We start from the raw sequence: 67,074 nt of genomic DNA, 5'->3' as shown, positions 1-67,074 counted from the left end.
TTCATATGAAATATTTGATTGAATGGTTCAGTAGATATCATTATCTGATCACCTGTTTATGTCAGATAGGGGTGTAATATATCAGGAAACTTGTCTTAACGTCAGCCGTCCGAATATGTGCTCCATGTTTGTGTAATTATGTCCTATTTGAAGATATCACTTATATGAAAGAGTGAGTTTTTAAATGTAAGTCTGTTTTTATGACCCCTTGGAAAGTCTTTTGAACTCAGTGAAGGACTTGGTTTATGGCTTTACGAGCCCAGATTGCGAAGTTAACAGACAGCTAGGCCCCAGCTCGGTTGTGGGATTTATAGCCATGACCCCCTCCCATTGAGTCTGCTGCCTGTGATCTGCATCAAACAGACCTCATGTCACTCAACAGAGAGGGAGGGGGGATGAGGAAAGAGGGAGAGAGAGATACAAGATGGAGGGTTGGAGCAAAATGGATGACCGCGTCCATCTCTGTGTGTACGATTGCTACACCAATAATTTGCTCAACGCTTTACAATATAATGGGAGACAATACAGCAACAATACAGTTCAATACAAGAGGGATAGGAGGTCCTGCTCCTTGGAGTTTACAATCTAGGTATAAGCTTACTTGAAAAATCTCCTTTTTTTGTTGCTAGTTCAGCCTGTCTGCTTTCCACAACTTCCTGGATTCCCTGCATGCTTTGCAGCTTTTCCTCTACTGTTTACTTTCATTTTCAAAGGATCACATATCCCATAGTACTTTGCTGCCTGCAAGCAGTTCTGTACTAAGGGCCATTTTCCCATTGGTGCGCTTTTGCCACGCTGGAACTCACCTTTCCTGCGAGACAAAAGCGCATCAAAAATGATTTGCCTTTAAAGCCTATGAGACTTTTCACATCACTGCGCTGCGGTTTGAAAAGTCCTGCATGCTGCATCTTTGGTGCGCTTTTAGTCACTTTCCCTCCAGAGGATTTACCCCCCTTCCTGCCATTTTTTGTGATATGGTGCTGTGTTACTTTAACTGACAATTGCGCGGTCATGCAATGCTGCACCCAAATGAAATATACGTCCTTTTTTCCCCACAAATAGAGCTTTCTTTTGGTTGTTTTTGATCGCCTCTGTGTTTTTTATTTTTTGCTCTATAAACAAAAACAATTTTGAGAAAAAAACAAGATCTAAATCTAGCACTGACCGTTAAAGTATAAAACTTTGGATAGAGTGGAGAGGCATTAGAACCCCTGTTAGGTTTCATTGCTGTCATTGCTCCCATTAGGGAGATCACCCACTTTATTTGTACTGTTTACCATTATCATTTCCTTCATACTATATTTTTTCTATCTCCCATTTTTATACGCCCTTTCTTCCACCTCCCTCTTTTTTGCTCCCTCATGCCTGATATAATTCTCTTACCTGTGCTCCATTATGCATAGACATACTTTTGGTAGTAAGACAACCTGTTACAATAAGCAGCCAATAGTGAGGATCTTTCTTCCATATACCCTGCATTCTACTTTCTTATTAAATACTAAATTGCTTCTGAATGCCCATTTACTCAATATGTTCAGATACAGGTCCAAGCCTTTAAATTCTTTTTACCAGAACTCCCTGGGTTCCTAAATATGCCAATGGAAGATAAGTTTCTCTGCGTGTCTTCCTTAGCAGCCCATAGAAGCCACAACTGATGGAGTAGAGTTAACAAGGCAAGCTCAGCCATGTGAGAGGCCCTTCAGTACTAGAGATGGTATACAGGCAGCCAGGCCAGAGCCTAGTAGCATTCAGCTTTTCTGGAAGACCCAGCTACTATGGGGAGCCCATCCCCAACTGTTATCAGAGTACCCCGGTTCCAGTGGGGTGGCACTTTGTCCTTGGCCTTGGATCTCCTTGTATTACCAGAGCTACCATGGACTTCACTGAGAAGGATACTGTGTATGAGAATAATTTAGTGTACAGTATATGTTTGCTTTCCAAATGTTTTTAAATGAAATAGTGATTCCTAGGTAGACTTTCTATTGTTTTAGAGCATAATAGAGACTATGCTTTGCGACTTGGTGCACAGTTATTTTAGGCTCAGACTATGGTTCCCACATGTTGGTGCCATCATTTTTGGTCACCCTGCTCAAGAGTCCGTAGCATTCCCAGAAAGGTATGGTTGAAATGTTCACAGGCCCCATTGCTGTCGGGAAAGTAAGGTGTGGTATGGGAATTCACTCAGATGGTATAGCTTGGACATGATTTGTTGCTCAAAGTTAGTGCCCTGATCCAAACGTATGCACTTGGGACAGATGTATGGTTGAACTGTATGTTCCCCAAACAGTTTACCCATGGTAAGTGAAATTAGTGAAATGATCAACAAAGACCAGGGTGTAGTGAAACCCGGAGGAGGAGCTACAAACTGTCAGGAAGTCCATCGTTACCAATTCTAAGGGCTCCGGGGTGGTAATAGTCATGGGAGTAGTAGTTTTCTGAAAGCGCCTTATGCTCTGAACAGGTAGCACACTCCTGGCACGCTTGTAGAGTACATTGGGGTCCCCCAAGGTTCTGTCCTTGGGCCCCTTCTCTTCTCCATCTACACCTCCTCCATTGGTGAACTGATACACTCCCACGGCTTCAACTACCATCTCTATGCCGATGACACTCAAATCTATCTCTCCACCCATCACCTCACCCCTTCAGTCTCTGCCCGAATCACTAGCCTTCTGAACGACTGATCAGACTGGATGTCACTCCACTTCCTTAAACTAAACCTTGCTAAAACCGAGCTCCTAGTCTTCCCCCCAGCCCGCTCCCCCCCCTGACCTCTCCATCACGACCAACAACGCCACCATCAGCCCCACCCCACAAGCCAAAGTACTAGGTGTCATTTTAGACTCCAATCTGTCTTTCCAGCCCCAGATCCAATTGCTGACAAATTCATGCAGACTCCACCTCCGCAACATCTCCAAAATACACACATTCCTAACTCCAGAAACCACAAAGCAACTAATTCACTCCCTTATCATATCACGACTTGACTACTGCAACTCCCTCCTCGCCAGCCTACCCCAACACAGGCTATCCCCGCTTCAGTCTATCCTGAATTCTGCGGCCAGACTCATCCACCTCACCAATTACTCCGTATCCGTCTCCCCCCTCTGCCAATCCCTCCACTGGCTTCCGATTGCCCAACGCATAAAATTCAAAATATTATCATTGACGTACAAAGCTGTTCATAACACTGCCCCAAACGACATCACCGACCTGATATCCATCTACCTCCCAAAACGCACTCTCCGCTCCTCACAAGACCTCCTACTCTCCAGTTCCCTGGTTTCCTCCTCCCTTGCCCGTCTCCAGGACTTCTCCAGGGCTTCCCCCATCCTCTGGAATTCACTACTCCAATCCATCAGACTGTCATCTACCCTCCTCACCTTTAGGCACACCCTGAAAACCCATCTCTTCAGAGAAGCCTACCCAGCTCTCACCAAATTGCTGATCTCCTCCACTCTTCCCACCACTCCATCCCCCACAGCCATTTCCTCCTGTACCACTCTCCCCTCCCTCCTAGACTGTAAGCTCCAAGGAGCAGGGCGCTCGAACCTCTCGTGTATTGTATTGTTACTGTACTGTCTCGTGTACTGTCTCCCATTATAATGTACAGCGCTGAGCAAACTATTGGCGCTATATAAATACTGTTTAATAATAATTGCAAAGGAATCGAGTCAAGTCTTTGGCATTCTCTGGAGGTTGGTTTGTGCTGACATGACAGGAACCACTGTATCTGCATGAGGTTGGTGTCTTTCTGCTGGATCAGCGCCCATTCTTCAAGAGTGTGAATTTCGATGGGTCCCGCCTGGGGTGTTGTCTGCTGACCCTTGAGGGAAAAGGAGGAGGCGGCTATAGGTAGTATAGGGTCCACCTCAAAAGTCTCCAGACTTATGTCTACATCCTCCATCAGATAGCAAGGGAGGGCATCTGCACACCTATTAAACTTCTTCGGCTTGCAATGTATTTTGTAATGGAAGTGGGCCATAGTGGACGTGGGCCAGCTGGGCAACCCATCTTTGTTCCAGTGCCCCCACTTTGGATGTCTCTGGGTAGACAAGGGGATTATTGTCCATGAAGACCTTTATCTCTCCCCCATGAGGTACTCTGCAAACGTTTTTGTGATGGCCCACACCAGGGCCAGCAATTCCAGAATAAAGGAGTTGTAATTGTGAAGGCATCGCAGTGAACAAGCCTATCAAGCTCATGTCTGTATACACTCGGAAAGGGTCTTGAGTAGACTGCATAGGCCAATAGGGGTGCTGATGTCAGGTTTTGTTTCAGAGCTTCTAAGGCTTGCTGTTGTGGCTCCCGCCTTTGGGACTTGATTGAGGGTGAAGGTCCCCCCTTTCTTCTTTGTGACCTGGCTACCCAACAGCTGGGTAACGGGTGTGGTGATCTGCGCAAATTTAGGAATGAACCACCGGTAATATTCTACTAATCCCAGTAAAGAGAGCAGCCCCCCTCGCCTCCACTCCTCTTGGCATGTCTTAATTCTGCAGTAAATTATAGTAGAGATAAAGAAAAACATCTTTTTTTTAAGTTTAGATACAGGGGAAGGGAGGATCATAACCCCCATCAATGTCTTTTTTGCCATCTATGTCCCATTGGGGAAATTTAAAATCTCTTCCTGTCCCATAGTCTAAAAAGCAAGTGAGAGGTAATCCTTCTAAAGTGAGGGAATCATTGGGTGTCATGAGGGTCTGCAGAGCTTAGTGTCTCTATTCCATGTGAACATTTCTCCCTATATTCCTGATCTCATGACAACCCAAAATGTGTGATTTTCTTTTATTTTCACTTTCAGTGATAATGGTAAACAGGTAGAAAAAAAGGTTAAAGCAGATCTTTATCCTCATTTGTATCTTCCATTCTCTGCACCCCTCCACTGATCAGATAGAGCTTTTTTTTATTTTTTTGTCTATGTTTTGTTTCATTAAAATACTTGACCGCCCCCCCATGCACATCATTTGCCTAGGTGATTGATGGATTGATGTGCATATTGCCTGCTGTGCCTCCCAGGATAAGTGACCTGCATATTCCTGGAGGCGTTAGTTTTCATTGAGAAAATAGGAGGGGGGCAGAATCATTGGGTGAGCCACCAGCTGAACCCAGAGTAGCCAGCAGCTTCCCAATGACATCATGTGTGAAGATGGCAGTGTGGGACTGAGTGTGAGACAGAATGTAAGAGTATCTCAGCAGGACACCGCTCGATCTGCTGGGCAGGTGAATATGTTTACTGTGCAGGACCCGCAACCAGGCCCCTTTCAGGTGGGGCAGACTCCGCCAGCAGATCCGCCTGCTCAATGGGCTATCTATCTGCTAATCTCCGCTGAGCAGGCTTATGATAGATTTGAGTTTGCTCCGCTTTTGCAGAAAGGACATGGCCACATCCCGCTGACCTCTATGGGCAACCAGATGTAAACAGACTATACGTCCGTTTACACCTGACTGTCATCTGATCTGCTAGAGGACAGGGAACAGATCCCCATCCATCTGTTTTTAGGGGATCGGATCAGATATAGGTGGGTGTAAACGGTCGCATGTCTGCTCCATAGAAGAGACTGGAGGGTCTAATCAGGTATGTCTGAAAAATGGACAAGCAGATACATTCGATCTGCTAGTGTGAAAGGGGCCTATAACTAAGAAAAAAATTGCATTTTTTTGTAGTTATACTTTGAAGTCCAGTTCTCATACAAGGAAGTTACGTCATTCAGGACTGGCCTATGGCTAAAGATAGAACTGAAACTTATTTGGTAAAAAGGAGCTCATGTTTTAAATGTTGTTTTCTTTTAAGATAACACATTTCAATATTCTATTAATCATTTCCACATTTAAAAAAAGTTTTTTTCTTTCCCTGGTCATCTATCTTGTGCTATAGCTGAGCTATTCTGGACAAGAAAAATCTGTACAAAATATCTTCCCATTCATAAGAATCTTTACATAAGAATTTCTACAACTCAGAAATTCCATCAATTGAGCTCTCTCGCCTACTTTAGAGTTTCATCAAAAAACATTTGAATTTGTGCCTCACTTGTACAGATCCAAAACCACATCTTCTGGAAGACCTCTCTTACAGAAAATCTTGCTTTGTCTTTCCTATATGCTTCAGTCTGAGATGTTTTTCCAGGCTGTGCTTTTCTCCACTTTGTCTTGTTGTGTCTCAGCGGTTTCTATGTCTCCCTCTGTTATTGCTTCCCTATCTTCCAAACTTTCCTGTGTTTTATCCCTTTCTCAAGGTGATATCTGCAAACAAGTGACCAGCTCTTCTGACAGGCTTAGTGTACACTTGCATTGTTCTTTGAAAAGCAATTTGCAGTGGATCACTTTTCAGAGTGGTACAAGTTTGGCTTACAGGCATGAAAGAGGCAATACCGGCACCTCCTGAGTGTCTGTTTTTTTTTTTTCTGTTGAACGGGGTTTTTGAATAATAATAATGTGCTGCAACCACAAGCCTAGCACTTGGCTTGTGTTTGTGGTGTGGCCTCAGTCACTGGAATGAATCACATTTAGTGGAGGTACTGCCTGCCAACAGGGGGGTATAATTTTTATCGCGCTGCAAAGGAAAGTATCATAGCCGTGGCATTTGTACAACTCCATATGGCTGCTACTGCTACTTAAAGGGGGTGGTTGGGGGACCACAGCTCAACCACCTATTTTTACTGCCCTGTCTGCAAATGTAAACAATCCACAAGGTTCACAAACTTTAACACTCACATTCCATAAATATGTGTTCATAACTGACACAAGTGAATCATTAACCTTTATTAAAGTATGGGATACAAAAAAACCCCAAAAATATATATTTACCTATGTAGGTGCAGCATCAATCTGATGCTGCACCTGTCCCCCGCCAGCTCTACAACGTGAACTGAGCGAGTGATCAAAGACCATTGTTTGCTCGGTTCCCAGGCCCACTCTATGAAGAGAACTGGTGACAATCTGTCACTTCTCTGTACGCTGCCTCTCCAATGTTCAATGGAGTGCTGGTCTGTGGAGGGGACGGAGTAGCTGGCTCAGGCTATCAGTGGATTGCTGAGAGGCTGAACCAGCTGCCGGTCAGGCATGTGGGCAGATCTTGCCATTATTGTCGGGATCCCTGCAGAGACTGGACAGGCTCTGTGATGTCAGCCGATAGCAAAAAAACTTTGGCCACATTACCAGGAGCTAAAAGAAGCTGAAGAAGAAGTTTGCTTTTCCTTCAAAATAGAAAAAAGATACATTTATAAATAAATATGTAGACCCTTTTCACAAATGGCTATCAGTAAATTTAGCTTTGCTGGTTTGTTGGTAACCTTGCTAATTTGTAGTCTTTGTGATCATTTGGGGCCTTCCCCTAAGCTCAGTGTAACTGTAGTTCCTCTCTTTTGCCAGTAGGTGTCACTGGTACCTTTGGCTTTCCTATGATGAGCTGCAGTAATGAATATGCATACTTCTCTCTAACCAACCAGCAGGGGTTTCCGGGCTACTGGTGTATGCTGGGAGGTAGAATAAATATTTAAGTGATCAGGGTCCTCCTACCAAGACCTAAGTCTGGTGTGGGTGTGTGAGAAACTGCTGTGCTGGGTAGGCCTGGAGCCTAATGCCTAGCTATGTGCATTAGGTTCTGCAACTGAGGGCCTGTCTGCATGCATGAAGGAAGGGATGGAACCCTGAGATGAAATACCAGAGGTTACTCTGCCATGGATCAGCGGCTGTGGAGAGCCTGGGAAAGTGTCAAGATGGACTCATCCAAAGAATTCAGTTCTGTTCCAGTTGCTATAAGAGACAGCGTTTGCTACAAGAGTTCAGATTGCTGGTTACAGCTTAAAGGCTCCTTTCTGTCCATGCTGTCTTCCTTTTTACTTTTGTTTTGAGGAGTCTGCTACTGGACTTAGGGTGTCCTGTGCCCATACCCCTCTCTCCCTGAATGTTGTTGTTGTGAGCAATAAACTCACTTTTATTTAGCATTAAGAGTGACTGGCTCCCATTTTTCTACAAGCTTCCACACCCACCATACCTAGCAACCTGCACCTGAGGTGAAATATCAGCCCACCCTGCCCCCTGGGGACCACCACTGTGCCTCCAGAGGTCAGGGGGTGCTGCAAATAAATAAAGATAAAATAGCTCAGGGCTTTATCTAGCCTACTGTCAAGACCAGGGTCAAGGTTCGGCTTGATAATAAAAAAAAATAGGAGGTATCTATTACTGTTTACCGTCAAAGGAAGGCCCAATTTATTCTGAGAAAAAAAAATCGGATACTCAGCCTGTGGCCCGCAACCTCAAACCAAGAAACGCTTGCCCAGGGTCGGCAACCCCTTGAACATGATCTGGGCTTGCCGACTCGCCATCCCAGAGCATCAAAGTACAGTGAGCCGGCAGAGGAGCAGAGGGAGCAGGCAGCTTAGGAAGGAGCAGGAACAGCAAAATTTTCCTCTGTAGCAACGACTCCTGTCCCAGGCATAGTGATACCAAGCGCCTTCCACCTCTAATCTTTTGTAGCAGCCTGGAGAGCCATGCCAGCAGTAGCTGCAAGAGCACATACTCTGGGCATAAAAACTTTTTCAATAACTATATAAGCACCTATAAAAGGGTTAACAACTATTAGGCTGCTTTCACACTGATCTGCAGGTGCAGGGTTAGCTGCACTGAACCATAGATGTCTATTAGATCCTGCGTGTTTGGTTTGCTTTCAGAAAGTGCAGCTACCCTGCAGGAAAGCCGCTGGTGCATTGCGATACACCCACGGTGTGAGTAAACTGTAGCACATCAGTGTGAAAGCAGCCTTATAGGGGGCAGAGGACCATAAGGAGTCACTCCCATGGTGTGTGGGAGACATCACATGGAATTAGAAGGCTATGGGGTTGATTTACTAAAGGCAAATAGACTGTGCACTTTGCAAGTGCAGTTGCACTTTGCAGGAGAATTTGCTCCAGACTTAACAAATGAGGGGAAGCTCTGCTGACTTCCATCATCCAATCATGTGCAAGCAAAAATGCTTTTTTTTAAATTTTCCATGTGATTGGGTATTCTTTGCAAAATTAAGTTTCACCTTTGTCAGTTTCAGCTGGCCAACGTGGGGTACTGCAGAGCGACAAGAGCAGTTTAGCGTAATAAGTTGATCTGAGCATTATAATATAATCAATTCTATCATTCTTCAACCTTTAGAATGACATAGCCCACTAGAAAGACAGTAATAAGTATTTGATCCCCTGCTGATTTTGAATGTTTGCCCACTCACAAAGAAATTATCAGTCTAAAAATTCAATGGTAGGTGTATTGTAACACTGAGAGACAGAATAGCAACAAGAAATTCAAAAGAAATGCACGTCTAACAAATTATGCACTGATTTGCATGACTTAGTACTTGGTGGCAAATCCCTTGTTGGCAATCACAGAGGTCAGACGTTTCCTGTAGTTGGTCCACTCCTCTTGGCAGATGCTCTCCAAGTCATTAAGGTTTGGTGGCTAACGTTTGGAAACTCAAACTTTCAGCTCCCTCCAAAGATTTTCTCTCGGATTAAGGTCTGGAGACTGGCTAGGCCACTCCAGGACCTTAATCTGCTTCTTCTTGAGCCATTCCTTTGTTGCCTTGGCCATGTGTTTTGGGTCATTGTCATGCTGGACACCCATCCACGACCCATTTTCAATGCCCTGGCTGAGGGAAGAAGGTTCTCAGCCAAGATTACGATACATTGCCCCGTCCATCGTTCCTTTGATGCAGTGCAGTTGTCCTGTCCCCTTACCAGAAAAACACCCCCAAAGCAGAATGTTTCCACCACCATGTTTGACAGTTGGGATGGTGTTCTTGGGGTCATAGGCAGCATTCCTCCTCCTCCAAACATGGCGAGTTGAGTTGATGCCAAAGAGCTCAATTTGGTCTCATCTGACCACAACACTTTCAACCAGTCCTCCTCTGCATCATTCAGATGTTCAGTGGCAAATTTCAGACGGGCCTGGACATGTGCTTTCTTGAGCAGAGGGACCTAACGGGCACTGCAGGATTTCAATCCTTGTCGGCGTAGTGTATTACCCATTGTTTTCTTGGTGACTGTGGTCCCAGCTGCCTGGAGATCATTGACAAGATCCTCACGTGTAGTTCTGGGATGATTCCTCACTGTTCTCATGATCACTGACAGTCCACGTGGTGAGATCTTGCATGGTGCACCAGACCTAGGGAGACTGACAGTTGTTTTGTGTTTTTTCCATTTGCGAATGATTGCACCAGCTGTTTTCACCTTCTCACCAAGCTGCTTTTCGATAGTTTTGTAGCTCAGTCAGAGGCATCCCTAGGGTTGGTGTCGCCCGGTGTGGTAACACTTGGTGACAACCCCGCTGACGATCCCAGCAGAATGGATTGGATCTGCAGATTGAGCATAATGGATCGGACTCCAATCCATTATGCTCAGTCCGCAGATCCAACCCATCCTGCGGGGATCGTCGGCGGGGTTGTCACCAAGTGTTACCACACCGGGCGACACCAACCCTAGGGATGCCTCTGACTCAATTTGGTCTCATCTGACCACAACACTTTCAACCAGTCCTCCTCTGCATCATTCAGATGTTCAGTGGCAAATTTCAGACGGGCCTGGACATGTGCTTTCTTGAGCAGAGGGACCTAACGGGCACTGCAGGATTTCAATCCCTGTCGGCGTAGTGTGTTACCAATTGTTTTCTTGGTGACTGTGGTCCCAGCTGCCTGGAGATCATTGACAAGATCCTCACGTGTAGTTCTGGGATGATTCCTCACTGTTCTCATGATCATTGACACTCCACGAGGTGAGATCTTGCATGGTGCACCAGACCTAGGGAGACTGACAGTTGTTTTGTGCTTCTTCCATTTGTGAATGATTGTACCAACTCTTGTCACCTTCTCACCAAGTTGCTTGGCGATAGTTTTGTAGCCAAGTTCAGCCTTGTGTAGGTCTACAATCTTGTCCCTGACATCCTTGGACAGCTCTTTGCCATGGTGGAGAGTTTGGAATCTGATTGTTTGATTGCTCCTGTGGACAGGTGTCTTTTATACAAGTAACAAAATGAGATTAGCAGCACTCCCTTTAAGAGACTGCTTCTAATCTCAGCCTGTTACCTGTTTGAAAGACACCTGGTAGCCAGAAATCCTGTGGAATGATAGCGGATCAAATACTTATTTCCTGCATGAACATGCAAATCAGTGTATAATTTGTTAGACATGCTTTTGTATTTTTGGTTGCTATTCTGTCTCTCAGTGTTACAATACACCTACCATTCGATTTTTAGACTGATCATTTCTTTGCGAGTGGACAAACATTCAAAATCGGCAGGAGATCAAATACTTATTTCCTTCACGGTATAGTCTGGTCCCAGTTTCTTGAGTGTAGCTACACAGATTTGACCATCTCTGCTGCTGATTGCTGACATATGAGTGGCTAATAGGGATCTTGATCTGCCCTGGGGTGACTACTGCAGTACGGGCCCAAAGGGTACACCCCTGGAAGTACCACCCCTACCAACCACCGTGGTTCCAGATGCATGTCCTGGTTCAGCTGGTCAAAAAAAATGGCTGCAACCAAAGAAGTTGACAGGCTCTCAGATGGAGGAACAGATCATGATGGACTAGTACCTGAGGTGGGAGGTTGGCAGGGACTTAGGGCTCTTAGAGGGTCTTGGCACTCTGTGGGAGGTTGGTAGGCACTGTGGGCCACTATATAAGATTGGGTGGCCCTGGCATGACAGTGGGCCATGGTCCAGTGTTTAAGAACCAATGACCTTAAATGACAATCGGTGTCTGCAGTGAACTTTTCATACATAATGGAGATTATATCTGAATTCCAGTCACAATTTATTTTTTTATTTTCAGATTAAATACAGTAAGAAATGTGGCATGCCTCTGTACAGAAAACAGCATCCCCAAATAACAGTGCATACTTGACCATATCACTGCCAGTCTGATGCTCACAAAGTATTCTACAACTCCTTCAAGAAGAGCAGTGTCGGCCCCAGGGTCACATGATCTCCAGTGCCAAACTTCTCCAGAGCTTCTGCAATCTTCTCTTCACTGAGGCTCAGGCCATAGAGGATGTTGTACCTTTGAAGGATCTGCCAAGCTCTCTCTTTTTCCACCAAACCTACAGAGAACATCAAATGCAAATTTAAAACAATGCAGAGGCACCTCGTCACCTTGTGCTTGAGCAACATTTTTATTTAAGATCTACAAACTCCCCTCTAGTCTAATTCTAGACTTTTAAAATTTGTTTCCAGATTTTATGAGAAGTTAAAATTAAGAAGGTCAGTAAAAGTAAAAATTAAAAAGGAAACTTTTGTTGCCATACTTACCTTTCACCCAAAGCTGTTCTATCAGTCTTTTCTGCTGCTAGATGCATCCAGTCTTTTGGGTTGAATGATTGCCATCTTCCCTCACCCCACTTCCTCTTAGTGCAGTCTGTCATGGACCCACCCCCTGGGGGGATGTCATATCGCTGGCCTGGGTTCAGAATATTAGTGCAATGAATGGTACTTGTATGTCATTACATACATGCCGTACAGTGCTAAAGCAGGGACCCTCCCCTCCTATCGCCACTAGAGAAAACGAGTAAGGTCTAATGGTTTTTTTGGATGGAGTTGCTTTAAAACTTGAGTTCTGCTTTAAGAACAAGTTCACTAGTCAGTTGAGTTACCGATTGGCTTATTGCACCTTTTAAGAGTCCCCATTGCCAAGATTTCCCTACAGTAGTTTCCAAGGAAGTGTGACACCATCACTTTTCAAAGCCACCATAGACTTTGCAATGCTTTCAACAGCTGGGCGGAGTTCTGGAGCAGATATATTACTAATGCTCCTTAGAGTGAGCCAGCAGACATACACTTTTAAAGTAGATCTAAAGACTTGCTTTACATCCCCTTTAAGGAAGTATGACACCATCATAAGGCCTTGTAATGCCTTTAACAGCTGGGTTTAGTTCAAGAGCAAATATATTACTAATTATCCCCCAGAGGGATACCAGGAGTCTGCAGACAACTATTCTTAAAATGGATGTAAAGACTTGCTTTACATCTACTTTCAAAATATAACCGTGTCCTTTCATGCTACCCAATATGTAGATTGAGATGCTTAAATATATACCTAACTACCATTTAAATTAAATGTCTTGTGGTAAAACAAATACAGAGTGAACTAATCAAATATTATTTGGGGGCTGTTTAGCTTAGGGTAGCACTATCCAGTGAGTAGAGTCCACACCAGAAATTATTGTTTAAGGTCTTGTTGGCCCACTTTTATTAAAGAGTAAAGGAAAAGATCAACAAAAGTACATTTTGCCCACACATAGGTATCCACCATCCATACAAAAGAAAAAGCCTCCTGGCTCTCTTTAGCAGCATCGCTACTCAGGCTTTATATCTCAGTCCACTTGACTATATCACTACAAACTGTATTGACGTACAAACACTGTCCCTCGGTTAGTACTCCTTTCACAGCATTCCTTCTTCTTCAACCTAAAGACTTGGGCTGTGTGCAAAGAAACAAACAGAGGGCGCTCGGACCTAGTGCATTACCTTCTAAAAATGAAATTTATTGAATAAAAAGTAGTATACTCACAAAAGAATAAAATCAAAGGCACATCACAAAAAAAAACAGTATGGTCCAATCTCCCTAGATGGTGGCTGTTGGGGGGCTGTAGGTCTCCAAATGACTGACGCGTTTCGAGCCCTGAGGGGCTCTGAGGAAGAGGTTTTGCCTAGAAACACATCAACAATTTGCAGGCTTACAGTCCCCCAACAGCCACCATCTAGGGAGATTGGACCATGCTGTCTTTTTTTGTGATGTACGTTTGATTTTATTCTTTTGTGAGTATACTACTTTTTATTCAATAAATCTCATTTTTAAAAGGTAATGCACTAGGCCTGTGCACCCTCTGTTTGTTTCTTTGCACACAGATTCTTTGGATTTCCCTGGTCCGTTGAGAGCAGCAAGGCTTGCATTCCCAGAAAGTACTCCATGTGGAGTTACTGACATTGTGGAGCTCATTGTCCAGTGCAGGAGTTTCAGCATTCATTTGCTCATGCTTTTTTATCACAGACTAGGGCCCTCTGTCTGCTCTGTTAGACTGCACCATGCCTAGATGTACACTTGTGGCTGCTCCCTTGCACCCAAGGAGGGTGGACCCCAGAACCCTGGTCCTGGCTCTAGAAGAGACCCACACACCTGCACAAATCAGTCTCCTGGCTATTCCCAAAACCTGGTCTTAGGATTGGAGATTTCCTCCCACCCAGATCACTGTGAAATCTCCAGGCTTCAGGTCTCAAACCGAATTTTACCAAACACTGAGAAAACTTTCCTCCAAATTACATAAGCATTCCAGAGAGCCTCATTCTGCCTAGTTGAGAAACCTGGGCAACATACAGTTGCAATAAAAAGTATGTGAACCCCTTGGGATTACGTGAAGTTTTGCATGAATTGGGCATACAATGTGCTCTGAACGTCATCTAAGTCACAACAATAGAAGAACACATTCTTCTGAACATAATACTACACAAACATTAGATGTTGCCATGGTTTAATTGCACATAACATGTAAACATTCACAGTGCAGGGAGGACAAAGTATGTGAACCTTTGGAATTAATAACTGGTTGACCCTCCTTTGGCAGCAATAACCTCAACCAAACGTTTCCTGTAGTTGCAGATCAGACCTGCACAACGATCTGGAGTAATTTTGGACCACTCCTCTTCACAAAACTGTTTCAGTGTAGCAATATTCTTGGGATGTCTGGTGTGAATTGCTCTCTTAAGGTCATGCCACAGCATTTCAATCGGGTTGAGGTCAGGACTCTGACTGGGCCTCTCCAGAAGGCGTATTCTGTGCTGTTGCAGCCATTGTTTTCTTGAATTACTTGTATGCTTTGAGTCATTGTCCTGTTGCATCACCCATCCTCTGCGGAGCTTCAGTTGGCGGACAGATGGTCGTACGTTTTCCTGCAAAATGTCTTGATAAACTCTGGAATTAATTTTCCCATCAATGACAACAATCCGTCCAGGCCCTGAGGCAGCAAAGCAGCCCCAAACCATGATGCTCCCTCCGCCATGTTTTACAGTGGGGATGAGGTTTTGATGTTGGTGTGCTGTGCCTTTTTTTCTCCACACATAGTGTTGTGTGTTCTTCCCAAACAACTCAATCTTGGTTTCATCTGTCCACAGTATATTTTGCCAGTAGTGCTGTGGAACATCCAGGTGCTCTTTTGCAAACTTCAAACGTGCTGCAATATTCTTTTTGGACAGCAATGGCTTCCTCCGTGGTGTCCTCCCATGTACTCCATTCTTTTTTAATGTTTTCCTTATTGTAGATGTGTCAACAAAAATGTTAGCATGTGCCAGAGATTTCTGTAGGTCTATAGCTGACACTCTGGGATTCTTCTTTACCTCATGCAGCATTCTGCGCTGTGCTCTTGCAGTCATTTTTACAGGACGACCACACCTAGGGAGAGTATCAATAGTGCTAAACTTTCTCCATTTGTAGACAGTCTATCTTACCGTGGACACGTGAACATCAAGGCTTTTGGAGATACTTTTGTAACCCTTTCCAGCTTCATGCAAGTCAATAATTCTTGATCGTAGGTCTTCTGAGAGCTCTTTTCTGCGAGGCATGGTTCACATCAGACAGTGCTTCTTGAAACCAGTAAACCCAAAACAGGTGTGTGTTTTTTAAGGGCAGGACAGCTGTCAGCAACACATCCAATATCATCACACTGATTGGAGTCAAGGTTGGCTCACTCCTGGCTCCAATTAGCTCTGGGAGAAGTCATTAAGCTAGGGCCTCACATACTTTTTCCTCCCTGCACTGTGAATGTTTACATGTTCTGTGCAATTAAACCATGGCAACATCTAATGTTTGTGTAGTATTATGTTCAGCAGACTGTGTTCTTCTATTGTTGTGACTTAGATGACGTTCAGAGCACATTTTATGCCCAATTCATGCAAAACTCCACGTAATCCCAAGGGGTTCTCATACTTTTTCATGCAACTGTATACCATGACAGGGAACCATACTGTCACACCACATACAAACAGGATAAATTAAATAAAAAATGTGGCGCTGCTCTTTCGCAGTGTGTGTCTCTTATGACTGCAATGTGAATGTATAATAATATCAAACTAAAAAAATATGAAAGTGAATAAAACACAATCACAATCCTCCTATTACTGGCTCAAAATTCACAAGAAGTGCTTCTTTCCAATATAACACCTCTCACGCTGTGATGCCCATCACCTTACACCATATGAGCTTACCTGTGAGCATAGACCCAACAGATGATCAGATCTAGCTGTGCTCTTCCCACGTATAGGGACAGGGAATTCCAATGCAACTCTCTCTCCTCCCCAGTATGATGAATACATCACTGGCTCCACTTCACTGGATGTGCATGTCTGGCTCTTTAAAACGGAACTATAATCATCTTCGATCCAGCAATGCACTGTCTCGGAGCTCCCCACCTGGCTGCTGACATCTTTGGGAAGCCGGCTTCAGGGTCCGCTGTCATTGGCTGGGCAGTGATGATGTCACTCCAGTGTATGTACGGGAGTTCTGTCAGGTCAGATTTGGCATTCCTGAATTTGTACAGTGAGCTGTGCCTGCACGGCTCACTGTATGGGGGCAGACAGGAAGGTAAGTAGCTTTAATGCAGAAGACATAAAGCATCTCTCTTCTGCATTAAAATTCCTGCTTGTTCACCTATTTTTAATTATTAACGTAAAGCTCCACATCAAGAAAACACATCTTTAGATCATCACTTATAAATTGTGGGGCAGTAATAGGAGAATTGTGATTGTGTTTTGATTTATTCACTAGCATATTTGCTTATTTTGATGCTATACATTCACACTGCAGTTATAAGAGACACACACTCAGAAAGAGAAGCGCCACATTTTTTATTTCATTTACATACACTTTATGGAAGTATCACAATGAGTTGCAATACCTGAAACAGCTAGGTGGTGTCTTAGAACAGATATAAACCCGCTTACATCTACTCTTAAAGTGCATTGAAAGGGTTGCAGCCCTATACCCTGAACCAGGCCTGGGGGGGGGGGGGGGCTGTCAGGCCGCAAGTCCTTGGGGCTGAAAGTAGCTGTGGCAGCCGGGCTGCTCCTTGGGTCCACTCACCCGGTCTCAGTCGGCTACCCATTCAGTGACAGAAACTATAGGTCAGCTGATCCATGACTATGAAGGGGGAGGAGCTGGAGGAGACCCCATGGTCTGATGTTGGGGATAGGTGTTACTACTGCCACCTGCTTTAGGCTTCATGTACATGAGCAGCTGCTAAACTCCAGTTTAGGAGCTTTGGCATTTTTTTGCCAAAGCTCCTAAACTCAACTCTATAAAAGCCTATGAGTCCATGTACACATAGGATTTAACAGAGTGTAGGAGCTGCCGTGTTTAGGTGAGATTAAACCTCCCTCTTCTGAATGCAGAAGAATCATGTTCAGGATAGGAACGTTTTGACCGCTAGGAAAACACAGAGCACAGCATAATTGCGGTACCCACGTTTTGCTGTGATTTGCATAGGCCCATGTACATGGAGCCTTAGACAGCACGAGCTGGAGAGAAAGTGAGTGCCAGACTGCTGTTAGAAAAAAAGACAATTTGTGAGTTTAACTTTTTGGTGTGCTAATATAGAGCCCTATGTCTGATGCTTGCATGCTGCCTTCACTTTATCTTCTGTTATCTTCTGCTCGGTATGGGCAGTAACAGGGGCGGACTGACAACTCATGGGGCCCCCGGGCAACAGGGGATCATGGGGCCCCTGTGTCCTTGCCCAAACTCAAAACAGCCTATGAAAAAGGTACCAGGGGCATCTCATGGGGCCCCTTACTGGCCCCGGGCCCTTCGGGCAGTGCCCAAGTTTCCAAATGGTCTGTCCGCCCCTGGGCAGTAACCTCTAGCAAAGAATCAGTGAGCGATAATGATGTGCAGTGACTTCTAGCAACCGATCCCGCTCACTGTTTGCTAGAGGTTACTGCACATCACTACCGCTCACTGATTACTCGAGTTTACTGCAGATCATTACTGCTCACTGATTACAGAATTCCTTGTATTTTTTTCTGATGAACTGATTGAACGAGGTGGAGAGCATGACATCACCACTCCACCTCTTTACCTTGTCCAATCAGGGACTGCTTTGCATTCACTGAGAAAACGTAAAGCAATCTTTGAATAATTCCTGTGCCCAGCAGCTGACCTCCTGTGTTCACAATGTAGCAGAACAACTGCTCAGCATGGACCAGGAAGCTAGTGGAGATCACTGGAGTAGCAGTGTCTTCCACAGTGATTTCCAATATCTAGTAGGATCCCACAGGTATGGTATACAAATACTGTACAGTAGTTACATTTGTCCAAGTTGGACCAATGTAACCATGTATTCATACCTGGAATTCTTCTATATGACCTGCTTCATTCTTCAATAAATGTAGCAGTGGAGCAAGCCTCCATCTTTAAAATTAGTAATATGGTGGGTGTAGAGTGAATACATTACCAGTGTCTTTGATCTGGCACAGCCATAGAACATTCTCCAGCTTCTTGAACCGATCTATCCATGCTCCTGGCTCCTCGCAATTTCTTGCTTCAAAGAGATGTAAAGCAGGTTCGGACATGGGCCTGGAGCCCTGCGGAGAGGCCATTACACTGGCCATGGGGGAACTTTCAGAAGTTAGACTGTGTGAAATATCCTAATAAGATTCACAAAATAAAAAATAAAATGTTTTCTGAAAAAAAAATGGCCCTTTGCTTTCTCTAAAATCTTCTGTATTAAACATTTTATTATTTCCACCCTGAAAATTGTGACCTGTAATTGCAATTAGTTATGTACGTCATTGCTCTGCTTCATAACTGCCTAACGTCTGCCTGATTTCTGTCTGCTACTGAAAACACACATGTTAGTGTTAGATGGCAAAAATTCTAATTCTTTTCTTTGACTCAATTGAAGAGAATTCTCCCTCACTTCCTGTACCTGTGTCACCAGGATAAGCAATGAGGGGAGAAGTTGTCACTGGGACGGACGGTCAGGTACAGACAGTAATAAAGAAAAAATGTTCAAACCTTCTAACCCTTCCCCACTCCTCTATAAATGTTACTGCCTGTGTCCCTGTTAAAAAGATTCCCCAAGGAATAAGACCTTTTTTGACAAGGGTGTACTACAGCATCTGTGTTCAGATCTGTGCACCCACACAAATATCAGATTGTGTCTACATAGCCACTGTGTCTCAATTGGCATGAATTGGACTGCCTGTAAGGGGATGCTCCAAACACCTGTGCATCCCCATGCAGGTGAACGTGGCCCTTGCATGGGAGTATGCTGTAGTAGATGTGAATTAGGCCTAACCCTAGGTTCACACCTGTGCGTTTTCCGCAGCGTTTTGCAGAAATACATTACAGTCAATTTAACATGATTTCCTATGGGACACGTTCACATCTCCGCGTTTTCACCCACTGCGTTTTTTGGAAAGGGTCATGGACCTTTTTTTAATGCAAAGGCAAAAATGCATAAAAATGCATGTGCAAAAATGCAAAACGCAATGCAAAACACAACACAGAAACGGATCAAACGCAAACTGCATAGCTGTGAACTAAAGGAGGGTTATAGGGCTGAGCACAAAAGAACCATGCTGCATCAACATGCTGGGCATTTTCAGTACGTTCCTATTTGATTGAATGGGTTGTATGGGGCGGCACTGGCAGCAAACATGACAGGAGCAATCATTTTTGACATGACTGCGGCATGTGAACTGCTGCTTTTGCAGCTTAAGAGCAGGGATTGGTTGGATGCTCTAAAAATGTGGCTCAACTATGTATTTTAAAGAGCTACTAGGGAGGGAGAGAAAGACCCATATAACAAATGAACTAAAAAAATACCAGCGCCAATCAAAGAAAGTATACAATTATGCAGCTGTGCACCAGTGAAAACCACCAATAATAAATAACACAAAAAACAGCGCAAAAATTAAATAAATAAAAATAATCACAAATAAATAAATGTCCGTGCAAAAATATATATATAATATTTCAAACATATAACAAATGGTCTCACATCTTCCTAATGGATTTTACTGGTACCAAGCCCCTTAATTATAGAAACACTGATAAAGTAAAAGGACCTTAACCAGAATAAAACTACTGGGACTATTCAAGCACCATACCCTCAAAACTACATACAAAAATGATCTATTGATAAAAGCATGCAACTGTTGCATATTGGGGCTATACAGCACATCAAGCTTTTTGTAGATCACTCCCACATTTCCATAGATAACATAACAAGTATGTGTTTATTTTTGGGTTATCTGCAACGCATTTCGCAGGACAATGGTGTGCTTCCTCGGGGAGATTGAACACGTATCTCAGGAGATAACATCTGGTTGTTCTTGAAAGAGCCGGGAGACCATGATCATTCCAATCTAGAGACGATCTTTTCAAAAGATTACAGACAAGGGGTATACGCCAAGTAGGCATTTAGAATGAGCCCCATAGTCAGAGCTTTGCTGGCCTTAAATTTCTATATATATTCCTAGGAGCAGCAAATATGGTAGTGTTCATGTTCTGTAAATGGAGCCCAGCAATAGGCCTATTGCTGGGCTTCATTTACTGAATGTGCACATTCGTATATGGAAATTTAAGGCCGGCAAAGCTCTGTGGCTGACTATGGAGCTCAATCTAACTGCCGACTTGGCGTGTACAGCTTGTCTGTAATCTTTTGAAAAGGTCCGCTCTAGATCGGAATGATCATGGTATTCTGGCTGTTTTATGAACAACCAGATGATATCCCCTGAGGAAGCAGGCCGAGAAACGCGTTAGAGAAAACCCAAAAAGAAACTGCACATGAGTCATACACATACTTACTATGTTATTTATGGAATTTTTGGAGCGATCTACAAAAAGCTTGATGTGCTGTATAGCCACAATATGGAATAGTTACATGTTTTTATCAATAGAGCTGTTTTGATGCTCAATCTTTGTACTACAATCATGTTTTTTAATGATGTTTGATTAAGTTTTTGATTTTTTTTTAATAATTTTTTTTTATAATTCTATGTAGTTTTGCTGATATGGTGCCTGAGATGTCCCGGTAGCTTTATTCTGGTTAGGGTCCTTTTACTTTATCAATGTATGTTTAAAGCTCCCCAACTGCAAATCTAGTGAGTCCTTCTTGTTCTGGTGACCACTCAAAATTTGTGATATTCTTTCACTTTTGGTGATAATGGACGAATAGAATGGATGAATCGCTCTAACGGGGACATAGACAGGGATAAAAACCTGACAGGGGTTCTAATCCCTCTCCACTAAAACCAAAAAAGTTTTGCCTTTAGTTAATATAAAACTCTGCAAAAACTCTAACCCTACCCCACTTTTTGGAAATATAATTAAAATGTTTTATCTGAGGTTGGACTTTAACTACTTGAGTACCTTGGATGTAACAGATATGCCCTAAAAAGCTCAGAGGGTGCATCTTCTATGCCCTGCTCCCCTCCTCCTTCTTCCACTCCCCCTCTCTTCTATTTTTATTGGAAGTTTAGGGCTTACAAGCAGGACTTAGATGTAAAGGATAAACCCTAAAATGTTCCTAGGGCGTATCTTCTGTGCCCTGCTCTTCTCCCCTGCTTCCGCTCCCCCTTCTCTCTGCTTTTATTGGCAGGTCAAGTCTTAGAGCCAGAACTTGAATGTTACAAACACACCTTAAAAACTTCCTGAAATGTACAGTATATTCTATGCCCTGCCCCTCTTCCCTTGCTTCCACTCTCCCTCCCTGCTGCTTTTATTGCACTTCATGGCTACAGCTGGGGCTTGCTATGTCAACATATGCTCAGTGGGTGGAATTTATACAACCCAGATTTAGTGTTTTTGTAGCCATTGTGAGGTTGTCTCTCATCCTTTGTAGTCACCAAGACAGGAAGTGAGCAAAATCACTTTAATGGGGCACATACAGTAATACAACCTATTTTTTTTAAGCAGAGCTTGGAAGTATCAGGGTTTTATTGATGTCTATGTTCCCACTTGGGAGAATTCAGTTCACTTCCTGTATAGTCACCAGGACAGGAAGTGAGGTGAAATCCACCCAAGCAGGACACAGCAATAAAAACTTGAAACAACTAACCATTCTTAATTCTAAGAAAAATGAAATAATATGCTATGGCTGAGGATAGACTTTAAGAATACGTCAATGAAGATAGATGGACTCACCGAGGGCTGCAGGCTCACTTGGATTTCTGGATCCTTACTGCATAGAGGGAGATCTTCTGTGACTTCTGTAAAATAAGGAAAAAAGAAGGGGGACTGTCAGCATTAACAATGCACTGTACAATCTCCTTTAGATCTACCACCAGCTATATAGTACAAGGCTTGACCAATGAGATACAAAATTAAGCAATTGTTTAGGTTTGTCCTGTGATAGATATTTTGGGCCTGCAATAATTTTTAACATTATTGTGAACTTCTGATAGGGGTCTCAATTCCTGCAACTTATTTACCATATGTTGCATCACCTCAACACCCCCCTTAGAAGGTTTCCTGTAGAGGTCTATGACAGTAAGGCCATCCAGCTGAATAAGCCCTAGAGTTGTCATTTCTAACACCTCCTAGGGCAGTGGTTCTCAACCTGTGGGTCACGACCCCTTTGGGGGTCGAACGACCCTTTCACAGGGGTCCCCTAAGACCATCAGAAAACACATATTTCTGATGTGTAAAGAGCAGCTGCTGTGTTGAAAGCAGCTACTCTGTTAAAAGCAGCTACTGTGTTGAAAGCAGCAGTATTGGAGGTAAAACGACACTCATGAATTATAATTACTGGGTAAATAATTTTATGGTTGGGGGGTCACCACAACATGAGGAACTGTATTAAAGGGTCACGGCATTAGGAAGGTTGAGAACCACTGTCCTAGGGAGTATTGTCATAGATTTTCTTGTGGGAACTGGGTTTTCAAAGGAGGTCTGCTTCCTGAACATTTGCCTATACAGTTGGCCAATCTCTCTCACAAGTCACAGAGCCCCCCTTTGAACAGAAATGGCAAAATATTGGAACTTATTGAAGGGTGTGTCTTTACTTGGAATGTAGGGGGAGGGGGTATAAAGATATGGCATTCTGTCTCTTTTTGCTCTTGCCTCTTTGGGAGCCCAGGCGTCAGAGCATCAGGATGTCTGTGTAATGTATCACCATTGCTCTGTTTCTTTCCTGTAACTTTATTTCCTATAGTCATGTCTCTATACTGATAATATACTGTATGTTATACTGTGACATTCATTATTTTTGTAATATCATATCTTTTGTGTGATTTGATTAATAACTACTTTTCTTCTGTCTAAATAAATTAGATTTTTATTTTCTTTTTATTCATTTTATTAATTTTATTCAGCACAGTGGTTATTAGCAGGGGCGGACTGACAACTCATGGGGCCCCCGGGCAATAGGGGATCATGGGGCCCCTGTGTCCTTGCCCAAACTCAAAAAAGCCTATGAAAAAGGTACCAGGGGCATCTCATGGGGCCCCCTACTGACCCCGGGCCCTTGGGCAGTGCCTGAGTTTCCAAATGGTCAGTCCGCCCCTGGTTATTGGTTATTAATAATCTATAACTGAGATAGAGGCAACAAGGCCTGATTCTGCTGTGGACAAAAGGTGTTAATCACTTATTACATTTATAATCTTAGATAGAACCAAGTGAATAAGTGCGGTAGCAAAACCGCCAAAACAGTCCTAAGTCTGATTGTACAATGAGATTGTATAGTGTATGACCAGCATTCGTTTTACCAAAACTATGTAACATGAAGACAAACATAGAGTCCAAGTGTGGCTTCCTTTTAGAGGAGTGGCAGTCACTGTAAGGTATACTCCCCCCTCTCTATTTGTCCTGTTTGCCATGTCACTGGAGACACTAGTTCTGGTAACCATAGTAACAACCAGGGATTCCCTCACTTTGGAGACATACTTCTTATTTCCTGTTTTGGGTATGGGACAGGAAATGAAGGGAAATATCTTCAAAACTGACAAGTGTTATAAACCTCCCTTATTCCTGGTTCACACATATGTGTGTTTCAATTGATGCTGTTCTTCGGAGCTTTTTCAGACTTCAATGCAACTTTGATGCACCTTTACACACTCTGGCACTCAAAGTCACATCAAAGTAGTGCAGGAACCTTTTACAAAGTTGCTGAAACTTTAAGTTGCATAGATTTGAAGCGGTTCCATTGCAATCAATGGGCTTTGAATTGTCATGCGACTTTGTGTGTCCAAAATCGCATGTTAGGATTAAAGTGATTCTAAAGGAAAACATTTTTTTTTCAAAAATGTAACAAATATGTCTATACCTAACTTCTCAGGTCAGCCATGATCCTCCTCTTCTCGGGTCCCCTGCTGGTGCTTCTGGCCCCTTCTCTCTGTCCAGTGCCCCCATGGGAAGCTCCTTCCCATGGGGGCACTCATGAGTGCTCAGTTTGTGCGTGCCCCGCCCCCCACTCCCTCATCACTGGCTTTGATTGACAGCTCTGGGAGCCAATGGCTCCCGATGCCGCAGCAAAACCAGCGAGACACAGAAGTGAGAGGAGAGAAGAGCTGCAGGTGTACACAGTGCTGGATTGAATGAGGGCTCAGGTAAGTAAAAGGGGGGATGAGGGGGGATGCTGATACCTAAACATTTTTTACCTTAATGCAAAAAAATGCTTTAAAGTAAAAATGTTTAGACTTTAGAACCACTTTAAGTGCTAGGGTTAGAGTTAAGGATTAGGGCTAGTGTTAAATGTTAGTTAAGGGCTAGGGTTAGGTTTAAGCTATTGGGTTAGTGTTAAATGTTAGGGTTAAGGTTAATGTTCAGGTTAGAAAGCTAACCCTAACATTTAGGAACAGACCTCCTGCGTTACCAACCTAACTATAATGACCCCCAAGTGGCCTCAGACACCTAGCCATATTCCAAAATAGTGAGAATAAGAGAAGTGAATCGGTGCTGCACTATTTAGTGCATGAAAAATATAACATCAATAATAAATTAATAAAATCAGAAGATGAATGCACATATGACCCTCATCCAAGTGTGAAAGCAACATATGCAAAAAACATGGATTGGTGCAGACAATATCGAACATCAATAAAGGCAGCACAGTGTGCTAATAATGTGCCAGTCACTAAGTGAACCCAAGATATTAATAACGAAAAACTGATGTGTTAATGTGATACAGTGAATAAGTCCCAAAAAGAATAATAGCAGTCCCCAAAAAAAACAGGAACACAATGGATCTTCAACACAAGCCATGAGACATCCAGTGATGAAAATATATATAATCAATCCTCCGCCGGCTAGCGTGCACACTCACCTCCAAAAAGCGACCTACAAGGAGTCATAAAGCATACAGAAAACCTCAAAGGATGATACCAAATAGATGATCCTCGATAGCAATCAAAGAAAGAGGGGTCCTCTCTGATGACGCTGGAAAACACTCACAGGCATGCTTCAGATATGGCCACAGACCTCTATCACCTCCAGTATCCCCACATGGAAGATTTAACCACTTTCCGTTCAGTCCATGTACATAAACGGCGGGACGGGAGCAGTGCAGGAGTGGGTGGCCGGTTATAAACATCCTCCCGCATTCCCTGCCTGTGCGTGCTCCTTCGGACACAGCGGAACATCGATCTCTGTACGGGACATCTGTGTGAGGTCCCAATCATTGTGATCACTGATTGGCCAATCAGTGATCACATGAATAGTAGTAAGCAAGATGTCACTTCCTGACATCATTGCTTACTACGTGTGAAGTCACATGGTATAAGGCTATTCACAACAGCCTTGTACCATGTGACATGATGTGACCAATCACAGCTCTCACAGTATTTCTCAATCGCTGCTGCCTTTATGGGTGTAAAAGCAATCAGTGTGAAAAAAAAATAATCTTCATCACCCCACACAAGTACTACAGTGTCTCTATGGTGACACTTTACTGCTAGGGTGACAGTATGTAAAAAAAAAAAAAAACCAAAATAACAAATAATAATATAAAAAAAAATATTTTTTTTTAAATTATAATTTTTGGTTATAAACTAATTTGGGTTATTTTTTTTACTAAAGAGATGAATACATTTTGGCCAAGATTTATGAAGAAATATTTTTTTTTTTTGTATTAACAATTTTTATTGATTTTTCATATATATATATATATATATATATATATATATACACATATATATAGATAACAAAATATAAACAAGAAGCACGAAGCACATCGATGGTAAAATCTGCATGGTTGCAAACATAATGTCACATAGCTACAGTGGGGAGGCTATCAGAACAGCACAGTTGTAGAAAGGTGGGAAGGGGAGAAATTATTCCATGGGTGCCACACTGCCTCGAACACAGCTGTCGTACCAGAATGTATAGCAGTCAGGTATTCCATCTGTCGTACATCAGCAATAATTTTAAACAAAGTTGACATCGAAGGCGGTATAGCGGATAACCAACACATAGGAATGCTTCTTCTGGCCGCAGTCAAAATATGTGTGGAGAGTTTCCCGGACACCTTGGGAAGACCTGGGAACGGCAAGCCCAATAAAAAGTATAAGGGCTCAAAGCGGAGAGAGGTATGCAATAACAATTGTAAAAAAGACAAAACCTCTTCCCAAAAAGGGACAATGGATCCACAAGTCCAAAAAATGTGGAAGAGGGAGCCAAAGTCTTTCCCACAATGCCAGCAGGCAAAAGAAGCACTCGGGTTAAAAGCATGAATAACCTCAGGGGTTTTGTACCATAACATCAGAATTTTGTATGTATTTTCTTTATAAACCATACAGACAGATTTAGATGCGTTTTCCCAAATTTTCTTCCACTGTGTTGGATCGATGTCACATTGCAAAAACTAGGACCACTTGCGCATGTAATGGTGAGTGTCGTTAGAGAGGGGGGTAGTGTCCATTAAGAGTTTGCATGTATTGGAAATTATACCCCTTTGATGTGGGCCCTGTATACATAGACGCTCAAAGGGAGAGGGTTTCCCAAGAGTCAAAGTGGAGGACATGGTGGAGAAAAAATGACGTAGCTGAAGGTATATATAAAAATGTTGGGAGGGCAGCTCTTTTTTCTGGAGGTATGAGAATGGTTGCAATTTCCGAGTAACAGGATGCACTAGGTGGCACAATTGGAAGAGCCTGGCCTTGACCCAGGGGAGCATCTGGGACCCGGCCAAACTATCTGGAAGATTGGGTTTAAAGAGGATATTAGTCAGTGGAGAGCAGTCTGAGGCCAGTGCAAACCTGGTCCTACATTTCCACCAAATACTCATGGAAAATTGCATGGGGTCGAGTAGGACACGACGGAAAGGGGCAAGGTCTACCGAGGATGACCATAGGAGAGAGCAAGGATGAATCGGAGTCAATTGTAAGGACTCGATCTCAGTCCACAGATTGGGAGGGAACTGGGTGGACCATGAAGGAATGAAACGGAGGTGAGTAGCATAATAATAGGTCACGATATCCGGCACCCCTAGGCCTCCTCTAGAGCACAGAGACAGTAGCACACTGCGTGCAATTCTATGCCGCTTATTATGCCAGATGAAGTGTAGAAGGGGTTTCTGGAGGGAGTGTAGTTTGGACATGGGAACAGGAACGGGAAGAGTCGCAAATAAATATAAAAGTTTGGGTAGTACAGTCATCTTTATGAAGAATGATAAGGCCAGGGTATCCCAAAACTTTAAGGAACGTGAAATAGCTATAAATAATGGGGGGAAATTGGCATAAATAGAACTGTAAGAAGAAGTAAGATTAGTACCCAAATATTTTAAAGAATGGGTGCACCATCGATATGGAAAAGAGTCTTGGAGAGATGAGAGGACAACTCGTGATATGTGGAGTGGGAGCGCTTCAGTCTTGGATGTGTTAACCTTGTAACCTGAAAGAGTCCCGAATTGTCGTAAAAGTTTATGTAATGCTGGGAGGGAAATTTGGGGGTTCGAGAGAGTAAGGAGAATATCATCCGCAAATGGGGATAGTTTGTATTCATGGCCATGGGCCATTACTCTTTTTTGTCAGGATGGGCCTGGATTGCAATAGCCAAGGGTTCCAAACAGAGGATAAACAATAGGGGGAAGAGTGGGCATCCCTGCAGCGTACCATTCGACATCTGGAAAGGAGGTGAAAGAAAGGAGGCTAGTCTGACCTGTGAGGAAAGGTGAAAGTAAAGAGCTTTTAGAGCTGCCACGAAAGGGCCACGGAAGCCAAACTTTTCCAAGACCATAAACATATAAGGCCAACTGAGGCAGTCAAAAGCTTTTTGGGCATCTAAGCTCAATAAAATAGTGGGGATGGAGGACCGGTTAACCAAGTCAACCAGATCAATAGATCTTCTGGTATTATCCGCCGCATGTCTGGCAGGAACAAAGCCAACCTGGTCTCTGTGTATGAGCTTGGAGATGAGCCTAGATAACCGATTTGCGAGGATCTTAGTAAAAATCTTATAATCAGAGTTCAATAGAGCAATAGGACGGTAATTATCTAAGATGGAATGGTCCTTGTCAGGTTTGGGAATCACAGAGATATATGCACGGGAAAAGTCGGCTTGGGGAAAAGTCGGCTTTGGGAACAATCGGCTTGGGGAACAATCGTGATAAAGAGAAAGAAGATGGGGAGCTAGAATGCCAATGAAGGTCTTGTAATAGGAGTAGGGAAGTCCGTCTGGTCCCGGGGCTTTGCGTGAGGGGAGATGTTTGACTGTATCAAACAGTTCTTCAGATGTAATGTCAGCGTTGAGGGCCGCAATGTCAGAAGACGATAAAAACCTATCAAAAGAGGTTTCTGTAAAAGGAGGGTGGTAGTCTGAGGTCAAACAGTTGTAAAGGGACTCATAATATGAGCCAAAAAGGGAGACCATCACACGAGGATCGTAAGTAGGGCTCCCATTCGGCTGGACAAGATGGTCTGGCAATGTAGAAGGGGACTGTGCTTTAAGTCTATTGACAAGCATATGGTGGGGTTTGTTAGAGAATTCGTAAAATTTGTGCCTGACCCAGAGGAGAGATTTTGTGGACTTACAAGCATCAAGGGATTTGATTTGGTCACGTAGGAAGGTTACTTTATACAGCCTAGAAATAGACGGCTTTGCGAGAAGTCTACATTCAGCTAGGGTTAACTGGCGAACTAGGGTAATCCTGGCATGCTCTGAGGATTTCTTCAGGCGAGAACCCATGGAGATGCAAAGGCCTCGAAAAACCGTCTTGTGGGCTTCCCATACGGTCGAGGTAGATGGTACAGAGCCTACATTGTGTTGAAAGTACATATCAAGTCCCTGTGAGAGCTCAGCACGGAGATGTTCCGTGGTTAAAAAGGACTCATTGAGTCGCCAATGGCCTGATTTTGGTATAACATTGGGGAATAACAAATTTAAGGTCAGGGAGGCGTGGTCAGACCATGTAATAGGGTTGATGTCAGAGGAAACTAGGAGCGGAAGAAGAGGAGCTGAAATGAAGAAATGATCTAGTTGGGAGTAGCAGCGGTGAGGTGTGGAGTAGAAGGTGAACTGTTTGTGGGTAGGATGTCGAATCCGCCAGGCATCAAAGAGACGATGCTCCCTGATCAATTTACGAAAGGATTTAGAGGAGAAGCATTGCTGCTTCGAAGGAGTGGACTCGAAGAGGACCTTCCTATCTTTGTGCGGTGAGAGGATTAAATTAAAGTCACCCCCTATAATCATGTGTGGAGCGGAAAAGGAGTCCAAATTGGCGAGAGTTTGTGTAAGGAATTGTAATTGACCTGAATTCGGAGCATAGAGATTCAGCAAAATAAGGGGAGTGTCACCCAGCATACATTCTAGGAGAATGAAGCGACCATGAAGATCGACCTTGGAGGAGACGACCCGAAGGGAGCAATGTGTCCGTATCAGTACTGCCACTCCAGCCTTACCAGATGGGTCAAAGGCCGAATAGGATTGAGAAAAAAACCTTGAGGCAAAATGAAAGGAGCCTGATGACTTAAAATGAGTCTCCTGGACAAAAATAATATCTGCTCCTGAGGATCGGAATTGCTTCAAAGCCATCCACCGCTTCTGAACAGAGTTAAGGCCTTTGACATTGTGGGGTTTATTTACTAATGCTGGAGAGTCCAAAATCAGACTCCCTTCTGCATAGAAACCAATCAGCTTCCAGGTTTCATTGCCAAAGCTTCATTGAACAAGCTGAGGTTAGAAGCTGATTGGTTTCTATGCAGAAGGGAGTCTGATTTTGGACTCTCCAGCTTTAGTAAATAAACCCCTATATGACAGAAGTCATAAAGCCATCACAAAATGACAATGAGTATGGCACATGTACCAGCAGAAAAGATAAATGAGATACCATCGATGAGACAAAACAGAGAACTAATAATAAACAAACCAAAAACATTGCAATAAAGAACATAGATATCCGTAAGGATATGGACTTGGGAGAAACATCAATACCCAAGTCGTCCAGACGGGATCGGGGGCAACAGGACAACCGGAACATATCAGTCGGCAAATCCGGCCATAAAAATATGACATATGGGGGACCCAGCACAGGAGAAAAAAAAAGAAGGGAGGGGAGGGAGGAAGAGGGGAAGGGAAGGGGGGGGAGGGGAGGGAAAGGGGGGTAAGGATACAACCCTGAAGAGCCCACAAAAGAACACCGAAGAGACGCATCAAGCGGGCATGTCGCTGGAACGAGAAGGACGAGGATGTTGTGGAGTACTTGAAGGACGCTTCCGGCCCCTTCGAACTGGTGTCCAAATCTTGTTGGGGGTAGTGAAAGGACGAGATGGAGAAGACGGTAATGAGGAATTGTCGTCCGGCAGGGGAGGTAGTCCCAATTGCTTCAGGAAGGAGTCCGCCTCAAAAAGATCGTGTAGAGTAACTTGGGAACTATCTTTGGAGACGACCAACCTGAAGGGAAAACCCCAGCGATAGGGGACACGGTGGTGCTGGAGATGAGTGGTGAGTGGCTTCAGCGCTCGCCGTTTAGCTAGGTAATCGGAGAGTGATCACAGAAGAGCTGAAGCCTGTCCCCTTTAAATTCCAGGGATGGGATGTTGCGTACAGAGGCTAACAAGCTTTCCTTGCTCTCAAAAAAATGGAAGCGGACAATGACATCACGTGGTCTGGTGCCGTCAGCAGGTCTGGGACCTAATGATCGGTGAACCCTGTCCATGCGCCAATCTGCTTCTGGGACCAAGGGGGCGGTTGCGGTGAAGAAGGACAAGAGATGTCGGTGAAGTTGGGAATCGCAATAGATTCAGACATACCACAGATGCGGATGTTTTGCCGGCGTTCCCTGTTTTTCTAGTCCTCTTGTTGGAGCTGAATTTGGGACATGGTGTGGTTCAGATACGCATTATCTTCTTCTAAGACATGGACGTATTGCACCAATTCATCAAATTTATTCTCTAATTGATCCGCACGTTCCCCAATCTGCGCTATTTCTCCCGAAGATCTAGAGCCAACTTGCTCACTTCAGCGGAAATAGGGGCGGTAATATTGCGTAAAAATACCTGCAGCTTGGAGTGCGCATGCGCGGCTGCCGGGATCGGATGTCCCGGCATTAGCTCCGCACATCTCCGGCACTGACAGCAGCCCATAAAAGGGCATAGTGCCGCTTCACCCCCGGGGCCCCCCCCTGCCTCTCTCCGGATCTCGGGCACCTGACAATATGCCCGGAAAGACGGCGATTAAGAGCCGTGGAGGCTCCCAGCTGCGGCTCCCTGCGGGGACTGGGAGGACCAAGATGGCGGCCGGATCGGCGCCTGCGGCTCCTGGGGTCTCCTCTGCCTCTCCTACAGCAGCACCTCTCCCTCAGAGAGAGAAGATGGGCTCCTCGTCCCACGCTGGGCCAGGGAGGACTGCAGCAGCATCGTTAGGTGGGGTGAGTGACTCCCTGCAGCCCCCCCAGTCATCCTCCAGCCCTGTGCCACTAGAGTCCCAGGCTTCAGCCTGTCCATTGAGCCATGACTCCCCTGCATCCTCGCCCTTGAGCAGCGAAATAGCTGCCATTTTTTCAAGCCAGCATAGCGGTCCAGATCCCGCTGATGATAGCCCGGCTTCCTCGCCAACGATTCCTCTATACTCTGGTGATGCAACTTTGATAGCTCGGTTCGCAGATTTGCGTAGATTAGACAGAGCTACCTCAAAACTGGCGGCTGATTTAAAGCAGGATTTTCAGGCCTTGGGCCACCGTTTAGACTGTATTGAGGCTAAAGTTGATGCGACAGTCCAAAGTATCTCCCAAAATTCTAACATGATCACCGACTTGCAAGATCGCCTGGAGGAGGCGTATTCTAAAATTGATGACCTGGAGAATCGGGCCAGGCGATACAATTTTCGCATTCGAGGTCTTCCTGAGTCGGTTAAGGAGCTTACTAGCTGCGCACACACCCTCATGCGGTCCGCTATGCCTGAAATTGATGATCTTCACCTTGAGATTGATCGCATTCACCGGGCATTGATCCCCCCCCCCCGGCATGGGGGGCCTCCTAGAGATATCATTGTCAAGCCTCATTTTTTTCAGGTTAAGGAAGCGGTTATGCGGTTTGGCAGGGAGAATCCGGATATAGAGCTTGCAGGGCACAAGGTACAAATCTTTGCTGATGTCTCGTCGGCCACTATCCAGAGGCGGCACTCCCACAAGCCACTTCTCTCTCGCTTGGTTCAAAAGGGTATTAAATATTGTTGGGCCTACCCTTTTCGTCTGCAGTTCACTCTTAATGGAAAGTCCTATGGGTTTGCTAAATTCCAGGATGGCGAGGAGTTGCTGCTTCAGCTGGGTATTATATCTCGCAGTCCGACGTCCCATTCTCCTACGGGATCGGCTCCTCGACCTCCGCTGCTCCAGCCATTTTGGACTACTCCATCATTTAAGAAGAAGGGGTCCCGGAATCCGCCCGGGTGGATTTCTTGAACTTTTGTGTTCTTTTGGGGACTTTTCGCTGGAATATGTTCGTTGATGGCGGCCTCTCTGTGGCTCTTAGGAGCGTTGGCCGCTGTTGTTGTATTGGTGTGGGGGGATGGGCTGGGGGGTGGGACTTAGCATGTTAATTACATTTGTTTGCTGAATACCATTTTCAGTGGCTCTAATTGCTTTGTTTTTATGTTCAATGCGCTGTGCGTTTGATTTATTGTTGATGGGTTGTAACTGCTGTTAGTGCCGGAGAGTGTCTTTGCGCTCTCCCTGATTGGAAGACTCTTCCCCGGGAATGTTTCTCTGGGCAGACCTATTCCACCGCAGGGCGATTGCTCTGTATTTCCTGGTACATTGTTTCATTCATTTACTGATACTGTTTTGTGTACCGCGGTCACTTGGCATTTGGACTTTTGTGTTCCGAATGTTCTCTTTTCTTTTTTCTTTTTTTTTCTGTCTTTTTTCTTTTTGTTTTTTTCTGATTTTTTGGGGGGTCAGCTGGCGACATTTAGGGACTTATAGGGATCTTCATACTTTTAAGGAACGAGGGGTCTTTATTATGCTTAGTTCCGTAATTATTTATCATGTCTTCCGTACGGTCCACTAGCGGAGAAATTCGCTTCCTTTCTCATAATGTTCAGGGGTTCAATTCCCCATCCAAACGTATACAGGCTTTTAGCTCATACTACTCCCTTGGGGCGGATATAGTTGCCTTACAGGAGACTCATTTTCCCCCCTCCTTCTCTCCACGTTATATTCATAAAAATTACCCTCTCTGCTTTTTTGCTAATGCCACAGAGAAAAAGCGGGGGGTGGCCCTTTGCTTTTCTCGCCGAGTGTCCTTTGTTGACTCTAAAATTATCCGGGACAAGGAGGGGCGATATCTTTTGGTGAAAGGCCACTTGGGAGGAAACCTTATCACTTTTATAATTTATTATACCCCCAATACCAATCAGGTTGAATTTTTCCAATCTTTGCTAAGCACTCTGGTAGGAGAATTTGAGGGTGACGTTATTCTAGCTGGTGACTCTAATTTAGCATTGGATCAGACTCTGGATCGTTCCCAAACCGCCACGCTTCAGCCTCCTTCTAGACGGAGCCGTAAATTGGCTCAACTTTTATATCGCTATGATCTTATTGATGCATGGAGGGAGGCTAATCCTACTTCCCGAGACTACTCCCACTACTCCAGGGCTCATAATAGTTATTCTCGCATTGACCATATTTTTCTTCATACATATTCACTCCCCAAACTTGTCACTGCTAAAATCTTTTCCACGCCCTGGTCTGACCACGACCCAGTTTCTATCACTTTTTCGTCCGAGACTCTTGGTAAGACGGCTTTTCATTGGCGTCTTAATGACTCTATTTTGGGTAATCCCTCTCATTGTCGGGAAATTTCATCGCATCTACAAATGTTTTTTGATTTTAATAAAGCAGAGGACACGAACCCGGCGATTAATTGGGCAGCTCATAAGGCCTCAGTCACGGGATATATTATTCAACTCTCTTCTCGTTTAAAAAAAGCCCGAACTGACCTACTTGCTACTAAAACTCAGTTATATACTGACCTGGTTGCTCAACATAAGCAACATCCCAGTTCTGATTTGTTACTTAAACTTGACCAGGCCCGACTGGAACTTAACTTATGTCTTACTACCACTGCGGATAAACAACTTCGTTGGTCTAATCATAAATTCTTTACTTGGAGGGACAGACCTGGCACCTTGTTGGCACGCAAGCTGACTCCTAGACACTCCCAGACGGCCCTCCCCAAGCTCAGACTGGACAATGGTTCGTTATCCCAGGACCCGGGTAAGATCCTCCACAAATTTCAGTCTTTTTACTCTCAGCTTTATAGTTCGCCCACGGGGGGCTGTTCTTCTTCCTCTCTGGAGGCTTTTTTGGAGTCTATCTCGTTTCCCCCCCTCCAGGAGGCACATAGGGAGCTAATGGAACAACCTATCTCCTGTGAAGAAGTTGGGAATGCGGTGAAATCCCTGGCCTCTCACAAGGCCCCGGGACCGGATGGTCTTCCTAATACTTACTATAAAGCTTTCCCGGACATTCTGATACCCCATATGGCCCTGTACTTTAATTATTTGCGGGAGGGGGGAGTGGTTCTCCCAGAGGAAAATAAGGCATTCATTAGTGTCATTCCCAAGCCTTTCAAGGATGCCGCTATGGTCTCTAATTACCGGCCTATTTCTTTAATTAATTGTGATTTAAAGATTCTTACTAAAATCCTGGCCCTACGGCTCCATAACTTCTTGGCCTTATACATTCGTGATGACCAATCAGGATTCATAAGTGGTCGACAAACATCGGACCAAATTAGGCGGACTATAGCTTTGCTGTCAGCTGTGCAGTCCAATTGGGATGGATCATCGCAAAGGGAAATTTTACTACTGTCACTGGATATTCAGAAGGCATTCGACAGTCTGTCCTGGGATTATTTGTTTAAAACGTTGGACAGGTTTGGGTTTGGCCCTTATTTTACGACGTTGTTGCGGGCCCTCTATTCTACCCCGTCAGCTCAAGTATCCATTCGTGGACATAAATCAGTTCCTTTTTCGATTGAGCGAGGAACTAGACAGGGATGTCCTCTTTCTCCGTTGCTCTTTGCATTGGCGATGGAACCTCTTGCGATTGCTATTCGCGCTGATTCCTCTATATCGGGTGTTACCTGTGGTCAAAGGGTTCATAAATGTGCCCTATTTGCCGATGATGTTCTTATGTACATATCTGATCCTCGAACGTCTCTACCTGGTTTCTTCCATCTGTTTCATCGTTTTTCTGAGGTCTCCGGTCTTACGCTCAACTCATCTAAAACTGTTGCTTTGAATATCTCGTTACCCGATTCAGAGGTTCGCTACTGCCGGGAAAACTTTGCTTTTCAGTGGGCCCCTGGTTCTCTCCCCTATCTGGGGATTCTTCTTACGAAATCTGTATCGACGCTATACCAGGCCAACTATCTCCCGCTTTTTAAACGACTTAAGAATGACTTATTAGCCTGGCAGGATCTTTCACTTTCCTGGTTCGGTAGAATTAATTCTATTAAAATGACCTTCCTACCTATATTATTATACTATTTTAGGACGTTACCAATTCTGATTCCCAAACGAGAACTAGTCTTCCTGCAGGCTGCAGTCTCCAGATTTGTTTGGAGGGGAAAGCGCCCTAGGCTGAACAAATCTACCTTGTTTTCTTTGAAGAGGCATGGTGGTTTGGGACTCCCTAATCTTTTCGCATATTTCCAGGCGGCCCAAATAGCACAACTATCTTGTACTACGGCCAGGGGATATGTCCCCCAATGGGTTGGGATTGAGGCTCTTTCGTGCCGTCCGTATGTTATTGGTACTCTCATGTGGCTTCCCAATAGATTGCGCCCTCCTATTTTGTGTCCTACTCTATCCTATTCATTGTCAGTGTGGGATAGATGGCGAGCTCGTAAACCTTTTTTCTCCGCATACTCCGTTGGCTCCGGTGTTTGGTAATCCTGAGTTTGTTCCGGGTTTATCTTTCGCGAGGTTCCAATGGTGGATTAATAAGGGGTTGCTACGTATTGGTGATTATTTAGATGGGGTTCGCCCTCGGTCTCTTCAGTATTTTGTGAATTTTTGTGGGATGCCTCGTGGAGAGATATTTTGTTACCATCAACTTCGCTCTTTTATTGATAGCAAACTTAGACTACTCACAGAACCTTGTGCGCTTACTTCCCTCGAGGTCTCCTGTGGGGCGAGTGGGGTAATGCGAGGTCGCTTGTCCATTGTTTATGCTTTGTTGGTTGATCCCCTAACTAAATTGTCTTACATGACTTTATGGGAACGGGATTTAAATAGTTCGTTGGATTTGGATACCTGGCAGACGGCGGCCCATGCCCTATCGAAGATTTCGATTAACACTGATCTTGTTGAATCTAATTACAAGATGCTACTTCGGTGGTATTTGGTCCCTGCTCGCCTAGCCATTATGTATCCTTCAGTTTCATCTGGCTGTTTCCGACGCTGTGGTCAAGAGGGTACTATGTTCCACGTCTGGTGGAAATGCCCAGTCGTGAGTAGGTTCTGGATCTGCATATTTAATTTTCTTTACTCAGTGACAGGAATTAATATCCGTAGATCGCCGGAAGTAGCCTTGTTTAATATACTACCCTCTGATGTTCCCAAAAGATCGATTAAATTAATTGTATATATCTTATTGGTGGCTCGCATTACTATAGCTAGGAGTTGGAAGCAATCCTTGATCCCGCTGGATAGGGTGAAACAAAAACTGAATTGGATAATGGTTAATGATAAACTGACGAGTATCGTCTCTGATGATGTGTCCAGATTTGAGAGGACTTGGGATCCTTGGATTGCTTATATTACTGTATCGTGAGTGTCTGGCAGCTGACCCCCCCCCCTCCTTTTTCTATTTTTCCCCTTTTTTTTTTCTTTTTCTTTCAATTAAGAGTACTTTCCTTTTCATCTCTCCTTTTTTTTTTTTTTTTCTCTATTTTCCTATTATTTGTTGAAACATTTTTATTTTTCTTTGTTATTTTTGGTCTATTTTGATATAATTGTTGTTTATTGATCTTTGAAACTTATATGTTTTGATGGCTGTGACTTTATTTATGTGCATTGTAATGCTATTATCTGCTAAATTTCTTTTTTTTTGTTTTTTTACCTACCAGTATTATGCTTATGATTCTGAATCTTGTTCCATTTTGTTGGTGGGCCCTTTCTTTTTTTCTTTTATTGTTTGCCATCTTGTTTTAATATGTTTATTTCTCAATAAAAATATTGAAATATAAAAATACCTGCAGCTTTTCCTCCAGCACCGATATCGTGAGAGTAGGTGACACATGAGGATTGGCAGAAGCAGGTGGTGAAGGGCTCAACGGAGATTGCATTACAGCCCCCCTACAGTGGTCAGGGGCTTGGATTCCTCCATCTGGGGACACTGGGGGTGAGAGGAGGTTGGTTGCATTACAGAAGCAGCTGCTGCAGTACTTCCGGCCACCACCGGGGTCCGCCGGAGCTTGGCTGCATTGCTGAGGCAGCTGCTGCAGTATTTCCGGCTGCCACTGGGGGTCCGCTGGAGCTTGGCTGCATTGCTGAGGCAGCTGCTGCAGTACCTCCGGCTGCCTCTGGGGGTCCGCCGGAGCTTGGCTGCATTGCTGAGGCAGCTGCTGCAGTACCTCCGGCCGCCACCGGGGGTCCGCCGGAGCTCTGCTGTGGGATCGCAGCCGAAATTGAGGCCGGGGATTGCGGCTTATGAAGGAACCGCTGCAGCGGTGATGGACGCAGCTCATGTGGCGGCGGGGAAGGAGGCTTCCAGTGCCCGATCTTCCCCATGATGAGGCTGGGGTATGGAGAGCTGGGTGCCCCGCTGATATGACTCACCCAGTGACGCCTGTGGAGCAGCGATGCGCCGTGGGTGAGTCTCTAGGGCCAGGAGGTGAGCGGAGCTCAGAAGGATGCGGCCATCAGGGTTCCCGGCTGCGCATGCGCCCCGAAGAAATATTATTTATTTGCAAAGTTTTATAAGAAAAACTTTTAAAAAAAATTTCTGGACTTTTTCATTTATATAGCAAAAAAATAAAATCCCAGTGGTGAATAAATACCACAAAAATAAAGTTTTATCTGTCTAAAAAAAATGCTATAAAATGAATATGGGTACAGTGTTGCATGACCGCACAATTGTTATTCAAAGCGTGATAGCAATGAAAGCTGAAAATTGGCCTGGGCAGGAAGGGGGTGAAAGTGTCTGGACTTGAAGTGGTTAAACAAGAAGACTTCCCATAGTGTAATATGTCAAATACTTAATTATGAACAGCACCCAAAATGAGGGCTCTAATCCTGAGAAACTCACGTGCCCCGTGATGCAACGCGTAGGACGGAATCATGGTGACGTCATATCTGATACGGACGGCAGCCGGCATCTTGGTAATCCTGATCCTATACACCTTTCCTGCGGTTTTTTGCTGCAGTAATTTTGCCTGTATTGGTCTGCGGACCCGTTTTTAATGTGAGTAGTCATTTTGGGTGCTGTAATAAAGTATTTGACATGTTACACTATGGGAAGTCTTCTTGCTTAAATCTTCCATGTGTGGATACTGGAGGTGATAGAGGTCTGTTGCCATATCTGAAGCATGCCTGTGAGTGTTTTCCAGCGTCATCAGAGAGGACCCCTCTTTCTTTGATTGCTATCGAGGATCATCTATTTGGGATCGTCGTTTGAGGTTTTCTGTATGCTTTATGACTCCTTGTGGGTCGCAGTTTGTAGGTGAGCCTGCATGCTAGTTGGTGGAGGATTGATTATATATATTTTCATCACTAGATGTCTGATGGCTTGTGTTGAAGATCTGTTGTGTTCCTGTTTTTTTGAGACTGCTATTATTCTTTTTGGGACTTATTCGCTGTATCACATTAACACATCAGTTTTTTGTTATTAATATCTTGGGTCCACTTAGTCACTGGCACATTATTAGCACACTGTGCTGCCTTTTATTGATGTTTGATTTTGTCTGCACCTATCCATGTTTTTTGGATATGTTGTTTTCACACTTGGATGAGGGTCATATGTGCATTCATCTTCTGATTTTATTCATTTATTATTTATGTAATATTTTTCATGCACTGAGTAGAGCGGCACCGATTCACTTCTCTTATTAAACCTAACATTTAACGCTAACCTGAACCCTTAATCCTAACATTTAACCCTAAACCTTAACCTTAACCCTAACACTTAATCCTAACCCTAGCCCTTAGCCCTAAGATTTAACCCTAACCCTTGCTGGCAATGGAACCCCTTCAAATCTATGTGACTTGAAGTCTCAGCAACTTTGAAAATGTTCCTGCACTACTTTGAGTCGCACTGAATACTTTCCTATTGACAAAAAAAACCATTAAAAAATGCAACAATTGCATTTTTGGTGCAGTTCTATTAACGTCTATTGCACCAAAAATGCAATATACTGCAGGAAAAAAGTCCCTGACTCTTTCCAAAAATGCAGCAGCTGAAATCGCATAGATGTGAACGTGTCCTATAGGAAACCATGCTAAATGGACTGTAGTGCGTTTCTGCATATGCACTTAAAAACGTATAGGTGTGAACCAGGCCTTACTTTGTCTACAACATTGGATGAATCTATAGGGAAGTTGCACTGCCAGGACAAGGCCCCTCTTTATAGTACAGTACTGACTCTAGTCTATGAGGGTGAGTACAGAAATCCCTTGTCTCTGAAGCTTCTGCTTCCAAATTGAGCTCCAGAGGCTACTGATAGGAAGTGGGAAAGTGATGCGATGACCCCTCACTGCCTGTTTTACTGTCAATCGCACTGCAGTCACGTGCATTACGTGGTTTAGATGCATTTGTGCCACTTCCCCATATACTTGAATGTGTAGCATTCTGCCGGCTTACCGCCCACTGATCACTGCATGTCAGGTCAACTAAGCCATGGTCGCAAAGCATCGTCTGCCATGGCATATAAACATTGTCTGCCATGGCATATAAACATCCTCCTCTGCTGCCTATTGCAGCTTAAGGAAAGGCAGTTGGCTGGTGGCAAAACAAGGCTCAACCGCACATTGTTAAATCTCCCCAACTGAAAGTTTAAACAAGTCTTTAGTGATGCAATGGGTGGTGGAGATATAGTGTCCCTTTAAATGCCAGCTGTGGGTGAGGCCTAGGGCACTTGGGTTATGGGAGCTGGACACCCCGATCTGTGGAAATGTAGTCTTGAGCTGAAGTTGATCTAAAGATCCATTTGCTGGGCTGATCTGCCAGGCAGAAAAACTCTGACTCCTGTGACGCTCACCTAGCAGGTCCTGTGGCTTGGTTTAGAGTGGCCCCTGGGCCTATGGAGAATCTTTTTTGTGTGTGAGGAAGGAACACCCAAAAGGAGTAATACCTTTGCTAAATAAACTGTAAGATGGCTGTAACAAATGCAAGTGTTCTGCACTTCTGTGATCAATGATTGGAAAGTTAATAAAAAAAGGAGTGTTCTGTACCATGAACATCTATCAGTGAGATATATACTGTGAACTGTACCGCAAAATGCCTGTAACTGAAGAATTGTCCTGGAATGATGTTTGTGTGGTAAAGAAGTAAAAATGCACCTTGTCTGGACATTTGTTTATTCCGGGTAACAGGCCAAGTAACAGACCAGGGGAAGGTGACAATATGGCAATATCCCATGCAAAAAGAATAGGGGCGGGTTCAGGGTCCATAAGGAGCCAATAGCTAACAAATATGGCCACTCCTTACAAACATAACCAGCAGAAGGGAAGCCACAAAGCATACCTGGATTCCAGGAAGCTGATGAAATACATGGCCAGCAGACAGGAAGGACTCACAACATGACAGGGGAAAGCTCATGCATGATTGTCAAAATAACTGTTGTTTGTATTGCTAATGGGTTCGTTTACACTTACAACAATTGAGTTTTCTTACCCCCTGGCTGCCCCCTAAACCAAACAGGCAACCCTTGTGGGCTTTTAAGGTTAAGTTTAAATGTGCAGTTAGGAGGGGGTAAAAACCTGTGGTTGATCATTGTTTTTAGCGCCCTCCAATGCCCCCACCCCCCAATTTAGCTGCAGCAGCAGCATACAGGGGTATTTCAATGTCATAGTCATGGTGCTTCACGCCTACGGCAAACACTATCCAACATGTTGTGACTGGACAGCAGCAAGCATGCCAATTCAAGGGAAGCTCCTCAAATGCCCTGCAATTATTTGTAATGAGTGCATTTTGTTGGCAAAAAAGGGTTAAAACAGGTGGTGAGGAGGCGTCACTTCACCTCCTCACCACCTGTCACTCACCTATGTATAGCGTTCCGAATCCTGATCGCTCTTTAGAGAAGCAGCGAGTTTAGATGCATGTCTAAATCTAGCCGAAGGCCTACTAGCGACCTACTAACTGCTAAAACCAATGACCATTACTCATACTCCTAGAGCTTTGCACTGCCTTTGACACAGTCGACCACCTGCTCCTCCTCAGTAGACTCCATTCCATCGGCCTCCGTGACCCTGCTCTCTCCTGGTTCTCCTGTTACTTTTTTTCAGTTTACTTTCAGCGTCACATCCAGCAACAACTCCTCCGCTTCTCTTCCTCTTTCTGTTGGGGAACCCCAAAGCTTTGTCCTTGGGCCCCTCCTTTTCTCTCTACACCTCCTCCCTGGGCCAATTGTTAACTTAAATGGCTTCCAATACCACCTCTATGGTGATGACACCCAGATCTATCTCTCCACTCCCCAGCTCACCCCCTCAATCTCCTCTACAAATCTACTGAGAGACATATTAGTATGGATGTCACACCACTGCCTTAAACTCAATCTTTCTAAAACCAAGCTTGTAATATTTCCTCCTCCTTGGTCCCTCACTCATGACTTCACCATTAAGATCAACAGCACAACCATTGGTCCTTCACTCTTGCCAGACTGCTAGGTGTAATCCTAGACTCTGACCTCTCCTTCGGGCCCCACATCCAAGAACTGGTTAAATCCTGCCGCCTCAACCTCCACAAAATTTCCAAAATCCGCCCCTTCCTGACCAATGACACCACAAAACAACTTATCCATGAGTATATCCCGCCTTGATCACTGCAACACCCTCCTCACTGGTCTACCGTTACACAGGTTATCCCCCCTTCAGTCTATTATGAATGCTGCTGCTAGACTTATACACCTTACCAATCAATCAGCGACTGCTACCCCTCTTTGCCAATTCATTCACTGGCTTCCACTAACCCAATGTATAAAATTCAAAATACTAACCACAACATACAAAACCATCCACAACACTGCCCCTAGTTACATCACCAACCTCATCCACATATATAGTTCAAATCATCCACTCTGCTCCTCCCAAGACATCCTGCTCTCTAGCTTCCTCGTGACATCCTCCCGCGCTTGCCTCCAGGACTTGTCCAGAGACTCTCCCATCCTCTGTAACTCCCTACCCCAGTATGTCCGGGCACCCTCCCACCCTGTCTACCTTTAGGTGATCTTTGAAAACTCACTTATTCAGGGAAGCCTACCCCACATCCATGTAAGAACTGTACTTGAGGCACCTCCATCAGATCACCCCTGCAACTATCACCTTCTTTAACCCCGTCCCAGTTCCTTTAAAATGTAAGCTTCAAGAGCAGGGCCCTCCTATTCCTTCTGTACTGGACTGTTTGATTATAAATTGTACTGTTGCCCTTTATGTTGTAAAGTGCTACACAAACTGTTGGCACTATATAAATCCTGTATATTAATAATAATAATAACAGGTGCTGAGAAGGTGACATGTTACCCTCTGAAAACTGGTTCACCTATGGATCGCTTTTCAGGGGCAGCAAAGGCTGCAGCAAATGTAAGCAAGCTCTTACAATGCTGATGAAGGCCCCTTGAACCCATAGAGAAAGGGAGCCTTGACTGCAGGGAGCATGGCTCAGTGATTGGGCATGGACATAAGCAACAAGTTTAAAGTGACTATAAGATGATTGGCTATTTAGGCACAGGGTGAGGGGGCAGAGCCTGAACTCTATAAAAGGTCTACACTGAGGTAAAATCATCACTGACTCGAGGAATTGCTGCTTCACAAAAGTTGCCCGCCTCCATTTACTTGTAATTGGTTGTCACAGCTTTCTCTGTGGTTTTACCTTGCCAGTGTTAAATATTCTTTGTTGGGCTATGCCATTGAGTGGAAGTTCAATCAGTCCAATGTCTGTTTGACACTCATGGTAAGGACATGTAAGCAGGTGCATACAGGGGTAAAAATGTGTATATTGTGCAGTTTGTGCGGTTTATCACTGTAATGTGAACTATTTATTGCAATGTGCAGTCAGGCTGCTCCACAGGTAAGGAAGTAACCTTCTGAGAGAGGCTCTTCCATATTGGATTTAGCAGGAGAGGTGCTGCAAGATGTGAGCTCTACTGAGGGGTGTCCATCTCCCCCTTGAAAGGGTACCCAGGGGTACTGAAGAGAAATAAATGATTTATGGACTTTGCTCTATTAAAGGTATGAGATGACAGCCTGGTTAGGAAACAGCTTGAATGGGATTAGGGAAAGAAAGAGAGAGGAAGAATCAATTGTACAGAGACAGTGTGTGCTGTATCAACTGAATGCCTAGTAAAGGTTCAAAGTTAACTGTAAAGTGCCTGGTCTGAAGTTCTTACAAGGTACATGGCATATTCAATAGAACAGGGGCTGTAACATCAAAGGGGATGAAGAAAAGAAATAAGAGAGTTACCATGAGAGGGTTAATCATGCAGAGTAGTTGGCAGGAAGTCATGTCTAACATTCGGTTGCAATGGGTAACCAGGACTGGTGGGAATGTAATAGCAGCCAGCCAGCGGGAGAGTGGTACCATGTATGGGTGAGGGCGTCCTCTGGTAGTAAGGGGTTAGTGCTCTGACTCTCTCCTTAGCAGTCTGTGCCCCTGGCGTCTTTCAAAACCAAATCCATAGTATAGATGTCCTATGGACCTAGCTGGAGATATGGAAGAGTCAAGGAGTTAGATAGGTGCACGCAGGGGTGTATTTACCACAAGGCAAACAAGGCACTTGCCTTGGGCAGCATTTCTCAGGGGGGCAGCACCTCCCCTCAGAAGAAGAGATGGAAGAAGGGACACGCAAGATGGGAACCAGGTGGGACATGAGAGGCTGCGGGCTGCTTGATGGTGTAAGAAGAGCCTGACTCTCGTTCCCAGGGATGTCCGGAGCTCTGAAGATAAGTGTCTTCCTTTCTATCTATATATGAAGTGGGCAGGGGTGTTGTTGGTCAATGTTCAGCTCTCTCCGCAGGAGGGGGTGTTAGTCGGTGTCTGTGAGGGCAGATGATGTTTGTTGCCTAGGGCAGCACAAAACCTAAATACACCCCTGGGTGCACGCATGAGGTCTGTGCTTAGTGCACGGCAAGACCCCATTCTTCCACTGGAAGTGAGGTGGCAGAGCAAAGCTGAACTGGTGGAACAGGAGGACACAAGCTCAGTGGTGTCCCTTCTAAATGCTGCATTCAGGAAAATAAGGCAAAGAGTGTCTTACAGCAAGGAACTTTAAGTCAGAGTGCCACCTTAATGCTGACTCTCGTATGACTGCAGAACTGCCTCATCAAAAAAACAGCCACATTGCTGCTGTCTGTACAGGGCCCATTGTTGTTTGTGAACACAAGACTCTGTACCGTCATTCGTTAAACCAATCAACAGGTCCTCCTGACTGACTAATGCTGTAGCAAATTACAGTTCAAGTCAGGAGGCGTGTGTACATGCGCCTCCTACTCGACAATGCTGGATCACATACATGTACATGATCCACCACAGCTGGGCTGCCCTGCCGCAGTAAAACTGCAGTGGACAGTCCAGAAGTGATTAACGTTCAAGCATGCTCACAGTATGAATGTGACTGGCACTAGTTAAGTGTTTATGTTGCCAAATGAAAAGCAGTGTTTTCAGAGAAGGCACGTTGGTAGGAAGCATGAGGCATTGCTGTTTCTCCTTACCTTCATTTGCCTGTGGTAAGGTTTGGCTGTGCTCTGTTCTGTGCAGTAAATCCAAAATCTTCCTCCATCTATTAAAAGTCCAAGATAATGTCAATCAGAGCAAACAGTCATAAACACCCAAAGCTAGCATTCTTCACATGAACACTATGCAATACAACATATAGACAGATAGATAGATAATCAATATACAAATAGCTTATAAATAGATTTGATCTGCTAATATTAGGTGAAAAAAGTATTTAGAGCAGATGTCCTTGGCTACATAAACAGTGAGAACTTTCCGTATTTTCCCTTGGTCAGTGAAGACGTCATCTTGCAGGAGAGGGATCAGCGATGACGGAGGGATAGACAGCCCATGAGACTCACATACACTGAGAAACTGTAAAAGCACACAGAAGGAAATTGTTGTTAAAGGAATTTCATCTCTCAAATCTGTCCTGAGAGAAAGACTGATAGAGATTGAGATAGACATAGATTGATAGCCTATCCTGACATCCACCATTACCTCGGAGACTGGTATCAAATCACACATTGTTCGGTCTCTTCTCAGCAGACTTCCTCGGAAGGAATCTATATTTGGAATTCTGCTCATCATCTCTATCAGATCTAAAATGAAGTTTTCTTGACCCACAACGGAGCGGCTGTGAAAACACAAATACACACAAAGTGACCGTCATGAGAAGGATTGGTGATCAGTAAAGCTGGCTGTAAACTGGTAGAAAGTCAGTGTGCTCTGTCTCAGCTGTGAAACAGGGAAAATGGTATACCTCTTTATGGAGAACAGACAACAGGACTCTTTTGCCCGAAGCATCATCAATACAGCAAATGTGTCCTTTTATCTATGATCCATAAAAAGATAGATCGAGTTGGATCACTGTACAAAGAGGTAGTTCTTTCTTAGAAGTCAGAAACAAAGAGTTGGAACTCTGCACTGCTGTCCTGTCAGTGTGCTCTGTCTCGACTGTAAAACAAGGAAGAAGGTATACCCCTTTATGGAGAACAGACAGCAGAAACTTTTTGGATGGAGCATCATCAGCACAACAAACGTGTGCTTTTAGCCATGATCCATAGATAGAGAGAGCCCAACCTGACATCTGCTATTACCTCAGAGACTAATAGCAGACCTGATAATGTGCCAAAGAACTAATCTGCTCTGGCTGGAGCTGGGCAATAGTGAAAACACACTGTGACACTTGCTCAACATGGTCGGCCCACATATTTCTCATTGATTACTAACAAACAAAGACTTTATGACCCACAAACACTGCACTGTATACTCTATGTTGCACATTTTACTCCTGACCCCCTTCTATGTATAGTCTATGTTGTACATTATTCCTGACCCCTTCTCTATATAGTCTAGGTTGTACAATAAACTCCTGACCACTTTTCTGTATAGTCTATGTTGTACAAAAAACTCCTGACCCCTTCTTTGTATAGTCTATGTTGTACAATATTCTCTTGACTCCTTCTTTGTATAGTCTATGTTGTACAATATACTCCTGACCCCTTCTTTGTATAGTCTATGTTGTACAATATACTCCTGACCCCTTCTTTGTATAGTCTATGTTATACAATATACTCCTGACCCCCTTCTCTATGTAATCTATGTTGCACACTAAACTCCTGACCCCTTCTCTGTATAGTCTATGTTGTACTCTATACTCCTGAACCTTTCTCTGTATAATCTATGTTGTACAATTCAAGAAGACAACAAACACTACAAATTAGGCATAAAAATACAAGACATCAAGATAGGTGGCAGCAGAGCCAGGAATTATGGACATGAGATCTTCTCTTTGGGGTATGGAAGAGGTATAAAAACCCATTGGGTGCCACAACCCAACCCCCAACCCAGTTGGTGGACTGGCCCTTTAAACAACAGGATAACACTTACCATTTGGACTTATCTGCAAGATATCGAACATATTTACTTCCAACGATCTTTACAATCATTTCGGGCATTTTTTCACTGACCCCAGAAGGGTTTTTAAGGTGAGACATGATGCATCCATGAAGTTTCAATAAACCACACTAATACAGACAGTTCTCTCTACATCCAGACACCCATCATATCTTCTCCATCTGTTACCTAGAATGTCAAAATGAGTCACATTGTTTAGAGAAATCATCATTGCTTGTTTCTCATATCACAAACAGCAATGAATTTATAATGTGTCTATCTGAAAATATTCAACACAATCAAAATTTAGATTGCAAGTTCTTAGCAGGTGGGAATGTAGTACAGTTAAAGGCCATATTTTGGTCTTTCAGATGTTGAGAATCTTCGCTTTCCAGCATGCCTTACCATAGTGGAAATTACTGCATTCTTTTAGATTGCAAGCTTTCATGAACAGGGCCCTCTGGACCCTCTTTTATTGAATTGTATTGTAACTGTGCTGTCTTCCCTCATGTGTAACTAAAGGCAAAGCTTAAGTTTTGGATAGATTGGAGAGGGATTAGAACACCTGTCAGATTTTTATTGCTGTCTGTGTTCCTGTTAAGTAAATTCACCCTCTCCATTCACGGTTACAATTATCACCAAGAGTGCAAGAAAATCCCAAATTTTGGGTTGTCACTATAACAGGGATAGAGAGGAAATCTTCCAATGTGGACACTAGTTCAGGTGGTGACAACTAGGGATTCCCACACTTTGGAGGGGACTTCCTTCCAATTCCTATTTTTGCTATGGAACAGGAAGTGAAGAGGAATCTCTCCAATGGGACTCAGATAGCAAAAAATTGTTGATAGGGGTTACAACCCTCCCTTACTCTATCCAAAATGAAAAAAAAAAACAAAGTTTTGCCTTTATGTCTACTGTAAGGTGATGGGCAGATTGTTGACACAATAAAAATCCAGTAATATAATTATATTTGACCCTCTGTACTGCTTAATTGCTTACCGTCCACTTAACACATATGTGGGGCAGGAAAGAGTTTGGGCTTTTAATGCCTACAAGACGCACATATGCATCCTTGGGAAGCACAGTGGCTAAATAGTTAGCACTTCCACCTGGCAGTACTAGAGTTGTTGGTTAAAATCCCAAGCATGACACCACCTGCCTGGAGTTTGTATGTTGTCCCTGTGCCTGCGTGGGTTTCCTCCAGGTACTCCGGTTTCCTCCCACACTCCAAAGACATGCTGTAGGCAGGGACAGATTGACAACTGATGGGGCCCCCCGGGCTATAGGGTATCATGGGGCCCCTGTGTCCTTGCCCACACTCAAAAAAAGCCTATAAAAGGTACCAGGGGCATTTCATGGGGCTCCCTACTGACCCCGGGCCCTCAGGCAGTGCCCGAGTGCTCAAATGGTCAGTTCACTCCTGGCTGTAGGTTAACTGGATCCTATCTAAATTGGCCCTAGTATGTGTATGTATGAATGTGAGTTAGGGACCTTAGATTGTACGCCCCTTCAGGGTTAGGGACTGAAGTGAATGTACAATATATATGTAAAGCACTCTGTAAATTGACAGTGCTATATAAGTACCTGTAGTAAAATAAAAATGGGCTGCCAAGGTTTCTGTGCTGAGAGCGTGCTTCCAGCACAGACATCAAGCTGTTGTGGACATTTCCTGGTCCCCAGTAATGATTGGGAGCCACAGGACCCCAGCAGCACTGAGATGCAAAGAAGGATGAAAAATTATTTGTAAAGACAATGATTTAAGATACACAATGCACAGTGCAAACTAAACTTACTTCAACCTTTAGTCTGCAAAAATTCTTCTAATCAACCCCAATCAATATTATCAAAAGTAAAAAATAAAGAACACATTTCAAAACTCTAGTAACCAAAGTATTAGACTATATTCACACTTGCGAATGTGCCTGACATCGTTAAACCCCCCCCCCCCCCCCAATAGGGGTTCCTGGTGATTAGCTGAGGGAGGCAGCCCCATTGAAAGGAATGGGAGGCTGCCAGCTCCGTCAAATAATTGAAGCATCTTGCATGTAATCACTGTGCAGCAATCACCTTCAAGTGATTGGCCCTGGATGCAGACAGTCTTTTTTCTTTTTTTTCTTTCTTTCTTTCTTTCTTTCTTTCTTTCTTTCTTTCTTTCTTTCTTTCTCCCAGCTCACCTGTTCACAGGAAAACCTCAGGCACTTATGGAATGTTCATGAATGTCTTACAGGATCCGTTTGTCACCTAAGAGTGATGGAGTCTGATTTCTGGTTACTATGTAGGAAACAAACACACACCTTATTCGCTGTCCACAGACTAGAGCCATGGCTTATCTACTACATTCATGTTTGGGAGATACATAGCACTGCTCACCTGCTGTTCACCTTGGTAGCCAGTGAAAGCATGTGCTGTGTGTTTACTGTGCACCAAAGAAACTTTATATGTTTTTTTTTCAAAACTTTACACTGAGCTCCAGATAGCTATGAAAGACATACATTAAAGGCAACATTTTTTATTTTTTTTTGTTTACAAACGGTTTTATTGTTCAAAGGTAGACTGTAAAACAACAGTACAGTTTCAAGTAATGCGTATATTAATAACAAGGCACATTTGAAAAGTACATTTCAGAAGACATTTTTTATTTTTTATTTTGGAAGGTTATAGCTCCTGTCAGTGTTTTATTTTTGGTCCCGTTACATAACCAAAACAGGAAGTGAGAAAGTGAGGGAATCCCTCACTGGTTTAGTGTACTAATTGTACAAATAGTGCACTAATTGGAAGGTATCCTTTCTATTCTTGTTCTGGTGACATGCCAAAATGTGTGATTTTCTTTCACTTTCAAGGACAAATAGAGAAGGTGAATCTCCTTAACAGGGGCACAAACAGCAATAAAAACCTGATAGGTACTCCATAGTGACTCACTCACTGACGCTTTGGTCCAAACACAAATCTAAATTGGGTTTAGTCTCTTCTATTCCCCCAGGTGTGTCATTTTTTGGGGATCCTACTTTTGTTGTAGCCTTTTCTTCCCCTCATATGTTTCGTTGGTGGTATGATCGATCTTTTATCAGATTATCTGATTTCCAAAGAGGAGGATCATATAATTCCATTTGATATGCTGCGCGTGTTGTTTGATGTTCCTCTTCGTGAGTACCTTCGTTATAGACAGATTAGGCACTTTTTTAAGGCGCACTTTGGCCTTACCCCATCCTCTCCGATTTCCTTTTTTGAACGTATCAGCCGTGACTCTCCCAGGGGTAGGGGTCTTATCTCAAATCTTTATCACCAATTTTTGATCTGTCTTTTTCATGCTCCCCCTTTGTACAGACGAAAATGGGAGGAGGATTGTGGCGTCACTTTTTCGGATGAGGATTGGGATTCCATGGTGGATAATATATGCAAGAGCTCTAGATCTCTTTCGGTTCGTGAGACGGCCCTTAAAGTTCTAACCAGATGGTATTATACCCCGTCAAGACTACATGTACTGTTTCCACAAACGTCCCCTCTATGTTTTCGGGGCTGTGACTGCACGGGTACTTTGGTTCATATAGTTTGGGATTGCCCGAACATATCTTTGATCTGGCGTAGGATTTCTGAGGTCGCTGCCTTATTGTCGGGTGCCCCGATACGATTGTCCATGCAGACCTGTTTATTGGGGGCCCATATCCCAGGGGTCTCTGATGCCAATCTGAGATTGATACACACATTATGTATTGCCACTTTATGGTCTATTGCCCTACATTGGAGGTCCAATGTTGTACCCTTGGACTCCGTTTTACACAGAATTGACACTGTAATGCTTATGGAACGCATTCATTATACCCTACTGGATAAGATGCACTTATACGATAAAAAATGGGAGTCATGGAGAGATTGCAGACACTTATTACATGCTTAATAACATCCCCAGTAAAAGTTGGCTTGACAGGTGTATCACCTAACCTACTTTGTCGTTTACGTACTTCATGCACTTGTAACTTCCTCTTTTTTTTCTTATCTTCTTTGTTATGTTAATATACCTTTATGTATTGTACTTTTCAAAAGTGCCTTGTTTTTGCTGACAATATCACTTTTAAAGTGTGCTGTTGTTCTACTGTCTACTCGTGTACAATAAAATCGTTTGTAAACAAAAAAAAAAAAAAACCTGATAGGTATTCTAATCCCACGTCACTATATCCAAAACTGGTTATGCTTGAAGGCTTGCAGGAAAACTATTTTTTTTTTAAATTTTGGATAGTCCAGAGAGGGATTAGAACACCTGTCAGAAAAATCCCGAATTTTGTATTGTCACTAGTGGGACACTAGTTCTGGTGACAACCAGGGATTCCCTCACTTTGAGGAGATTTCCTTTCATTTCCTGTTTATTGGACAGGAAGTGAAGGGAATTCTCTACAATGGGGCACAGATGGTAAAAAAACTGATGGGTTACAACCCTCCCTTACTCTATTCAAAATTAAAAAAAAGGTTTTGCTCTCTAGTGGTACTTTAAAATCTGGTTGGCCTCCCCTCTGATGATGTGCATTGGCACGAAAGGCCTTAGGAGGAGCCAACAGAGCGTGACGTCTTACCCGCCTGGAGCCACGAGGAGGCCCGGCGGCCACCATATTTTAGGGTCAGTAACACTTTGCATTTCATTTTATTGCTTTTAGTGTTTCTACCCTGTTTTACTTGAATTATTTTTATGACACCTACTTTTGAAATAAATTTTTGGTTTTACCATACTACACTATGAGGCATTTTCTTGGCTCCTATTGGAGCTAATAACTTCCAGGATATCCTATTACCCACCATTACCACCGGAGGGAGTTCTATATCCAGAGGAAAAGTCTATCCAGCCTTAAGAGGATCTCTGGACCTGGAAGCTGCTTATTATACACCACCAAGAGGGAACATCAGGACCACCTGCTTCCAGGCGGATGCTTACCTTCCCCAACAGATGAGGGATTTCCAGTGGATATAAATCAAATGCGCATACCTATAGCGCGTCCGGTGAGTGCGCATTCTTATCATTTGATCCCTACGCAGGATCCTGCGACAACTTGTCTGGACATATAATATCACCTGATGTATCAGCCATAACCTCTCTTTGTGCTACATATCACAGTGTGTCTCTTAGATCATTTGAGTAATATATGTGACTTTCTAGATACACAACATAATAGCGCCGCACTTTTTATTTTTGTACTTTAAACTCTGTTGCAGGCATTCAGGGTTTTGCCATAATGTACATGTATGCACAGCGTATCTACACATTGTGGCAAACTTACCTGACAAAGTGCCCCACTTAAATTCTGCAGTGGTCACCATGTCCCTCATCCTTTTATCATCACTGTCACTGACATCTTCATCCAGTCCTTTTCCAAGTTCAGGTGTTTGGCCATCTTGATTGGTCATAGAGTTTATTCTGACACCCAGCAGACTGAGCTGTACATGCTAAGGCCATTGTACATTCACCGTTTTTTTTTCTTTTTTGGAGACAAGACATAGTGGGAGAGATTTACTAAAACAAATGGAAAGAAAATCTGGTGCAGCTGTACATAGTAACCAATCAGCTTCTAATTTCCGATTATTCAATTAAGCTTTGATTATAAAACCTAGAAGCTGATTGGTTACTATTTACAGCTGCACCATATTCTTTGTGCACCAGTTTTCGTAAATCTTCTCCACAGAGTCTCTGTATTAAAAACCGACCTGCCAGCAATGTTGTATAAATTTGAATTTCGATCTGCTTTGGTGCAGTTTTCTATTCATGAATACATTTCCTGTGTATCTACTTAAAGGGTTAGTCCACCATTATAGAAAAAATTTAAAGGTGAACTAACACCGGACACCTTCCCCTCAGCTTCCTGCTGTACTTACCTCCAGGATTGTTGAGCTCTCAGTAGGGTTGCCACCTCATCCCTTTAAAACCAAACACATTAATTACACAGGTTCTGGGGCTAATTTAATGTAGATAAGGCACTAAGTGAGTTTAATTACCACCTTAATCAGTCAAAGAACCTGTGTAATTAATATGTGTTGGTTTTAACCACAAGCCGCCCAGCCACTGTAGAAATACGTTGGCAGGGCGGCACGGCTGGGCAAAACCACATTTTAAATGTGTGTTTTCAAAACAGGTAGGGGGCGCGCGCGCGCCCGCCCTGCCTGTCCTGCTGATCACGGCCACGGATGTCAGTCGCCAGGTCACAGCCGGTCGTTACCAGCTGTGTCCCGACGATTAGCGGCAATCACTGACAGAGAGCAGGGCTGCAGTAACTCTGCTCTCTGTCAGTTCCCTGACAGCTCCTGACAGGCTGATTGGGAGAGAAGAGTTTATCTCTCCCGATCAGCATTTCCCTGTGTAGTACACCCCCCCGCCCCCTATTAAAAAACTCCCCGCACACAGTTAACCCTTTCACTGAATAATAAAGTTAACCCCTTCCTCCCAGTGCCATTAGTACAGTGTCAGTGTTTTTTTTTTTGCACTGATCACTGTATTAATGTCACTGGGGATGTCAGTGATCCCAAGTGAGTTCCCCCCAAGTGTCAGAATGTCCACCACAGTCCCGCAGTCCAGCCATAAGTCGCTGATCGCCGCCATAAGTCACTGATCGCCGCCATAAGTCGCTGATTGCCGCCATTATTAGTATAAATAAAAATTAAAAATCCCAGTATCTTTCCCGCCATTTGTAAACGCTATAACTTTCACGTAAACCAATTCATTTACACGTATTGGGGTTTTTTGTAGCAAAGACATGTCGCAGAATGCATTTTGACAGAAATTTATGACTAAATTTGATTTTTAAATTTTTTTTTACTGGACATGTTTTATAGCAAAAAGTCCAAAATATTGTTTTTTTACCTCAAAATTGTTAGCCTTTTTTTTATAGCGCAAAAAATAAAAAACGCACAGGCGATCAAATACCCCCAAAAGAAAGCTCAATTTGTGGGAAAAAAAAGGATGTAAATTTCATTTATGTACTGTATTGCATGACCACGCAATTGTCCGTTAAACTAGCGCAGCGGTGTATAGCAAAAAAATGGCGTAAATTGCAGTATCTATACCATAGTTTGTAGACGCTATAACTTTCACACAAAGCAATCAATATACACTTATTGGGATTTTTTTTTACCAAAAACATGTAGCAGAATACATTTTGGCCTAAATTTATAACTAACTTTGAGTTTACTATATATTTTTTATAGCTGAAAGTAAAAAATACTGTTTTTCTTCAAAATTTTTGGTCTTTTTTTGTTTATAGCGTGAAAAATAAAAAGCACACAGGTGATCAAATACCACCAAAAGAAAGCTCTATTTGTGTGAAAAAAAGGACGTAAATTTCATTTGGGTGCAGCATTGCATGACCGCGCAATTATCAGTTGAATTAGTGCAGCGCCGAGTAGCAAAAAGAGGCCTGGTCGTTAAGGGGGGTAAATCCTCAGGAGGGCAAGTGGCAACCCTAGCTCTTAGCACCCCTGCAGCCAGTCCAGTGGTCCTGGAAATGGAAATCCCTGCTCCTTTCTCTCTTCTCCATGCAGCGCTTCCAGGATGGACCAAATCGATCCATTGTGAAGGCTCTGACCAATCAGAATGGATAAAAGAGTCCAAGATAATTTTAATTGTTAGTAAAAAAGTCTTATAAAAACAGCCAACATGGACCGGGGGCAACACCACTCCTGCAAGAATAAGAAAAAAACACTAACAGTAATAATGGCATTTTAGGACCTCAAGAAGCGATATAGGTAGTCAGTACATCAGGTCTGATCAATTTTCACATATACTGTACATACCATAGCTTGCAGACTCTATAACATTCACACAGACTAAATAATATAGACAGATTTGTTTTTTTTTCATCAAGTAAACACATTTTGGCCTACATTTATGAAGAGAGAGAGAGAGACTGGGCTGTCACATCTACACAGAAGTCTGGGCTGTCAGAGAGCGTCATCAGTTCTATAAGAGATCGCCATTGCTAGGTCCCGAGTCACCACCAACATCACCGGTTCCAAATGCCAGAGAGCAGGAGGGGGGCTTAAAGGATGAGTTCACCTTTGGGAACATGTTACACGTTCCACTCATCTTTGAGGGGTGGACCATGTAACATGTTCCCACTACTACAGCCGCTGCCCAATCAACCCCCCCCCCCCCCCCCGTGACAGCAGTATGAGGAGAAGTTCCCCATACCAGTTGTCAGTTATTTAAATCAGTGTGACCATGCGGGGCACCGCCCATGTGGCTGCGTCATTCATTCACAAAGTTGTGTGAATGAATGAACTACAAGTACTAACATCCTTTTGCGGATGTCAGCTTGTGGTTCTCAATGAACTACCTACCGCAGTGCTGTGGAGCGCTGTGGTGGTTCATTCAGTCTTCCTGCTATTTAGGACTTCTGTGCCCAAGTCATCTGTGCCATGTGTGAATGCAGTTTGAATGTTTTTCCTCCTTGGCAGTATTAACCACCTCATCGCAGTTCAGCTTATACAGTTCATCTGTAATTTTAGCCTTTGCAAGTAAGATATCCTTTTTTGTGATGGCAGAACTGTCACCTTGGAAGGTCACTACATTGCCTTGTTTTTGTGAGTTTCTTCACTGACAAAAGATTAGTTTGATGAGCAGGGACATACAGAACATTTTTCACAGTTTTTTTCTGGTGACAATAAGACAGTAAAGAAAACCATCTCCTATTCCTTCTGATTCCATTATTTGCCCATTAACTGTGGTGATTTTTTTTTGTTTTAGTCTAGTCAAGGCGAATAAAGAAATATCTGTCATTTATCATGTGACTTGTAGCTCCTGAATCAACACAATATGCCTGCAAAGATGAGGTGCAACATTTAGATTGAAAAACATATTCATTATCTAAAAAAAAATCTTCCTTCACACTTTTGGCCTTTTGTAGTTTAGTTTATTTCCGCATTCTAGCTTTCCGGATTCTGCTTTTCAATGGCCTTGTTTTTGCACACAAAGCATTCACGGGTGTCTTGTTGCATGTTACTCTTTTTATTAATATTTTTCATCTTTAAAGCAAACTTTGCGACAGAAGCACCATCACTATTAATTCTTTCTGTTTTGTGCTTACATTCATCCCTAAGTTTGCCCTCAGCATAGTCTAATGTCAGTTCATAATCTGGACGTGCATCAAGCCATGTGATAAGTGTTTCATATTACTTAGTGGTAAACCACTAAGTAATAGTGCTGCGACATGAAAATCTTTTTATTTCTTGTTCAGGTTTTTTATTAGAGAATAACAAGTACAGTGTGTACAAACAGAAAACATTAGAGAAAACAACACAATAAGTGCCTATATTCACTCCCATATAGAGGGGTCGTAGCGCCTAACATGAGGAAGGACTCATGCATATCTTAGACACATCTGGGTAGTGCAAAAACACAAATTGACAGCAGCAGCATGATAGCTTGTTAGAAGCTTTACAATGTATTTTCCTGAGATATCCCATTTTGTAGAAGGGTCTAGAAGTGCCTCAGCAGTCATTACCCAATTGTGTAGTTTTTGAAAAAAGTTTATTTCTTCTATACCTCTCAAGTGTTCAACCATTTCTAAGGTGTGCCTTATGTAATCCTGCATATCCTGGCCTTTCATCAGCTTAGTTTGGTATTGCTATCTAATCAAATACAGTTTATTTCCGAGATTAGCTCTTTCATGCACCTTGTGTAATCCTTCCCACAGTTTGTTAGTAGTTACACACTTACATATACAGTCATGGTCAAAAATATTGGCACCCCTGCATTTCTGTCAGATAATGCAGCACGTCTCCCATTAAATTGTTGCAGTTACAAATGTTTAGGCATTCTCATGTTTATTTCTTTTGTTTGTATTGGTATGACACCAAAAAAGTGAAAAACAAAAAGTCAAATCTGACACATTCCACGCAAAACCCAAAAAATGGACTACAGTAAATTATTGGCACCTTTTCGAAACTAAGAAATTATTGCATTCCAAGTTTTTCATGGTGCTATACTTTGTAATTAAACTCACCTGTATCAATGAACAGGTGCTGACAATATAGAAATCATACCTGCAAACAGTTAAAATTGACTTAACCTTTCTGTTATGTGTTTCTGTATGCTGCATGGAGCATGGAGAAGAGAAAGAGCAGCAAATAATTGTCTGAGGATTTGAGAAGAAAAATTGTGTAAAAACATGGACAATCTCAATTTTACAAGTCCAGAGATCTTAATGTTCCTGTGTCCACTTTGTGAAACATTGTTAAGAAGTTTACAACTAATAGCACTGTAGCTAATCTCCCTGGACATGGACAAAAGAGAACAATTGATGAAAGATAGCAGCCAAGGATTGTTCGAACGGTGGCTAAAGAACCTCAATCAACTTGCAGACAAATTCCATCTGACCTGCAGGCGCAGGGAGCAACTGTGTTAGCTCGCACTATACTTATCATCTGAATGAAAAAGGACGTTATGGTAGGGAGGACCACACTACTGAAACAGAAACATGAAAAAGCCAGATTGGAGTTTGCCAAAACTTATCAGAGGAAGCCAAAATCCTTTTGGGAGAATGTGTTGTGGACAGATGAAACTAAATTACAGCCTTTTGGTAAAGCCTATCATTCTACTGTTTTCAGAAGAAAGAACTTGGCCTTTAAAGAAAGAATACAGTCCCTACAGTCAAGGTTCATGTTTTGGGGTTGCTTTGCTGCTTCAGGCACTGAATGTCTTGACCATGTGCATGGCATTACGAAATCTGAAGACTACCAAAGAATTCTGGGGTATAATGTAGGGCCCAGTATCAGAAATTTGGGTCTCCATCAGAGGTCATGGGTCTTACAGCAGGACAATGACCAAAGCACACATTAAAAAGCACCCAGAAATGGTTTCAGACAAAGTGCTGAAGAGTACTGAACTGGCCACCATTATGATTAGTGGGTAATTTAAAGCCTACTTTCACTTTTGCTGTCAAATTTGAGAAAAACCCACTATATGTTTTTGATGTGTTCCAATTCACACAGCTATTTTTTTTGTTTCCTTACCTTTTAGATGTTTCTCAGGAGGAGGTGTCATGGTTGACTGCAAGGTTTTCTGAACGGTATTAAGGTAAGCCTGTCCCAGGTCTGTCCTCATTAACATACAATGCAAGAAACCCAGCCTCTACACCATTAACCCTTTGTGTTCGAATTGAGTTACAATTATACTGAAGACCTGCGTACACAGTACATATAGGGTGAATTATGGCAAACATAATTGCCCAGCCCCCTCATAAACAAAAATAACTACCTAGGATTTTTCTTAGCTGGAGAGTCCAGAATAGGGCATCTAAAAATGTAACAAATATAATGTAGGCAAAAAGAAAATACAAAAAGAAAATAACAGGTCCAGCTGACGAGCTCAGCTCCTCATCCCAGAAACATGTTAAGAATAAACTAAAAATAGAATATTGGGATTTTAAATGGTACTGAAGACCCTCCCTCAGAAAATACTCATAAAAACCTTTTCATAAAACAAAATTTTAGTACAAAATTCATTAAAATATCTCTGAGGTATAATCCCCTAAAAAACAAACACATATAAAAATAAACCCAAAAGCAGCTCGGCAACCCCTAACATCATCTCCCCCCAACATGAATCATATAATATAAGTTGTAATACAAAACACAGTATGTAGCACCTTTCTGGTTAGCCAGGGGAGATAGCTAGGTTTTTTAGTCAGAGGATGAATTGTAGCCTGGGATGAGTCAGTCTGGGATGTGTCAGCTAGGTTACTCTAGGTTAGGGCTGAGGGCTCTGCAGGTAAGTTCCCTGATACCTCCTGCTGCCCTAGAAGCTTGAGAAGTTTCTAGAAGGCAGGGGCTGGAGTGAGGAGGACTGATCTGCATGTCTGAAGGATCTCGACCAATCCCCAAGCAGGAGGCTTGGCATGGGGTTAGGACAGCCCTCAGATATGATTGAGCCTGATCAGCAGGAAGTAATCAGTGTGTGTCTGGTGGAAGATGGAGTAGGAGGCTGGAGTGTGGAGCCTGGGAGGGGGCCCAGGGAAGGGGCCTACATAAAGGCTGGTTCTTGAAGAGGGGACCTCCACTGTGCCACCGTTTACTAAGAAGAACAGACTGAAAAGCAGGAAAGGAGACAGCCCAGCAGAAGGCCTGAAGGCAGCCACCAACCCTTACAGCTATCAGGAAGGACAGTGTGTGTAACCTTAGACCCCCTGGGCTGGATAAGGGGAAAGGGCAGTCAGGTGGAGAACCCAACTAGCTCCTTGTCTGGGACTGTTTAATCTTTGGAAGCTTCTAGATCTCCTTGCCCAAGGAATACCCTTAGTACTAATGGGTGAAGAGGAGGATTCATCTGGGGTCTGCGGAGGTACACTGGAGAGCTGGAGTGCTCTTAAAAAAAGAGAGAGATTTAGCTTCCTGTCCATAGACTTGTACATAGTTTATCCTCACAGTTCACAGTTCCTTGGGCATCCCATGCATCCCTCAACCCCATTCAAGTTCAATACCCCTTAATAAAATTACAAATGCAAGCCTAAGGACTGGTTACTGTCTCCGTCTGCAAGTGTGGAGGAAGAAGATATGAGTTGCCTGGCTGTGCAGGACTGTAGGGGGACCCAAAACTCAGCGACTCCTAAGGGGGTAGTACTACATGTGGAATCCAGAAATAAGGGCTTTCACCCTCTTTTTGCTGGATTACACTGTTTTTTGTATTACAACCTATATTATATGATTCATGTCAGGGGGAGATGATGTTGGGGGTTGCTGAGCTGCTTTTGGGTATATTTGTTTGTTTTTTAGGGGATTATACCCTGAGATATTTTAATGAATTTTGTAATAAAATTTTGTTTTATGAAAAGGACTTTATGAGTATTTTTTGAGGGGAGGTCTTTAGCACCTTTTAAAATCCTAATATTCTTCTTTTGGTTTATTCTTCAAATATAACGTAGGTGTTATCCCAATGCGGTTGCAAAAGTGGAAATACAGTTAAATCTGGCCATACACACATCGAATTGGGGCTGATCCATGCTGCAACTCTCTCTGAGGGTGTCCCTTTCAGCAACACCCAGATTTTTTTAAATTGACTTTTGTTAAAGGAGCCAGATGGAAAAATTTTGGCCTAAGACAGTCTGCATGCAAACACAGATGCAAGCACTGTGCGGGTATTCTGACAGGCTGCAGTGGGAGATTTGCCCATCTATTCTGAATAGTGGAATCTATTGAGATTTATTTTGTTCAGCCCAAAGCAAATATTCAACATGCATGGTTTCTCAAGAGTTAAGCAACATCATTGCTATAAGATGGTTTTATGGCATGTTGTTGTGTTGTTTTTGTGTGAACTGTTTTTTTTTTTTATAGTTTCATTATTTACTTTATGTTTGTGGTTTGCATGTGTCCCCGGTTCTACTTCTGTATGTTATATTGTTAAAAACCAGACTATCACTCAGGAAAAAAATGTCTTCTTGGAAAAAGCAACATCTACAGTATGTAGTAGGATGAAAATATGACTTGATGATATGTTTGTTTTGAGATGATGTATTCTTAAAATTTGATGACATGTTACATTTTAAATGCCAACTTTGGGAAAATTAAAAAATACACCCTTGCTGTGCTAACTATCCTTTCACTTCAACCCAACCCCTGCACTGCCAGGGTTTAGTTTAGGGCACGGGTCTCCAAACTATGGCTCTCCATCTGTTGAAGTACCACAAGTCCCATCATGCCTTTTCCTCTGGGAGTCTTGCCTGTGGCTGTCAGAGTCTTGCAAGGCCTCATGGGACTTGGAGGGCCATAGTTTGGAGACCCCTGGTTTAGGGGCAGTGGATTTAGGAATACCCAGTTACCTCCAGCCTTCTCTGTAAGCTGCAACCGACTCCAAGGTTACTGGCCCTGTATTGTATGAAATGATGTTGGGGCTCTCACTGACTTAGGCTTTATATTTTCAGCACACTTTATCTAAAGTTCAGAAAAGTTTAAGGCGGGGTTCAAGACAAACAGCCCAAAAGATGGGTACAGTGGTTACTATTGGTGACAAATTTTCTCTGGGCTGGGATGCCACAAAAGCAGAACTAAGTTCAGAGTGTAATCAAACAATGTTTTATTATTAAATATTAGTTAAAATAACCACCAATGCGGATTCCACGACACTGCCAACATAAATACAGCAACAATTATTGCTGTATTTATGGTGGCAGTGTCATGGAATCCACATTATATTCAATTATAATCCAATTATAATTAAACATGAATAGACAAAAAGGGTTCAAGACAAGTGCACATTTTTTTTCAACCCTGGAATTCTACAGGATTAAAGGAGATATGATTCAGATAGAAACCATTACTGTAATGAAAGGAAATCTCCAGGAAAATACAACTTAAAATAATTCATATAAAAGACACAAGCTATTTGCCCATGGCTATTCTTTCAAATGTACAATTTAAAAGAGGAAAAAGTTGCAACAAAATTGTAGACTAGGAAAAACTGGCTGCTAACATATTAACAACTTATTTGCTCAGACATCTGCAGGTAATCAAAAATCAAAATTTGGGATTTTCTTCTACTTTAAATCCCTGATAACAGTGAGCTAAATAGAGAGGGTTAGGCCTTGTAAACACAGAACGAATGTTGGGCCGCATCGTCCGGTTCAGTAGACACCAGCAGACAGTCAGCCTGCATGTATGGTAGCCTGTCCGACAGAAGCCGGCCATTCGGAAGGCTTCTGTCGAAGGGGCATGACAGAAAAATGTCTGAAGAGTGGCTCCTTTAAGCATTAGGCCAATTACAGAAACCAAGAAAGTTGTGAGTACAGTGTAAGGTCTACTCTCTTTTTTATTAAAGTGATATAAAAGCTTAATTTATTTAAAAAAAAAACATGCTATACTTACCTGCTCTGTGCAAGAGCTTTGCACAGAGCAGCCCTGATCCTCCTCTTTTCAGGTTGCGCTTGGCTCCTCCCTCTTGACCAGTGCCGCCAATAGCAAGCCACTTGTTATGGGGGCACTGGTGCATGCTTGCTCCTGTGCCCTGCTTTACAGTGCCTTGAAATTTTCCATATTTTGTCATGTTACAACCAAAACCCTAAATGTATTTTATTGGGATTTTATGTGATAGACCAACACAAATTGGTACATAGTTGTGAAGTGGAAGGAAAATTGTAAATGGTTTTCAAAATCTTTTACAAATACATTTCTGAAAAGCGTGGCGTGCATTTGTATTCAGCCCCCCTGAGTCAATACTTTGTAGAACCACCTTTCACTGCAATTTCAGCTGCAAGTCTTTTTGGGGATGTTTCTACCAGCTTTGCACATCTAGAGAGTGACATTTTTGCCCATTCTTCTTTTCAAAATAGCTCAAGCTCTATCTAACTGGATGGAGAACATCTGTGAACAGCACTTTTCAAGTCTTGCCACATATTCTCAATTAGATTTAGATCTGGACTTTGACTGGGCCATTCTAACACATGAATATGCTTTGATCTAAACCATTCCATTGTAGCTCTGGCTGTATGTTTAGGGTCATTGTCCTGCTGAAAGGTGAACCTCCGCCCCAGTCTCAAGTCTTTTGCAGACTCTAACAGGTTTTCATCTAAGATTACCCTGTATTTGGCTCCATCCATCTTCCCATCAACTCTGACCAGCTTCCCTGTCCCTGCTGAAGAGAAGCATCCCCACAACATGATGCTGCCACCACCATGTTTCAAGGTGGGGATGGTGTGTTCAGGGTGAAGTGCAGTGTTAGTTTTCCGCCACACATAGCGTTTTGCTTTTAGGCCAAAAACGTAAATTTTGGTCTCATTTGTCCAGAGCACCTTCTTCCACATGTTTGCTGTGTCCCCCACATGGCCTCTCACAAACTGCAAAAAGGACTTCTTATGGCTTTCTTTCAACAGTGGCTTTCTTCTTGCCACTTTTCTATAAAGGCCAGATTTGTGGAGTGTATGACTAATATTTGTCCTATGGACAGATTCTCCCACCTGAGCTGTGGATCTCTGCAGCTCCTCCACAGTTACCATGGGCCTTTTGGCTGTTTCTCTGATTAATGCTCTCCTTGCCCAGCCTGACAGTTTAGGTGGATGGCCATGTCTTAGTAGGTTTGCAGTTGTGCTATACTCTTTCCATTTTCTGATGATGGATTTAACAGTGCTCTGTGAGATGTTCAAAGCTTGGGATATATTTTATAACCTAACCCGGCTTTAAACTTCTCCACAACTTTATCCCTGACCTGTCTGTTATGTTCCTTGGCCTTCATGATACCGTTTGTTCACTAATGTTCTCTAACAAACCTCTGAGGGCTTCATAGAACAGCTGTATTCATACTGAGATTCAATTACACACAAGTGGACTTCATTTACTAATTGGTTCCACTAGATTTTAGTTAGGGATATCACGGTAACGGTGAATGAATACAAATGCATGCCACACTTTTCAGAAATTTATTTGTAAAAAATTTTGAAAACCATTTATCATTTTCCTTCCACTTCACAATTATGTGCCACTTTGTATTGGTCTATCGCATAAAATTCCAATAAAATACATGTACGTTTCTGGTTGTAACATGACAAAATGTAGAACATTTCAAGGGGTATGAATACTTTTTCAAGGCACTGTTTGTGTCCTTTAGACACATAGACCCATGGTTTGGCCCACGCCCCCCCCACTCTATCTATATGTTGGCTCATCAGCTGTAATTGACAGCAGTGGAAGCCAATGAGTAAATAGAGACCCATGACAGCTGGGGCTCCCGTGTACATTTCTGGATTGAGAGGGGGCTCAGGTGAGTATTAGTGGGAACTGTGGGGGAACAACACAAAGAAGGTTTTTAACCTTCGTGCATAATATGCATGATGGTAAAAAAACCCTTCAGCCTTTACAGCCACTTTAAGACAGAGCCAAGGGCACATAAGGATTGTTGCTGTGAAGACACCAATGATACTTGTACAAGCTTCTCTCTCCAAAGTGCTGTAACAAGACATATCACATCTAGAATCACTAGATGGTGCTGTTACACTACATTTATGCAGGCCTGATTCCCCTCCTAATACTACTAGACACTGGCTGGATTTAGTGGTTCCCTTTCATGGTATTCAAGAAGAAAACTCCATTCATAACATAAAATCTTTCATTTCAGGTGTTTATATAGCACTAACAATTTACACAGCACTTTACATACTATTCATTCACTTCAGTCTCTGCCTTCAAGGAGTTTACAATCTAAAGTCCCCATCTCACACATACTTAGTCTAGTTTAGACAGGAGCCAATTGGAGTGACACTAAACTCTGATTTAAAAAATAAAAATTCTACTCAAGTATATATTCCTAACTCATAAAAATACCTTTGTTGCTCTCAGCCTCTTCCAAATTGCAGGGAAGCACAGTGGCTAAATGGCTAGCACTTCCACCTGGAAGTACTAGGGTTGTTGGTTCAAATCCCAGCCACAGCACCTCCTGCCTGGACTTTGCATGTTCTCCCTATGCCTGCGTGGGTTTCCTCCAGGTACTCCAGTTTCCTCCCACACTCCAAAGACATGCTGGTAGGTGAATTGGTTCCTGTCTAAATTGTCTTAGTATGTGTATGTATGCATGTAAGCTAGGGACCTTAGATTGTACACCCCTTGAAGGTTAGGGACTGATGTGAATGTATAATATATATGTAAAGCACTGTGTAAATTGACAGAGTACCTGAAATAAATAAATCAATCACAAACTTCCTTTTTTTCTGCTGTTATCTGACTTCCTGTTAGAGGGTGGCTACATTTGTTGTCCAAGTTTTCTCTGTATGTAGGAATATAGCCACTCTCTCTTGCTTGCTCCCAGGATGTACTAGGGACCATGGACTATGGGATGTGTAGTAAGCATAGAGCAGTGCACAAGACCACAACTAACGTGTACTGCTTGTTCCAAACAATCAAATGTGAGGGGGAAAAGAAGAGGTTCAGGCGTGCAGAGAGGATGTAAAAACCCTGTAAGAAATGATTTATTGAAAAATAGATTCCAGGCCCATTAAAGCGGAGCTCCACCTAAAAGGGGAAGTTCTGCTTTAAGGACTGCTCCCTCGCTCCCCATTAAGGATTGGCACCTTTGGGGGGCGGGTACCCATATTTGACAGGTACCCACTCCCACTTCTGGTCCGATCGCCTAGGCGATCAGAAGCGGAAGGTGTCCTCCCTCCCTCCCTGTAGTCTTTTGGGACACGTAACAGGTCCCAGAAGACTACAGGATCATTCTACTCGCGCATGCGCAATGGGTACCCAGCTGTGAAGCCACAAGCTATCACAGCCGGGTGCCAATACTGAAGATGCCGGCCTCCTGGAATACAGGACGGCCGGTGAAATGGGCTGCGGGGGACACACCGTGGGACCGAGGGACAGGTGAGTGGCTGTTTTTTAAAAGTCAGCAGCTACAGTTTTTGTAGCTGCTGACTTTTATTTTTTGACAGGGTGAGTGGAACTCCGCTTTAAGTAGTAAATGTATATGGATTTTTTTTTGAGAATAAGGATATCGTTTAGTGCCATTTTAACCTACCAGCATGCTTGTGGAGTGTGGGAGGAAAGAGGAGTACCTGATGGGAGAATATGCAGACTCCATGCATATAGTTTCTAGTACTGCAAGGAAGACATGCTAACTACTAAGCCACTCTAATAAATCACAAATACTCTATATTGTTTTTAAAGTGTAAATGAAGACATGCAAGGAAGGGTTAGACCTACTGCCAAGATTTTTTGTTGTCTCACTAGAGAAACTCACCTCTCTATTTGTTCTGTTGATCATCATCACTGAAACAGAAATTAAGACTAATTTACACTGGCAGCAGCCCTATGCCACTCCTCTGCAAAGTGATCTGCAGTGAATCAATTTCAGAGGGCAGTTGACAGGCGGCTGGGAAGTGATATGTCACTGCTTGCTTTAAGGCTGAAATGCCTGCATCACAGTGTGCATTCTGTGTGGTTGCAGGAAGGTTGCAGCACGGCCCATTCACTTTCATAGGTGAAATATGCTGCCGGCATACTGACAATCTTGTTTCAAAGTGAAAAGCTCTTTTCTCTCACACAGAAAAGCATTGTTTTGGGACCAAGCAGGGACTTTTCCTTTGGCTTGACAAACAACAACAAACAGTGCAGACATACAAAGGAATCATTCACCAATAGTTGGTGTGCAGGTAACATATTTTATCCATGTTGTACACTGTGATCAGTCAAGAGTCATTGCAGCACCCTTTTAATTAACCTTTTCATTTGAATGGGTTGCAATCAGTGGCACTACTGCACTTTCCTAACCACTGTAATGTTCCAACATATTTTGGCCCCTTTCACACAGGCTGGATCTGGCTTTTATCAGCAGGAGATTTGAATGCTGATCCCCTGCTGAGCTGAGCAGAGTGGCCAGATGTCAGGTCCATGTCCGCTTATTAAGAGTGGTCAGGGACATAGTCCTATCTGCTCTATGGGCAGTCAAAGGTCCGTTTACACCCGACTTCCCTCCGATCCAGCCAGATGGAGGGGAACAGATTCCCTTCCATTTTGTTTTTGCTAGATCGTAACGGATTGGAGGTAGGCGGTTGTAAACGGACACAGTTCCGTTTACATCCACCATTCCATAGAGGAGAATGGAGGGTTCAATCGGGTCTGCCTGAAACCGATCGGACCGCTTGTGTGAAAGGGGCCTTAGGCTGATTACTTAACATGCAGTGTCCTCCTCCCTGCATGGTGGGTTGTCTTCCAGTTGCAGAGGCAGGCGCTGATATGATTGCAAGAATGAACTGCAAATGGAGGATGCTGTGGTGGGTGCATCCATCACATGCATGCAGAATTTGTGAAGCAGCAGAGTAGGCTCTGCTGGGATTGTTTAGAACCTTTCAAAACTTTGCCAAAAAGATCAGGAGATGATATAGTCAAATTAAAC

General features: G+C 43.4%; 1 protein-coding gene across 1 annotated transcript; it reads right to left on the bottom strand.

Annotated features, from left to right (window-relative positions):
• Positions 1 to 11,778: 11,778 nt before the first annotated feature.
• On the bottom strand, positions 11,779 to 49,469 carry CUNH1orf87 (chromosome unknown C1orf87 homolog). Its single transcript, XM_089686962.1, has 8 exons — positions 49,299 to 49,469; positions 47,226 to 47,420; positions 45,834 to 45,969; positions 45,611 to 45,707; positions 45,329 to 45,397; positions 22,172 to 22,236; positions 18,474 to 18,666; positions 11,779 to 12,077 (listed from the first exon to the last, which is right to left on the bottom strand). The coding sequence occupies exons 2-8, from the start codon at positions 47,330 to 47,332 to the stop codon at positions 11,917 to 11,919; spliced, it is 828 nt and encodes a 275-aa protein (XP_089543088.1). The 5' UTR covers positions 47,333 to 47,420; positions 49,299 to 49,469; the 3' UTR covers positions 11,779 to 11,916.
• Between the last annotated feature and the right edge of the window lie 17,605 nt (positions 49,470 to 67,074).

The sequence above is a fragment of the Staurois parvus genome, unplaced genomic scaffold (assembly GCF_062004578.1).
Source record: "Staurois parvus isolate SC_StPar_1 unplaced genomic scaffold, SC_StPar_1.0 ptg000415l, whole genome shotgun sequence".
Taxonomy (NCBI): domain Eukaryota; kingdom Metazoa; phylum Chordata; class Amphibia; order Anura; family Ranidae; genus Staurois; species Staurois parvus.
The sequence above is the reverse complement of the archived record's forward strand: the minus strand, read 5'-3'. Positions and strand labels throughout refer to the sequence as shown.

Bases quoted from the DNA above. Each gene is read 5' to 3' on its own strand.
- CUNH1orf87 (XM_089686962.1), bottom strand. From the start codon at position 47,332: ATGTCTCACCTTAAAAACCCTTCTGGGGTCAGTGAAAAAATGCCCGAA. The intron at 45,708-45,833 runs GTAATGGTGGAT...GTGCTTTTACAG, and splicing joins ATTTGATACCAGTCTCCGAG to TTTCTCAGTGTATGTGAGTC. The intron at 12,078-18,473 runs GTAATGTATTCA...TGTTCTCTGTAG, and splicing joins GTGCCAGATCAAAGACACTG to GTTTGGTGGAAAAAGAGAGA.